This window comes from Xenopus laevis, chromosome 2L, assembly GCF_017654675.1.
Source record: "Xenopus laevis strain J_2021 chromosome 2L, Xenopus_laevis_v10.1, whole genome shotgun sequence".
Lineage (NCBI taxonomy): Eukaryota > Metazoa > Chordata > Amphibia > Anura > Pipidae > Xenopus > Xenopus laevis.
In genome coordinates this window covers 72,984,370-73,056,458 of record NC_054373.1, presented here as the reverse complement: position 1 = coordinate 73,056,458, position 72,089 = coordinate 72,984,370, and the positions used below count along the sequence as shown (strand labels likewise).

At 39.9% G+C, this 72,089-nt stretch overlaps 1 protein-coding gene across 1 annotated transcript; it reads left to right on the top strand.

The window, feature by feature from the left end:
- The first annotated feature begins 28,341 nt into the window (after window positions 1-28,341).
- Window positions 28,342-63,493, top strand: ppp1r12b.L (protein phosphatase 1 regulatory subunit 12B L homeolog). Its single transcript, XM_018246552.2, has 7 exons — window positions 28,342-28,812; window positions 41,523-41,539; window positions 44,695-44,842; window positions 45,021-45,125; window positions 50,006-50,056; window positions 56,597-56,647; window positions 63,177-63,493. The coding sequence occupies exons 1-7, from the start codon at window positions 28,711-28,713 to the stop codon at window positions 63,261-63,263; spliced, it is 561 nt and encodes a 186-aa protein (XP_018102041.1). The 5' UTR covers window positions 28,342-28,710; the 3' UTR covers window positions 63,264-63,493.
- The last annotated feature ends 8,596 nt before the right edge of the window (window positions 63,494-72,089 follow it).

Here is a 72,089-nt window from a genome sequence, read left to right as displayed (position 1 = left end):
CTAAAAAGGAAATGGCACTTTATTATTATCCTGTGTACTGGGAGATTCTTTATTGATTTTCCCATATTTACACTGCAAGGTATTGTGGACTATTATACACAGAACCACAGAACACTATTTTTTATGTTACCACATGGAAACAATTTACATGACACTGGCACCGTAACTCTATTCTGAGGCATTATGTATTAGATTGATACTGCATTGTATGTGCTTGAATTAAAATTTTGTGCCATCTGACCATGAAACAAATAATTAAGTATATAGCTATAGTAGGCCTCCCCAAACCAAAATATCACCCTCTGTCTGTAGGGATCTCCTCCAAATAATGCAAATTTTTTTTCTTCCAAATGCAGATATGTGTTCATCACAGACTAGTGCCACATGTTTCTTGGCCTCAATCCACTTGCTTATGTTTCTGCAGTGAGAGGGCACTTTGCCAGCCTGGGTACCTAAACATGGAATGGATTTAGACACAAATGCATGTTTTCACTCCAGAGTCTGCTCTGTGTGTATGCATCCAGGTTAACACTGCGCCTGTTGAAGAAATTGGAACAGCAAGTGGATTCCAGCAGATCACCTATTTCTCACTAGTCTGAGACTGTAAGTGTAAGTGTGTGAGTTGATGCTAAATAAGTGATTGTGATTAAGTGATATAAGTATAAGTAATTGTGTTAAAAAAGGCTTTAGTTCCTAGCATTTTTATGCAATCTTTTTGTTCATCCCACTGAATTAAAGCTGAAAGTCTGCAGTTCAATTGCATCTGAGTTGTTTCATTTAAAATTCATTGTGGTAATGTACAGAACCAAAATTAGAAAAAAAAATTGTCTCTGTCCAAATATTTATGGACCTAACTGTACCTGTAAAGAAAATGAGTGGAGACACAGAGTCAATGTTACTGTTGTGTTGCTTCTTCCCAACTGACAAAACAGCAGCTCTCTGGGGCAGATTCACTAAGATTCGTAGTTGCGCCAGGCGCAACTTCGCCGCGCTTCGCCGCACTTCGCCAGGCTTAGTTTGCCAGCGCTCCGTAAATTCACTAAAATCCAGAGTTGCGCACAGGGGTAGCGTAAGGTTGCGAAGTTGCGCTAGCGTTGATTCGCTAAGTGAAGCGAAGTTACGCTAGCGAAGGTTAATTTGCATACGGCGACAAATTCAAATTTCAATGGAGGAATACGTATCAGCACTACAAATGCCTAGAAAACCTTCAAAACATCAAATAAAAATTTTAGTTTGCCCTACACATGTGCCCACTATATAGGTAAGTTGCCATGAGTCAGGAAATGTAGGGGGAAGGAGAGGAGCCCCAAAAAATTTTTTGATCTTTTTCAGCCTATCACCCATAATGTAGAAAACACGCCAGCGTTTTTTGGGACTTTTTTTGAAGCAATCCCTATCTACTCTATTGCGCTTCGTCTGGTCTGAGGTGGCGAAGGAAGTCTAGCGTAAAAGGTAGCGTTCAGTACACTGCGCGCGTTAGTGAATTTGCATCCGTAGAGAAAATTCGCCAGGCGTAAGGGTGCGAAGTAACACTAGCGAATCTACGCCAGCGTTCGTTAGTGAATTTGCGAAGTAACGAAAATGCCCAACGCTAGCGAATTGACGCTAGCGTTCGGCGCTTCGGCGCTTAGTGAATTTGCCCCTCTGTGTCTAAACTCCCTTACAGTGTGGGCTTATGAGTGACCCCTATTAGTGGGAGTGTGAATATATAAAGCAACTAGGCTAGGCTGATGCAGACAGACATATATTTATGTAAATGTTACCTCATATTTACTGGAGTCACATTTAAACATTATCCAAACAATTTGTTGATATTGGATTAAATTCATCTGACTCTCGACTTTAACAAGGGTTAGCCACACAGCCCCAAAACATGATGGAACCTCCACCAAATTTGACAGTAGGTAGAAGGCGTTTTTCTTGGAATGCAATGTTCTTCTTCCACCTTTTTGTAACTCAAAAAACTAAATTTTTGTCTCATCAGTCAAAAGCACTTTGTTCCAAAATGACTGTGGCTTGTCTAAACAAGCTTTTACATACAACAAGCGACTCTGTTTGTGGTGTGAGTGCAGAAAGGGCTTCTTTCTCATCACCCTGCCATACAGATGTTCTTTGTGCAAATTGTGCTGAATTGTGGAATGATGTACAGATACACCATCTCCAGTAAGATGTTCTTGCAGTTCTTTGGAGGTGATCTTTGGGTTGTCTGTAACCATTCTCACAATCCTCCGCATATGCCTCTGCTGTATTTTTCTTGGCCTGCCAGACCTGGGTTTTACAGCAACTGTGCCTGTGGCCTTCCATTTCCTGATTACATTCCTTACAGTTGAAACTGACAGTTTAAACCTCTGAGATTGCTTTTTGTAGCCTTCCCCTAAACCATGATACTGAACAATCTTTGTTTTCAGATCTTTTGAGAGTTGCTTTGTGTATCCCATGCTGTCACTCTTCAAGGGAGAGTCAAACAGAAGCACAACTTTCACCACCTTAAATACCCTTTCTCATGAATCAACAAACCTGCATATGAAATTCAAGGCTTAACGAGCTAATCCAACAAATTTAGTGTTGCCAGTAATCGGTATTGAGCAGTTACATGCATTCCAATTAGTAGAATTACACAGCCAGTTTTTTACATTTGATTTAATTTCATTCTACTAAATACTGCTTCACTAAAAATCTTTGCTCAGAAAACACACCAGTACTCAGATGTTCCTGGGAAATGAAAGGCATACCACTGTTGAAAGTGGAGTTAATTTTTTATGCAGGCTGAGAGGGGTTCCCAAACTTTTTGATATGACTATACAGATCATAGATAACATGATAGACATCTTGCTCAGTCCTCGTGGGGCTAGCGTATCCAGAGTCTGAATCCACTTTGTTTCTCTAAAGCTGGCCATAGATGCGAAGATCCGATTGTACGAATCATCGTACGATCGGACTTTCCCATCTCCCGACCCACCACTAACCATTCAGATCAAAGTCTTACCAGTCAGATTAGTAAAAGAACAGATCAGCAATGTTCTGCCCCTGACAGCAATCGTACGATATCTATGTCCAACCAAAGCTAGTGACAGTCTCCCACTGAAAATCGTACGATCGGCAATACACGCAGAGATATTATCGGCAGCCGACAGAAATTTTCTAACCTGTCCGATCGACCAAACGACCGATCTCCGCCGGACGAAAAATGTCGGGACTCTCCACACACGTTCCGAAAATCGTACGAATCTTCGATTTGTACGATCAGATCTTTGCGTCTATGGCCAGCTTAAGACATGCCTTATTAGAGGTGGTATATGATCAATCAAAATTGCATGTAGAGTACTAAGACAGTGTTTACATAACATAAAGGGGGTTATTTACAAGACCTCAATTTTTTCTGGTCGAGAATATTTTGGGCAAAATTTTTTCGAGATTTAGTATACTCTAAAATCCACTTTCCCAAACCTGCCAAGGTCATGTAGAAGTCAATAGCAGATGTCACTTTTACAATTTGAAGATACTGTGATCTGCACTAAGTTTTCCAAAATCCGAAAAATTTGGTGGTTTCTGACAATAAATTGAAAAAAAATTTGGCGTCAAATCTACTCTATTTTATTGAGTCTTTTCCCAACCTGACTTTTTTGAGTTATTTTATTGATAAAATCATGGATGGGAGTTTGGTCAAGCTTGGTTTAATAAAAAGATGAGATAAATTTGAGTAAATAAAGTAAATAAATGACTAGCCAATGGTATATTAGATTTCCCTGTTGCCATATTGCAGATATGTGATTGTTCATACTGGTCCAAAAAGATGCCATACATTTCCCAATATAGTACAATCCGCATGGGCACATAATTCAATAGACCACATGATCAGAAGTACTTTAGCCTATATTGTATATGATATCTCCATATATTATGAGGATGAGAAAATGTGTCACCCATAAGTATAAATCGACAAGTTTTGCAGCCCCCACAATGGTAACTTCACGACTTATTCACCTTAAGCCAGGTACCTGGTTTTCCAACCATAACTATAAGCAAATCTCAGAAATTGTGTTAAATTGTGTTTTAAGACAAACGGAGGGTGAAACTTTGAGCATGTAAGACCGTATTCCGGTCTGTTTTTTTATGAAACAATGTAGTACCCACCCCATCACTTGTGCAAAAGAATCTAACATCTAGAAAATCTGCCTTGCCTGTCTTTTGCAAATAATATTGCAAATTGAAATAGCTACAAATCAAAATCATTTCAAGTTATGAACACAAGAAATCAATTAATGGATTACCCACATGTCCCTCACATAAATCCTTCTTATCGTATACAGACTGTAGGCTTAAGTGTGCTTAACACTTAATAGCAGGCATGGGAAGTTTGCTGTAAAGAAAAGGTTAATTTTATATCCTGAGGTAGAAAATTGCAGTCAGCGAAGTCCTTGGCTTGATTGAAGGTCCCGGGCGACAGCTGAGTAGAAAAGAAAGGCGATTGGTGGTTAGCAATCACGTGACCTAAAAGAAGGGGTATAAAAGCCGGTTCGCGACTAGCTTACCTGTCAGTCGGCGAAGATCGGTGAAGGAGGAGCATCGTCAACATGCTGTCCAGATTTGCCGCTACATCCGTATCGGAACCTCCACCGTTCGCAGCTGAGGACGTCCTATGATGGCTTCAGGAGAAGGCGGGTCTGGAAGAAATCAAGCGCGTCATCGTGGGTTGCCGTCAGGAGCTTCAAGGCGATTCCGACGAGAACTCCGCCTGCCTATCAGAAGACACTTCCGGGTCCTGCAATCAGCCAATCGGATCGTCGCCTACGAAAAGAGGATAAAGAAAAGCTCCGGTTAAAAAAGCCGCATTCAAGAGTCTTCCGGCGCAGAGGAATAAGCTTTCGGCCGCCGCTCCACGGAAGAATCTCCGCACCCCAGCAGCATCAAGCAAGGCTGTTCCCGCTTCAGTCAAGGATCTTCAGGGACAACTCCGCTCCACTTCAGAAGGTCAGACGAGGTCCCACGCTCCGCCGACGCTTCTCCACCCGGATCCTGGGACAAGTCAAGAAAGGCCAAGCACGTCAGCGTAGTCTGCTTGCAACGTCCCCAGATGGCCGGCGTCGTCACCACCGCAGACGTCATCGCTGGCGGAGGTCGAGTTCAGGATGGCATCGGAGGCTGCCATGGAGCTCCAGAGCGCTGATGCAAGTGGCTTTGGGGCTCAAAGAGCTGGGCTCGCTACTTTAGCGATGCCAAACACTTCTAGCTACCCTACGGTGGCTAGGGCAGCCTCTGTTTCTCCCTCCCTCCCAGCTCAGGTCGGCATTCAACAGGATCCACAGCCACAGGCAAGTGCGGAAGCAGGGTTCAAGACTACTACAAGAACTAGGTAATATATTTAAAACTTTAATTAACTCTAACTCTCCTGGTGCAGCGAATACGCAAATAAGCACAGGAATTCACGAAAATAGTTATAAAGATGTATTTGTATGTCAGGCTACTCCGCTTGGCTTACATTTATCAGGCACAGTTAGGGAAAAAATCATAAAAGGTGATTATGTAGACTTGCTTTCACTTTTGCCCTCGGCCAAGGAATTTTTAAAATCAGACCATAAAGGGGATACTGAAGAGGAGGAGAGACGCAGACCAGTGGCCAGGACATTCACAAATTGGTTGCAGGACTTCTGCATATATTTTAATATATTATATGAGAGGTTTCCCAATTTGGGTCCGGGTTTATTTAAACATTTATATATTATTTTGGAGGCATATAGAAGCTATGGCGGAGTAGCTTGGTTTTTATATGATGACCGAGTAAGACAAAAAATGGCAGTTCATAAGTCTATGCTTTGGGGTTCTAAGGACATAGATTTATGGATGGGAATGTTAGCACCAAAACCTCAGCCGCTGCAGAATCAGCCTAAGAATGTTGCAAGTAGGAATGCTTGTTGGTCCTTTAATGAAAATTTTTGCAAATGGCAAAATAGTTGCCGTTATAAACATGAATGCTCTATTTGCGCGGGGGCACACCCTGCCTTTCGTTGCGCAAAGAGATTTACTCAAGCTGGAAAATTCAATAAAAGAGAACAGCACCAAAAAAGTGATAACCCCAGTGATACTGTCCGCAATGTTACCCTACTTAAGGGTCTATCCAAACCAACAGAAAGCAAAAATACTTGAATCGGGTTTTAGTGAAGGTTTTATAATCCCGACTGATAACACAAAATGGTCTCCAGTTGAAGTAGATAATTTAAAATCAGATAAAAAATATCCTGAAATTGTCAGAGAAAAATTACTTAAGGAATTATCTTACAGCAGAATTGCTGGTCCTTTTAAAGATATCCCATTGTTTAATATGAGAATTTCTCCTTTAGGAGTAGTACCTAAAAAGGAAACTGGCTCTTTTAGATTAATTCATCATTTGTCGTTCCCTAATGGTTTATCGGTTAATGACAGCATTTCTCCAGAGTTATGTTCAGTGGAATATGCGTCTTTTGATAAAGCGGTCAACTTACTCAGACTTTGCGGTGTAGGAGCACAATTAGCAAAAAGTGATATTCAGTCTGCCATCAGATTACTTCCGATTCATCCCGATTGTTACTTTCTGTTAGGTTTCCATTTTGATGGGAGTTATTATTATGACAGATGTTTGCCTATGGGCTGTGCCATTTCTTGCAATTATTTTGAATTATTTTCTAATTTTTTGGAATGGACGGTTAAATTTGAAACTGGTTCTGAATTTATAAAGCAGAGGTAGGTGCGCTTTTGCTGGACTAACTGGTAATTGCCTAAAAAAGAGAAGAGGGGGACCCGATGGTGTATTATCCTCTTTTTAACAAGGGTGGTGTATGCTACAGAACTACTCACGGGGGATCTGTAGATTTAATTCACAAAAGAAACTGCTCTTGGCTTCGGTCTGGCTGATCGTCTTAATAACCTGTCGGAAGAAAAATTTGCATAGCGCAGAAAAGCCGGTATGCGGGTGCAGGGGAATGGTTTAGGTACGCTTACCGGACATTGGTGTTAATCACAGCACTCTGAGATTGTACCGGTGGATATCGGCTGATGCCTTCCTCCTGGGTCTGGTCGATCCGTCCAGCGGTGGAAGATTAATGGATTATATCGTCAGCTGCTAGCTTGCGGTCTTCTATTGGAATCGATCTATTTGGCGTGACACCTGTTTGAAACAAACTTACATAGCGCAGAGGAGCCGGCTTCACAGTGCAGGAAAGCGGTGAGTGTATGCTTACCCAATCCTGATGTATCTTAGCACTTGGAACCCGTGCGGGTAGCGATCCTGTGGCACCTTCCTCTTAGGATTCTTACCGATCTCCCCGGCGGTCTGCAGGAGTAGTTGTAGGGGTCACTGGTGGCTGCTGCCGGAAGCTGGTTTCCTCCTTGTGTGTAATTCTTCGGGTCTCAGCGTTTCTTTTTGCTAAAGGTTTTTTTTCCAGGCACTAGTTAAACACAGCACGGTGTTTGTAAAAATATACTTTTATTTACACAAATTTGAGTTTAACAGAGCATTATAAGCCTTATAATGCTTATAATGCTCTGTTAAACTCAAATTTGTGTGGCAATTACCAGTTAGTCCAGCAAAAGCGCACCTACCTCTGCTTTATCGGTCCAGCCGGTACAGACACTTGCAACATTCTTTTAAGCACATTTTTGTTGTTAGCTAAAATTTTTTTCGATACCTATAGCCATGGATAAGACATTTAAACCATCTAATACTTTACAGTTTTTAGGGATCGAAATTGATTCTGTCAAAATGGAATTTAGACTACCTGATGCAAAACTTCAAAAATTAAGAAGTTTGCTTTCAGCTGCTCTAGCAGCCAAGAAGCTGACACTAAAACATATTCAATCGTTAGTAGGGCATTTAAATTTTGCGACAAGGATAATCCCGATCGGAGGCTCATACAACTTACAGTTGGTATGTGTAACCCTAACTGGCATATTCGTATCCCTAACAAAGTTAAGGAGGATTTGATCATTTGGCAGCAGTTTCTAATGCATTTCAATGGTAGAACCTGCTGGCAGGATAATTTCATCGAAAACTCCGCACTACACCTTTATTCAGACGCTGCAGCATCAACGGGTTTTGGCGTAATATTTAAACAACTTTGGTGTTGTGAGGCTTGGCCCGCATATTGGAGTCAGATTTAATTAAAAATTTGGTTTTACTTGAACTATTCCCAGTATTGGTTGCGTTAGAAATTTGGTGTCATCTACTTGTTAATAAAAGGATTATATTACATTGTGACAACATGGGGGTAGTTCAAGTAATAAATACTTTATCAGCAAAATCTCCGCCAGTGGTAAATATATTTCGACAGATTGTTTTTAGAGCATTCAAGCATAACATATGGATAAAAGCAAAACATGTTCCGGGGTGTCAGAACTCAATGGCAGATGCTTTGTCTCGTTTTCAGATTGCTCTTTTCAGTCAGCTAGCGGGAGACATCGATCCAGAAAGTTTTGACTGCCCGAGTTATCTGTGGAATTTAATAGCAACAAATTAGAAGAGTTTATTTCTCAATCGCTTTCAAAGAAAACTTGGAGGGATTATCTGAGCACTTGGCAAAATTGGTTAAATCATAAAGCAAAAAGGGAAGGAGTCAATGGGGATTTAGATCATTTAATTTTGTTAATGTTGGAGCATACTGATGCTCAACATTCGGTAGCTTATGTTAAAAAACAACTGGCTGGCATTTCTTTCTTTTTGAGACTGTTTGGTCAAGTTGATGTCACTAAAGCAGCAGTTGTTAAACAATTTTTAAAAGGTTGGCATAAAGAAAAATTTGTAGCTGATAAAAGAAAGCCAATTACTTTGGATCTGTTACACAAATTGTTACTTGTATCAGAGTCAGTTTGCTTATCTGATTACGAAGCTACTTTGTTTAAATTACTCTTCCTCTTGATGTTTTTTGCAGCATTAAGAGTAAATGAAGCAGTTAGTGCTTCAAAATTGAAACAAGGTGGTTTACATATAAACAATGTGCAACTGATAGATAATAAATTGAGAGTTTTAATTAAAAAATCCAAAACTGACCAGTTAGGCAAAGGAACACTGCTGTGGATAGGATCATTTGAACGTTTAAATCTATGCCCAGTCAAAGCCTATGAGAGCTTCCTCGCCATTAGACCTAATGTAGATGGTTCTTTTTTCATTCATTCTGATGGCTTACCAGTTACTAAATTTCAATTAGAACATGTTCTTAAGCGCTGTTTACAAAAATTGAACATGGAGCCTAAGGCATATAAGTCGCACTCTTTTCTTATTGGAGCTGCAACCCAGGCTTCATTATTAGGTTTTGGCGAGGGTTTAATCAGGAGGCTAGGACGATGGGATTCAAAAAGATACAGATCGTACATTAGGCCAAATTTAATTGACAAATGTTAATTGATTTATTCCAGGTGACAAGCAGTATCTGGTTTGGATCATTGGCCATTCTTTCATATATTGGGCCAAGAGACGAGCATTGATCAGGAGTTATGGACTTAATTTAAGTTTTCCATTTAACAGAGTTAAGATTCATTGGTTAGGCATTAGAGGTGCAGTTTGGAATGATTTATGGCAATTGTTTTCATTAATGTTACACAAGTGGGGAACACCTGACATTGTGATCATTCATTTGGGTGGGAACGATATAGGTAAAACTAAAATATGGGATCTTACTAGACAGATGAAAAAAGATTTAGCGGTTTTACATTTCAATTTACCTCAAGCTATTATCGTTTGGTCAGAAATGGTGTCTCGGTTGCCGTGGCTTCAACAGCCTAATTTGAAGGCTTTGGAACGCAGCGTTCCAAAAAAAAGAAGTTAAATTTTGGAATTTGCAAGTTCATGAAATCTTTAAATTTGCTCACATATAGACATGAAGAGTTGGAATTAGGTGGAGATGGCCTACGCAGAAGTGATGGTATTCATCTGTCAGATATCGGCAATGATATCTTTAATGTCGGTTTGCAAAACGCCATTGAAAAAGCAATGTTTAAATGGGAATGTGGCAATTACACATTTCCTGAGTAAAGTGAATTGGCGTAGAGGAAAAAATTTAATTTTGTTATATAAGTAGTTTCCTGGCCGGAAGAATCAAAAGGCGGAACTATTTGGGATAGGCTACCCAATGAAGGAATTGGGCTGGCTAGTTTATGTATTTTGAAATTACATGGTATGTTTAAAAATCTACTAATAAATTCTGCTGCGGCCATTCCCAAATAAAGTATGTTGTCATGTGTATTATTTGATATGTGTTATTTTCTGTATTATAGCATACCGTTCCCATGTAGGCTTAAGTGTGCTTAACACTTAATAGCAGGCATGGGAAGTTTGCTGTAAAGAAAAGGTTAATTTTATATCCTGAGGTAGAAAATTGCAGTCAGCGAAGTCCTTGGCTTGATTGAAGGTCCCGGGCGACAGCTGGGTAGAAAAGAAAGGCGATTGGTGGTTAGCAATCACGTGACCTAGAAGAAACGGTATAAAAGCCGGTTCGCGGCTAGCTTACCTGTCAGTCGGCAAAGATCGGTGAAGGAGGAGCATCGTCAACATGCTGTCCAGATTTGCACCCACCCGCCCACCCGGTTGTGTAATATATTGAGTATATGTTGTTAATAAAGCTTATATATAAAAAAAAAAACTATTATCACAGCTGGAGGAAAAAAAATTAATTTTGTTATATAAGTAGTTTCCTGGCCGGAAGAATCAAAAGGCGGAACTATTTGGGATATGCTACCCAATGAAGGAATTGGGCTGGCTAGTTTATGTATTTTGAAATTACATGGTATGTTTAAAAATCTATTAATAAATTCTGCTGCGGCCATTCTCCAACTAAAGTATGTTGTCATGTGTATTATTTGATATGTGTTATTTTCTGTATTATAGCATACCGTTCCCATGTGTTCACAGTAAAATTTGTGCAGGACTCACTGGTTATGCTTAAACAACTGGTTTATTTGAGTTGCAATATGGTTTATTATGTACATGCATTTCAAGAAGTATAAGTCAAAATCATATCATACTTACCGAGAATTTCCTTTCCTGGACTGTAGCATGGCAGTGAGCACCAGTGGGTTTACATCACCCGTCAAGTGACCTAATTAAAAAAACACTCCCCACCCCCAAGCATCCATCTCATTGACTGAAAACAGAGAGCTCCCCCCACTAGGGTCTGGTGCCCACTGCCATGCTATAGTTCAGGAAAGGAAAATCTCGGGACGTATGATATGATTTTCACTTTTCCTGTTCCTTTGCATGGCAGTGGGCACCAGTGGGATGTACAAAAGCTTTACAAACCAATAATCAAATAGATGATCTGAGTAGTGTCTTCTGTTGATGTTTAGTAAATTCCCCATACTCATCATTTTTCGTGTGCTTGCGTTATGGCTGCTTAAAGCAAATATGTTTAATTGATGACACAAACCCGCTAGTACCAGTTTCTGGTAAAGACAATATAATGCAGGATAGTATAGGAATTGTAACATAGATGATGGGTTGCAATCCTTTAGAATGCTACACTACTACCAGAGCCAACTAGAGAAGAGCAATATGGTTATAATATAACAAGAAGCTGCATCATGTGAGCAATTAATGACTGTAGAGGATTAATAGGTTAATTGCAACACCTATACACTCAAATTTCCAAAGGTTTCCTGCACATATCAGTATAAGTACCCTGCAAGGTCTGCAATGCAACACAGTTAGTGTTGACATGCTTAGCTATTGAACCTAGTTAGGATGACCTACAGAGGTAAGCTATATGATAGAGGAATGGTAAGGCCCCAACAACAGGGATTTGTCCCATATGTTACAACATAGAGGCATGTTGAGCTTCAGTGATGAATTGCATGTCATGATAATTACCAGAGTAGAATAGTAGCTGAAGTAACATGGAGGGCAAACTAAGATGTAGAAAGGAATACAATGATCTGAAGAGCCATGTTTATATGGTGCATGATAGTACTTGCAGAAGCTGTATAATCAGACTGCCGGGAGGCAATTAGTTTTAATTTTCAACATGGTTATATTAAAATAGTATGGATAGCTGCTGAAGTTGTTATGTGGTAACATGTTGAACTACTTGGGTGCCCTTTGTATCCATGTGCTGGAAGCTTAATACAGATAGTGCTAGCGGCTGTAAGGATTACAATATGGTAGTGTCAAGGATTAGGTGGGGGGCGCTGTAGAGACTGAAGGGAAAGGGCGAGTCCTTGAGGCAGGAGCTGTATGTGCCTAGGGAACACTAGAAGGGAAAGCAGGAACAGGTTGATGAGGGCGAAGAGTCAGTCTGGATCAGGTGCAGAACAGGACGGAGAGGGCGAAGATCAGGAGTGGACTAGGCAGGAAGAAGAGGGCGACGACTCAACAGGAACAGACTGGACGGGGCAGGAGTGGAACAGCTTGGATGGGACAGGACGGTGCGGGCGTAGATCAAACTGGGGGATAGAGTGCAGAGGGAGACAGGAGCAGATAGCAAGACAGTAGCAGAAGGAGACTGGAGCGGATAGCAAGAGAGGACTGGAGCAAGAGAGGACTGGAGCAAGATAGCAAGAGAGGACTGGAGCAAGATAGCAAGAGAGGGAGACTGGAGCAAGATAGCAAGAGAGGGAGACTGGAGCAAGATAGCAAGAGAGGACTGGAGCAAGAGAGGGCTGGAGCAAGATAGCAAGAGAGGGAGACTGGAGCAGGATAGCAAGAGAGGGAGACTGGAGCAGGATAGCAAGAGAGGGGTACAAGGTACAGTCGGATCAAGGTCAAGGCTGGGAAGGTACAAGATAAGATAAAGCAAGACAAGGACAGGCAGAAAGACAAGGCAAGGCAAGGCGGAATAACAAGGGAAAAGGGGCAAGAGCTAGAACTACCTAGTTAGGGGCGCTGCCGCAGTACTAGGAACACCATACAATGCTCTGGCAAGGAGTGGTCTAAGAGCTACCCTTAAATAGGGAAGAGTCAGCCCTGATTGGCTGATTAACTAGGTAGCAGCTGGGTTGAGGCTGTAGATGTCAAACAGGCTGCAGCTGAGCTGGGGCTGGAGAGGCCAATCAGGCGGAAGCTGGGCTGGGACTGCAGAGGCCAGGTTATACCTAGCAAGCAACCCTACAGGCTGCTCACCTGGCCAAATGGTCAAGGCATCGAGCCAGAAACCCAAAGGTCCCCGGCTCGAACCCCAGCAATACCTGACAGGTAGTATAGAAAACTGTAAGAGAACACTTAATTCGACAAATTGAATGGCTAAACAGCGATAGATTTGGTAGTTACATAAGTAGTAATATAGTAAAAAGAACTGCATTTAATATCCATATACTGAATGGTTACATCATGATGGGGGTGGATAATGCAGATGTTGTAGTGTGGTAGCATGGTGAAGTACAGGGGAGCCATATACAGTATAATAACAGGCACGGGCGTGACCACAGAGGAAGCAGACCCTGCAGCTGCAGGGGGGCCCAGGAGGCACAGGGGCCCAGGTCCGGACTGAGAATTAAAATAGGCCCTGGCATTTCAGGCCCAATCAGCCCATATATAGGCCCAAACAGCCCACACCAGCCCACTAAATACTGACTTTCTATGGTACCTTACAGCAGCCCCTCTGGCATTTGCCAGCACCCACAGATTGCCAGTCCGGGCCTGCAGGGGCCCCACAAGGCCCCAACTCATGCACAATTTCAATACACATAGGTTAAACAGGTCAACCTCCAGACACCCTGGAGGCCTGAAAAACAACCCGCTGTGGGTCCAGAAACATTTAGCCATGCCACTGAGGGTGCTCTTAGTATAATATGCTGCTAGTAATTGTTGGAAGCAGTAGTATAGAGGGCTGTAGGTGAGCACTCAGTACAACACACTGAATTTTTATACACCGATAGCTTTAATCGTTAATAAAGTTGCATAGTAATTGGGGTGCATTTAAGCATTGCTTGGTAAATTATGCTGAATGGCTAGTATTGTGACAGATCTGTTTAATGAACATGTTGCAGTACAATAGCATGGTGGACTGCAAAGTTGTGATTAGTACGACACGCTGAATGACCATGATAGTACTAAAGTCAGACATATAGGACTAATGAACTTGCCGAAGTGCAATTAGAATGTGCTGAATGGATATCCCCTGCTAGTACTGGCTAAATGCAGATATTACAATATGGTAGTATAAGACTGAAGGTGAACTGATTGGTTATATAGATATAGCTTTGATCATTTAATAAGCTGCAATAAATAAATAATCACCTGTGGAATTGCACTAAATATACGTATGTCTACTTCATGGTAGCGCTGGTGCAGTAAGGTAGCAAAAAAAAGATGTGCAGGCATGTACTTAGAATAAGCATAATGGCTCAGGATAGAACTGTTTAAAGCAGGAATTGCAGTACTGTGGCCTGGTACAAAGTGCAAGGGTCTGATTAGAACAACACACAGTCTGCAGACATATAGTTATAATAATTTGTTGCAGATATACACTTAGCCTCCATATGCTGAATGGTGGTCGGTGCAATTAAGAAATGAAAAGAACCCATGGGAATAACTGTACCTTGAAATAATTATTCCCACTGAAATACTCACCCTAGCTACAATGAACTTCTGAGTTTCTTGTGATAACTTACCAACAACTTCATACTACCCATCTCGAGGTAATGCGTTAAGTAGAGCCTTAGCATCGTGAAACATAGTGCTTAGGAAGCAATATTACTGGGTATGTCCCAGGGATTTAGTTTAATAAACCTTACTGCGATTGGATGAAACGATTCTCGTTGTATGTATGATTAGAGCTCATAAACCTGCAGCATCTGCCGACATTTGCATGCTGGAGGCAATTAGTGTAAACCAGCCTCTCTTTGCATTAGGAGCCTTTCCTTAAAGGGGAAGCGCAGGTTAAACAGCTTATCTGTTCCATCAAGCTGGAAACTATAGCACAGGGGCTTGGTTACCAAATCACCCACTAGCAGTTGGTAAAGCTCTGTTGATGATGAAAACTTTCACTTACATGATATAAGGCAATATATAGTTGAACACCTTACCTGATTTCAGCTTGAATGAATACTAATCCCACTGGTGCTCTGATGTCCTATTCACCTTTCCTCTGTGATAGGCACACTTTGGCCATGGTCCTCCTTGGACCCTCGCAGGCCTCGCACAGGTAATAAAGTACCCGGACCTGGAGGTTCAGCAGGTAGAGGCCAGAGACCCTGCTGGACTTCGGGTGAGCTCAAGTGACAGGAAATGAGGTGGATGCTTGGGGTTGGGGAGCCAAATTTATTGAGTTCATTGTTAATTAGGTCACGTGACGGGGGATGTAACCCCACTGGTGCCCACTGCCATGTGAAGGAACAGGAAATCAAAACCGCAAATCGTAAAACAGAAATGAAGCTAGAACAGCACATCCACTAACAGAGAGAGTACATAGCAATTAAAAGAACATTTAGACAAGCAGCTCCCTGTAGTGGTACAGAACAGACTGTATATATCAAGGGTAGTAAAAATAATATCGTCTGGTAATCTGCAATATTGGATTGCATACGAGTAGAAAGAGAGGTTGCAAGAAATTATCCACAACAAGGATCCACATGACAATATAATCGGACCACTAGGTAGAGCCGACAAATTTTTGTGTACCATGGGAAGAGTATATATATATATAATTGGATACTTAGGAAATTCAGTGATCAAAAATTCAAAACATCTCTCACTGATCACAAATCACAAGTAGTAATGGGTGAATTTGTCCCGAATTTGAAACACAAATTTAGATGCCAGCGACATTTAACGCAAATTAAAGTCAATGGGATTCAGTTTAATTAAAAAAAAAAATTCCATCACTAATCACAAGTCTTTATAGCTCCACACTCATATCTATGCATTTTGATCAACAGGGGATCATCGTTAGGATAGTGACAGGAAGTGAAACACACTTAAATACCTACATACCTGTACATAAATCCATTATTTTTTTCTAAGCACATGAGTGCTTCCAGCTTCTGCTATATACTGTGTAATATATATATTGCAGTATAGTCATATGAAAAAGTTTGGGAAACCCTCTTAATTATCATTGGCTGAGCTTTCAAAGTAGCAACTTCCTTTTAATATAAAACATGCCTTATGGTAGTATGTTAGCAGTGACATAAAGATTGTTGGATTAACAGAAAATATGCAATATGCATGATTTCAAAATTAGACAGGTCCATAAATTTGGGCACCCCGACAAAGATATTACATCAATACTTAGTTGAGCCTCCTTTTGCAAATGTAACAGCCTCTAGACGCCTCCTAGAGCCTGGATTCTGGATCGCTGTATTTTTGACCATTTGTCCATACAAAATCTCTCCAATTCAGTTAAATTTGATGGCTGCCGAGCATGGACAACCTGCTTCAAATCATCCCATAGATTTTTCGATGATATTCAAGTCAGGGGACTGTGACGGCCATTCCACAATATTGTACTTCTCCCTCTGCATAAACGCTTTTGTAGATTTCGAAGTGTGTTTAGGGTCATTGTCTTGTTGGAATATTCAAACCCTGCGTAACTTCAACTTTGTGACTGATATTTGAACATTATCCTGAAGAAATTGTTCATATTTGGTTGAATTCATCCAACCCTTGACTTTAACAAGGGCCCCAATCCCTGAACTAGCCCCACAGCATGATGGAACTTCCACCAAATTTGACAGTAGGTAGCAGGTGTTTTTCTTGGAATGCTGTCACGTACTTACCGAGATTCTGGGAGACACGGATCTTCGGCGCGATGCGTTCCAGCGCTGCGTTCCAGTGAAGTCACGGCGTGGGTGCCTTGATGCCGGCGCAGGGGAATTGCTGGGTGCAGCGTGATGACGCAGGCAACGGTATTTCTGCCGGCGCAGAGTTTCTCCCAGTGCTCGGACATCGCTTTCTAGCTGTTGTGAGTAAAGTTTATCTGATTATTATTGTACTTTGGTTTGACCCTGCATTTGCCTTTTGACTACGCTCCTGCTTAACCCCTTGGAACCCTATTTGAACTCCTGTTGCCGAACCTGGTTGTTTAGACTACGCTTCTGTGTTAACCCTCTGAACTCTGCTTGATGTATTGATCTCCTGTTGCCAAACTTCTGCCTGCCTCCTGACTTCGCTGCTGAATTAACCCCTGGAACCTTGCTTGTATCTGATTACCTGTTGCCGAACTTTGACTGTTTTCGTTTACGCATTGCCTTGACCCTTGTCTGTCGACTGAAGATTATCCTTACTGCCTATCCAGTCAGCAAGTTCTGTGTAGCAGCCCAAGTGTCATCGGTGCCAGCCTGCTATTCGCCAACGACTCTTCCATCCCGAACCAGCAGTAACACTAAGGCACCTGACCTGCTCCTTCACAGACCAGCGCACCCCGCCAGGAATCCAGACTCCCCTACTACACCTTCACTGATCTCCCTCTGTTCCCATTGGAGGGTGTACCGGTAGAGGAGCTGTAAGGGCTGTCTTCCTCTCGTCAGTGGTTCCACCCGGTTCGGTAAGTCTGACAGTATGTCCGAGCCCTATCAACAGGAACCATTAGAGGAAGCCAATATCTTAGAGACTTTGTCCCAGCAAATGGCGGCATTGACATGTGCTGTCCAGGATTTGCAAGGTGGCTACCAAAGCATTCAAGCTCGTTTAACGGAACTCCCCGCTGATGATGTTGATTCCTCGCCAGCATCCGCTTCTGGACATTTTGAACCAAAGATTCATTTACCCGAGAAATTTGCCAGGGATCACAAGCAGTTTCGGTCTTTCTGGAACAGTTGTAGGTTACTGTTCTCTATGAAGCCCAAGACCTATGCCGGTGAAAAAGTTAAAGTGGGAACCGTTATTTCTTTTCTTCAAGGCGAACCTCAAACTTGGGCTCACCGCCTCTTAGAGCTTGATAGCCCTCTTCTAAAGGATGTAGAGACTTTCTTTGCAGCCATGGCATCCTTATATGATGACCCGCAGTGCCCAGAAACCGCAGAAGCTGCTTTACATTCTCTCACGCAAGGGAAGCGCCCTGTGCAGGACTATGCTGTGGAATTTCGGAGGTGGGCTGTTGACACAAGCTGGAACGAGTCTGCTCTCAGACATCATTACAGAGTTGGACTGTCAACGCAGCTAAAAGATGAATTAGCCAGAGTTGGAGTGCCTATTCCTTTGGATGAGCTCATTCAGCTTACCATCCAGCTTGACAGACGCCTGAGAGAGAGACGTACGGAGAAGTCTTCAGTTCCCGTCTCCTGGATGGTCCCCAGAGCTCCTTTTCCAGGCACCTCATCCAGTCCTACCACTGAACCCGAACCAATGCAACTGGGTCTTACCCGTCCTGGCCTGAGTCCTGAGGAAAGATTGAAGAGAAGGCGTTTGAACCTTTGCCTTTATTGCGGCGTTGCTTGTCACCTCCTGCGGACATGTCCTCTCCGCCCTGATGGTAATATTACTTCCGGTAGGGCTTGGTTGGGACTTCGTTTGCAGTTAAAGAATTCCCATATTTCTCTTTTGCTTTCGTTACAGTGGGGAAGAATACGGGTGCAAGTGACAGCAATCATTGACTCTGGGGCCAGTAGCTGTTTCATTGACTCTACCTTTGCCCGTATCCATGGTTTCCCTTTACGCCCGAAGTCTCAACCAGTATTGATCAGAATGGCGGACGGTTCACCTTTGAATTCTGGACCTGTTTCCTTTGAGACTGAACTTTTAAATGTTACAATAAACAAGTCTCATCATGAAACTATCCGTTTCGATGTGGTTCCTTCACCCCTATTTCCAATTATTATTGGGCTACCATGGTTGAGGGTCTATAATCCAGTCACTGATTGGGTTTCAGGGAAATTATTCTTGTCTTCTTCCTTTTGTCTCAAGAATTGTGTGCAAGGAGAGTCACCTGGCCTCCATCAAGCCTTGGTTTGTGCTTCTGTGAAGAATCAAGATTTGTTATCCACAGTCCCGATCATTTACCATGAATTTCTTGATGTTTTCAATGAAAGACTGGAGGACATTCTTCCCCCACACAGGGCTTATGATTGTCCTATTGACTTACTCCCTGGTTCACCTATTCCCTTTGGTCGCATTTTTCCCCTTTCCGAACCCGAACTGAAGAAAAGAAGGATCATTCACTGTGACCTTGTATCGATTATCGTGAACTGAATAAAGTAACGATCAAGAACAGATACCCTCTTCCTTTAATTCACGAACTTTTTCAGAGACTGCGTTCAGCAACCGTTTTTTCTAAGCTCGATCTGAAAGGTGCTTATAATCTGATTCGAGTGAGAGAAGGCGACGAATGGAAGACGGCCTTTCACACACGGTACGGGCACTATGAGTACCTCGTCATGCCGTTTGGTTTATGTAACGCACCAGCAACTTTCCAACACTTTATTAATGACATTTTTCGGGACATTCTGGATACTTTTGTTGTGGCATATCTAGACGACATTTTGGTCTATTCAACTTCTTTAGAAGAGCACCGTAGACACATGCGGGAGGTATTTTCTCGGTTACGCCTTCATCACTTAGTCGTTAACGCGGAGAAATGTGAATTCGAGAAGCATCGAATCGAGTTCTTGGGATTTGTGATATCCACCAATGGAATCGTCATGGATGTTAAGAAAGTCTCGGCTATCCTGGACTGGCCAACCCCCAATGATCGTAAGGCAGTCCAGAGGTTCATCGGGTTTTCCAACTTTTACCGCAAATTCATACGTAATTTTTCTGGCATCATTAAACCACTCACGGATCTCACTAAACAAAAGGTGAAATTTCAATGGTCTTTTTCAGCTCAGTCGGCTTTTGAGCAATTGAAGAAAGCTTTTACCACAGCCCCTGTTCTCACACATCCGGATCCTTCTCTGTCCTTTATTCTTGAGGTTGACGTCTCTGAAGTTGCCATTGGAGCCGTACTATCTCAGCGTTCTGTTCCTCAAGGTCTAATGCATCCAGTGGCATTCTTTTCCAGGAAATTATCTGGGTCAGAACAGAATTATGATGTTGCAGACAGAGAGTTGTTGTCCATTAAGTGGGCTTTAGAAGAGTGGAGGCACCTTTTGGAAGGTGCTGCACATCCGATTCTGGTTCTTACTGACCATAAGAATGTAGAATATCTGCGTTCTGCCAAAAGACTCCGACCAAGACAAGCTCGTTGGGCACTTTTTTTTTCAAGGTTTCAACTCCACATAACTTACCGGCCTGGTTCTAAAAATGTTAAAGCCGATGCTTTGTCTCGGATGTTTTCTTTGGATCCTTCTCGTCGTCTGGAGCAGATCCTGTTCTAAAGCCAAGTTTTTTTTTTACTTCTTCAACCCTCCTTTCTTCAAAGAGTGAAGGAGCTCTGCACACCAGAATCCATTCCTAGTACTCCTGGATTAGAAGCTCACGAGGGTCTTTACTATTTCAGGAATAGACTTTTTGTTCCCTTAGTTCTCAGATTGGAGGCTTTGGGATATGCTCATGATGTTCCACTGGCTGGACATTCAGGTTTTCGTAAGACTCTTGATTTGGCTCGTCGTCATTTTTGGTGGCCTACTTTGGGAGGGGATTGTGCGAAGTTCGTTCGCTCTTGTGAGATTTGTGCCAGATGCAAGGGAGCTACTTCCAAACCTGCAAGTCTCCTTCATCCGTTACCAGTACCTGATCGCCCTTGGGGTTCTATTTCAATGGATTTTATTACGGATCTTCCTTGTTCTGAAGGTTTTTCTACTATTTTTGTTGTAGTAGATAGGCTCACGAAGATGTCTCATTTTATCCCTCTTTGTGGCATTCCTTCAGCGCCTGGACTGGCTAAGACATTCATTCAGGAGATTGTTCGACTTCATGGTCTTCCGGAGGACATTGTCTCAGATAGAGGAGTGCAATTCACTTCTAAATTTTGGCGTGCGTTATGCGATGGGTTACAGATCAATTTATCCTTTTCTTCAGGTTATCATCCCCAAACCAACGGACAGACGGAGAGGACGAATCAAACGTTAGAACAATACTTGAGATGTTTTTCGTCCTTTCTACAAGACAATTGGGCTTCTCTTCTTCCAATGGCAGAATTTGCCTACAATAACTCTGTTCATTCTTCCACTAAACAGACTCCTTTTTTTGCCAATCTTGGGTTTCACCCAACAATGATTCCAGGTATTCCTCAGGTGGTGTCGGTTCCTGTAGCTGAAGAGAGACTTGAGTTTTTGTTGTCAAATCTCGTAACCTTGCGTCAGAATTTACGTAAGGCTCAATTGAACTTCAAGTACTTTGCTGATAAGAAGACAGCCCCTGATCCAGAGTTTAAAGTTGGTGACAAGGTTTGGCTTTCAACTGTTAATTTAAGACTTAATTGTCCTACGAAGAAATTGGCACAACGTTTTATTGGGCCCTTCAAAATCCTACGGAAGATTAATTCTGTTGCTTTCAAACTTCTACTTCCGAGGTCCTTGCGGGTTCATCCAGTTTTTCATACAGCACTTCTGAAACCAGTGGTCCAGAATCAGTTTGAGGGCCGGAGATCTCTAGTTCCGGATCCCATTATCGTCTCCGATCATGAGGAATACGAAGTGGAATCGATTTTGGATTCTAGGATCAGGAACAAGAAGCTTCAATACCTTATCAAGTGGAAGGGGTATGGTCCTGAAGAAAACTCTTGGGAACCCACTGATAACATTCATGCTACTGATCTTTTGAAAAGGTTTCACCAGAAGTATCCAAACAAGCCTTCTCAGGTAAACGTCCAGAGGCCGTTCCTAAGGGGGGGGGGCAATGTCACGTACTTACCGAGATTCTGGGAGACACGGATCTTCGGCGCGATGCGTTCCAGCGCTGCGTTCCAGTGACGTCACGGGGAATTGCTGGGCGCAGGCGACGGTATTTCTGCCGGCGCAGAGTTTCTCCCAGTGCTCAGACATCGCTTTCTAGCTGTTGTGAGTAAAGTTTATCTGATTATTATTGTACTTTGGTTTGACCCTGCATTTGCCTTTTGACTACGCTCCTGCTTAACCCCTTGGAACCCTATTTGAACTCCTGTTGCCGAACCTGCTTGTTTAGACTACGCTTCTGTGTTAACCCTCTGAACTCTGCTTGATGTATTGATCTCCTGTTGCCAAACTTCTGCCTGCCTCCTGACTTCGCTGCTTAATTAACCCCTGGAACCTTGCTTGTATCTGATTACCTGTTGCCGAACTTTGCCTGTTTTCGTTTACGCATTGCGTCGACTGAAGATTATCCTTGCTGCCTATCCAGTTACCCACCTTCGCCTCCACTTCTGTCTCACCCTGGGAGCCCTTCTCCTGTGATTTCTACCAACGTGCGCTTCCTACTCAGTCAGCAAGTTCTGTGTAGCAGCCCAAGTGTCATCGGTGCCAGCCTGCTATTCGCCAACGACTCTTCCATCCCGAACCAGCAGTAACACTAAGGCACCTGACCTGCTCCTTCACAGACCAGCGCACCCCGCCAGGAATCCAGACTCCCCTACTACACCTTCACTGATCTCCCTCTGTTCCCATTGGAGGGTGTATCGGTAGAGGAGCTGTAAGGGCTGTCTTCCTCTCGTCAGTGGTTCCACCCGGTTCGGTAAGTCTGACAAATGCAGTGTTCTTTCGCCTTTTTGTAACTCAATTTTTGTCTCATCAGTCCAAAGCACTTTGTTCCAAAATGACTGTGGCTTGTCTAAATGAGCTTTTGCATACAACAAGTGACTCTGTTTGTGGCATGAGTGCAGAAAGGGCTTCTTTCTCATCACCCTGTCATACAGATGTTCTTTGTGCAAATTGCCTGTGGCCTTCCATTTCCTGATTACATTCCTTACAGTTGAAACTGACAGTTTAAACCTCTGAGATAGCTTTTTGTAGCCTTCCCCTAAACCATGATACTGAACAATCTTTGTTTTCAGATTTTTTGGGAGTTGCTTTGAGATATGCTGTCACTCTTCAGAGGAGAGTCAAACAGAAGCACAACTTGCAATTGGCCACCTTAAATACCTTTGGTCATGATGGGGACACACCTGCCTATGAAGTTCAAGCCTTAACGAGCTAATCCAACCAATTTGGTGTTGCCAGTAATCAGTTTTGAGCAGTTACATGCATTCAAATTAGCAAAATTACAAGGGTACTCAAACTTTGCACAACCATTTTTTCACATTTGATCTAGTCATACAACTGAATATTGCTTCACTAAAAATCTTTGTTCAAAAAACACCCCAGTATGCAGATGTTCCTGGGAAATGAAAGACATACCACTGGTATCTTTTTTGTTGAAGGTGGAGTAAATTATTATGCAGGCTGAGAAGGGTTTCCAAACGTTTTGATATCACTGTATATATACACACACACATTATGGGGCCGATTCAATAACTTCGAGTGAAGGATTCGAAGGTAAAAAACTTCGAATTTCAACGTTTTTTTTGGGCTACTTCGACTATCGAATGGGCTACTCCGACTACGACTTCGAATCGAAGGATTCGTAGTAAAAATCATTCGACTATTCGACCATTCGATAGTCGAAGTACTGTCTCTTTAAAAAAAACTTCGACCCCCTAGTTCGCCATCTTAAAGCTACCGAAGTCAATGTTAGCCTATGGGGAAGGTCCCCATAGGCTTGGCTAACTTTTTTTGATGGAAGGATATTCCTTCGATCGTTGGATTAAAATCCTTCGAGACGTTCGATTCGAAAGATTTTATCGTTCGATCAAAGGAATTATCCTTCGATCGGTCGATCGAAACTATCTGCGCTAAATCCTTCGACTTTCGATATTCGAAGTCGAAGGATTTTAATTCCTAGTCGAATATCGAGGGTTAATTAACCCTCGATATTCGACCCTTAGTGAATCGGCCCCTATATATATAAATATACTCTACAAAATGAATCCAAAACAGCTATCCTGGGTGCAGGTTAAAGCAGCACTCTAGCCAAAATCAGTACACAGCAGGACTAAACGACAAAAAAGTGTTTACTCCATCAGGCAAGTCTGACGTGTGGGGCCTATAGACGAGTGGAAGATGGCATTTGATACTTGTGACAAGCATTATGCATATTTAGTAATCCCTTTTGGCTTATGTAATGCCCCCTCTGTCTTCCAGGAACTCATATACGCTATATTTCATGATCTTCTGGGTCAGTATCTTGTGGTATATCTTGATGACATCCTGATATTGTCCTCTAATCTTTCTGATCATCATACCCATGTCCAAGAGGTATTATGTAGGCAAAGGCAGAACCAGTTTTATGCCAAACTTGAGAAACGTGGATTTGAGGTTCCCTTTGTACACTTTTTGTGGTACATTTTGTCCAAGAAGGGTTTAGAGATGGAGCCAGTTAAAGTCCAGGCCATCCTTGATTGGTCACAACCCCTGTCTTTACATGCCATTCAAAGTTTTTAGGGCTCGCCAATTACTATAGGCAATTTATTAAAGATTTCTCCACATTAGTGGCTACCATCACTGCCCTTACAAAGAGCGGGGCCGACCCTAGTACGTGGCTTGAAGAGGTGATGAGGGCCTGGGCCCAGTGCTCCAGCATCCAGAATCCACTCTAACTTTCTTGGTGGAGGTGGATGTTTAATAGATTGGTGCAGGGGCAGTTTTGTCTTAACAACACCCTGTTACCAATAAAGTTAATCCTTGTGCTTTCTTCTCTAAAAAGTTTTCTCCTGCTGAAATGAACTGTGACATTGGTAACAAGGAATTACTGGCCATTAAATGGACCTTTGTGGAGTGGAGACATCTTCTAGAGTGTGCTAAGCATGTGGTCGCTGACTTTACTGATCATAAAAATCTATTGTACATTGAATCAGTTAAGTGCCTAAACCCCAGACAGACCAGGTGGGCATTGTTCTTTACCCCAGGCCTGGGGAAAAGAATGTTAAAGTAGATGCCCTTTCTAAAAGTTTTGTCTCCAGTCCTAAAGAAGAATCTGTACCTGATCCTATTGTGTCTATGGAGGTGATTGTGGCATCCCTGAGTCCAGATCTGTCTTCCTCTTTGTGTAAAGCCCAGGTTAATTTGTCACCTGATGCGCCTCCTGGTAAACTATTCATTCCGGAAAATCTTCTTGGGGCAGTTTGTTGGAGACTCATGACTCCATGACAGCTGGACATCCAGGCCATAGTAAAACCTGTTATAGGATATCTGTCTTGCTCATTGTGGTGTCCAACTTTGAGACAGGATGTTGGTAAGTATATTGATTTGTGCCCAGTTTGCTAACGTTCTTAACCTTCCAGGTCTTTACTTAAGAGGCTGTTACAGTCCTATTCCTGAAAAGTCATGGACCCATATATTCATGGACTTCATTGTGGAATTACCTCCCTCTAGAGGGAATACTGTAATTTGGGTAGTTGTGTCTTATTTTATTCCCCTTCCATCCTCCCCTCTGCCAAGTCTCTTGCTGAACTCTTTCTTTCCAATATATTTGAGTTTCATGGGGCCCCTTTGAACATTGTTTCTGACAGGGGGTTCAATTTGTGGTTACGTTTTGGCGGTCCTTTTGTTCTCTCACGGGGACTGATTTATCTTTTTCATCTGCATATTACCCACAGACTAATGGCCAGACCAAAAGAACAAATCAGGCTTTGCAACAGTATCTCAGGTTTTATTTTTCCAGTATTCAGTCATTCTGGGCTGAGATTGCTTTTAATAATGCCACTCAAATTTTTACTGTTTTTGACTATAATCCTAGTGCCTTTTTATTCTTAGGTCAGTCCATAAATTCTTTGGTTGATCACCTTTCTAAGATTTGGCAAAGGGTTCAGAAATCTTCTGCAGCTGCTGCTCAAAAGAGAGCCTCTGATAGACATCATTAGGTGTCTCCTGAGTAATAAGTTGGTGATAAGGTTTAGTTACATATGAAGCCACTTGGATTTGTGAGATAAATGCGTCATGACTCATGGTTAATTGAAGAAACTGCGTTATCTAAAGTCATCTTAACTCGTTTAATGCATTTAACCTTTCCATTAGCATACCAAAGCACCATTATGAACAATGGTGAATGCTTTAATTAGATGGGATGTTGTGACTCAGTTTTCTGTGTTAAATGAGATAAATGGGATATCTGTGTTTAGTTATTCTGTGTCAAACAGACAAACCAAAGTGGCTGCATCTGTATCTTCCAAAAGTATTCAGTTGAAAGTCCCTTCTGCCAAGTTAGGGCCTAAATTCATTGGTCCTTTCCCTGTATCTGAAAGCATCAATCCTAGTACTGTCCTTTTGGAACTTCCCTCTGAGCTTGAAATTTCTAATTATTTTCATGTCTCGTTATTAAAGCCGGCTAGAGCTGTACGATAGTGTTCTCCTCTTCTTCCAGTTTCTGTTGAAGGTCAGCCTGTATATTTGGTTCAAAGGTTGGTAGATTCCCATCTCTTCAGTGGTAAACTTCAGTACTTGGGTTCCAGCCTCTGATGTTCATGCAGACCATCTCAAACATCAGTTTCTTCATGCCAGGTTTCCTAACAAGCCTAGGGGTCCAGTGCCCCCCTCTAGAAGGGGAGGGGGGTAATGTAAGAAAAGTACTTGGTGGTCCAGTGGGGGTGCAACAGGCCACGTCCTCTTCCCCGATCGTCTTCTCAGAACTAAATTCAAATATTTAAAGGCACCATGTACCTTTTTCAAGTTGCCCAATGTAAATGTATATTTACAATAGTTCCTGTGTCCGTTTCTCTAGTGTATCTGTTCTGTTTTGACCCCGCCTGCCTCTGACTTTGTCTAGTTCGCTGCCTATCTTGACCCTTGCTTGTTATTAACTGCGATAGCGGTGTGTTTGACCTGCCCTGTGACCCCGACTACTCTTCCATCTCCTGAATTTGTACTACACTTCTTGTTTCCCGTTCTACTACTTCATGCTCGGTTCCCTAGCTTGCTCAGAACTTTCTCCTTGGGCCTCTAACATTAAGACCTGGTGGCATCCTAGTAGCGAAGGGATACTCCTGAAGCCAAAGGTGGCTGTGTTAGGCTAAAAAAAGTGAGCTGCAACCGGGTCCTTGGAGTTTGTCCTGAGTTTGGGATACCCTGTGCTACACCAATAACATGCATAAACAGGCTTTGTAAAAATTTACCTAAACAAGCCAGTTGAAGTAAAGTTCGTTGTATGCGTGAAAACAAATTGACTTCTAATATACAATGGACTTTATTCCATACATGGCCAGGTGTAAAGTGCGATGATATATGTGCATAATAAAACCAGATAGTTATACACCCCAATGTGGGACCTGGGCTTTCTACCAACAGAAATTTTCCAGCAGGGTTGATAATCCTGCAATCCATCATAATCACAGTATAATTGTTCTTGGACCATCATGGCTGGATATACATGCCCAGATGATTGGGCAGTATGGTCAAAATTAACCAAACTGCCTGATCAAATCTGAATATGTATGACCATCTTAACTGATACAGAAGAAGGCTCCCATATGAAGCCTCTCCAACATGCCTCAGATGGTGACAGCAAATTTCTTCTTGACCCCAAGATGGCAATTGTACAAGTCCCTCGATCAAAGTTTTGATAAAAGCTAATTTCAGTAAACCCTGTGTTAAACATGCATCTAACTTATTGAAACTATCTAATGTATCTGCCAGTACTACAGAATTCCAAACTTCAAAGCACTCAGTTGTCCCGCTCAGGGAGACTGCTCAAACATTCAAAGACATGCATTTCGAATTTTATGAATTTTATGTTCCTATCACTAAGTTGGAGCGTAGTACCACATTTTGTATTCATTTGTAACTAGGGTTGCCACCTTTAATGAAAAAATAACCGGCCGGTGGGGGGCGGGTACAAAAAGGAGGCAGGCCATGATGCGAAAAGGGGCGGGGCTACGCAGTGCGATGAAAAAAGGGGCGGAGCAACATCGCGGCGTTGCAAAGAAGACTACAAAAAAGGTAAGTTCTGCACAAATGGGGGCAAGCCAAGGGCTTTTTTTAAAGGATATTAGAAATTACCGGCAACTGCATTGCCGGTAGATTTGTAATACCGGCCCCGGCCTTGGCAGGTGTTTTACCGGCTAGGCCGGTAAAATACTGGCCGGGTGGCAACCCTATTTGTAACCTGGGTAGATTTGCATTTGCAACCAGCCACACAGAAGCAGGGTTTTTTTTCACATATCTGGGCTGGACTGTAATTTACAGTCCAGCCCAGATTTGTGAAAAAAAAAAACCCTGCTTCTGCGTGGCTGTTTGCAAATGCAAATCTACCTGTAAAGCTTGGGGCCTGCCTCAGTTGGCTTGCCCTTGTGCCAGCCCTGGTCTGTATAATAATCTGAACAGACTACAGCACTTCATTTTATATTTTTTTTCCAGTTTAAAAGGGACCGTGGGAAAGTAAATTTATTCACCAGTGATTTATATTCATGGAATGAGTCGATTATTCTTTTCCTCTTGGCTCCCGTCCCCAGCTGCATCGTGTAAACATGAATCCACTCGTTTACATTACGATCCAGTCCAATGTCAAAGAGACGAGGAAAAGGCGCGGCACATCGTGCATGCACATGCAAATATAACTCCTCCCAGCTATTTCCATAATAGGAGACATCTCCCTACATGTCCATTTTTACGAAGGATTCCCATATCCATTGCAGTTGTAAATGTTCTGAAGCTGTTGAGCCTTGTGCCACTGGTGCAGCGTGAAGCTCCGTGTATTGTTCTGCTGCAGCACAGAAGGGACTTGGTTTAGCGCAGTTTGTCAGTTGTGATATTGTTCCGAGAAGATTAGCTTCTGAAAGACCTTGCATCCCCCTTTTGTGCCTACAAAAAAGGAACGGGTTGTGCTTAGTGACATACTCTGGAGGGATACAAGTAGAAGATAAATTGTGAGGCGATATGTCATCGCTGTTTAATCGCTCCAAGGATTTCAACCGAACGCGGAAATCGCAGTCTGATTCCCCACCTTCCTCTCCATCACAGACTACGAAGACGTTGCGTGTATGGAGCACTGAATTCTTTTCTGGGAGCTGTCTGTTTCACCGTGTGTATTGCTCGCTGAGAATTTTTCAAGGCAATGCAGCTGGACACAAAGTTTGCCAGTTAACCCCCACTTTAGCTTTTCACACACTACTGCTCCTAACCACACGCTATTCCACTATCTTTCACTGCTAATGTAGTAGTAATGTGATGGCGTAAACATTTGATAAAATATTTGCACAAATAGTTTTTCATCAGGCTAATGTTTGCTTAACTGTGCTATTTTTCTATGTTCGTTGTTTATTGGCCTTATATAGCAATAGGAAGCCTCATACACTTTACAAGAGGCTGTACTTCAGTTGCAGTGCAAAGTCACTTTGTGTTACTTATTCAGCTGGGCGGTGCATGTCTGTTGGTACCTGTCAGGGCTTGTTCAAGGGCAAGGTGACCGAGGCAGTCACCTTAAATCAGAGGCTCAGAGCACACACTCAGATTGAGGAGATTAGTCACCCAGCGACAAATCTCCTCTTCGGGGCGACTAATCTCCCCGAACTGCCTCCAGTCGGCTAGAATGTAAATTGCCGGCAGAATGGCACTCAAAGCGCTTCATAATCCTCCCGAATCTATGCGTGTGCCCTGACCCTTGACCCTGTGTCACAGGGAAATAAATGTCTGCTGCAATGCAGCTGCTAGTGGCCAATGCTTGCACTTGTGTCTGGAACTTTTAAAGGAGAACAATACCCTAAAAATAAATATGGCTAATTATTATATTATTATTTATATGTGTACTGTATATTGTGAGTGGGTCCCTAAGCTCAGTAACTGACAGCAGCACAAAACATGTGCAGTGTATCAGCAGAAAAGAGGATGGGGAGCAACTGGGGCAACTTTAGAGGCACAAATCTTCCCTGCTTAAGGGCTGTGGTTGCCTTGGGCTGGTACAGAAAACCTAAAATATAATTTGCAACATTTCTAGACTACTTCTTTAGTTACGCTTTAGTTCCCCTTTAACTGCCTGTGCCCCAACTGCAATGTGTCTTTTCCTTTATAGAAAAAAAGCACATTAAGGACAGTAAGGGGTGCAGAAACCGAGGAAAGTGAGAGAGCATAAATGGGTGGGACTAGAGAAAGTATTAGGGTAATGGTACATAGGGATATTTGCAGCATTTTGTCACCACAGCGATTTATGACTTTGAGAGAGGGGAATAAAATGCTGTAAATGTACCTGCATTGAAAACTAATATTCTGTGATATTGCCATGTCCTGATTAGTGAGAGGAAAACACATGCCCTTGCATTTCTGAGAAATCCCCTCCAATCTCTAAGCAGGACAACTAAGAGCTGTGAAAGCTCTCTCTGTGAAAGTTGTGGAATTATATGGGGTTACTGAAATCATCTTTTAGCGCAAAGATCATACAGGGAGGGATATTATTGCCATCTTTGGGTCAGGAAGAATTTCTTTTACCTAGGCAGGTTCAAATAAGGGGGTTTTTGCCTTCCTTCTGATCAGCTAGCAGTTAGGTTGGCTCATGTTTGGTTGAACAGCTTGGTGGATTCTGACCTCTCTGCCCAACCACCTTGGCATTTATGTATCGATCAAAGAATTATCCAACCTGACTGAAAATTTCCATTGGTTGGGGGAAAGGAAGCGTAGAGGAGCCACATCTCTGTGATTACTCCTCAGTTCCTGCTATTTCAGTCGTTGCGGTGGTCGGCGCATCAAACAGAACAATAGAAGGTGGTTATTCATGTGTATGGCCACCTTTAGACAGGTTTCACTTAGGCAAATGCACAAATTATGCCACCATTTACACACAGATAATGAAAGTGAAATGACTGCTGGTACTACTATATGTATCTGCCTTTCTAGGACCGTGATGTCTAAAATATATATATGTATTGTTGTATCACTGTGGGAACTACATGGCTAAGCATATGTAATGGTGAAGCATTGGTACCACTGCATTTGTACTGCTAGAATATTATCTGTTCTGTTTTCTTCATTGGTAGAACACGATGGGCACCACATTTGTTCTGCTAAAGCACATTTGTACTACCAGTTAGTACTGGCAGGACACTGTGAGCTTTGTATTTGTGCTGCCAGGATACTATAGTATGCTTTTAAAACTATTCATGTTATTATTGACTTTTTAAATTATTAATTGTGTTATATGACAGACAGGTTGTCTGTATTACATAAAATATTATTGTGCTATACCTGGCCTTTGTGTGGGATAATTAACAAAATACATTGTATCATATTATAGGCCTGTGTGGGCTTGTATAATAAATGTCAGTTTGATTACTGCATTTTCTGGAATTCCATGCATAAAACCCACTTCCTTCTAACACTGGCTTGTTAAGGTGATTTCTACAAAGCCTGTTGCCTTATGTTACTGGTCTTTCAGTGGAATTATAATATTCTTTTGGGTTTTCTGTCTGAGCTCAGAAGTACAAACTAAGTGATCATTTTAAAGTGAGACAATAAATGCATACACCTCTAGCTTGGAATCGAGCGGTCTGTTTTTCCAGTGCCACAGTTCTTTTTCTATAAGACCCCACATGTCACACTTGCCTTAGGTCCCATATTTTGTTAAGAAAAGATGCATCTGGGCATGGTTACTTATTTATGGTGTTTTTAAAACATTGCTTCTTGCATTACCATCTACGGGAAATATTTACCAAAGGGTAAAATTGTTAAGGTGCATATTAATACATGGGGTATGCACCTTGTAAATGCTCTTAATTGAGGGGTGAAGATATCCTACCTATGTATACCTGTTTCCAGTTTGTGAGAGCACTTGAAGGGGTCTAGCACACTTTGCTGTTGTGAATGCCATATGATTTCCTTCTTGTTCTAGTTTGTTTAAATGCATAGGTCTGTTGTACAGTTTTTCATGCATTGTAATTTTATTGTGTAAGATCAACACCCCTATACAATGGTTTCCACCATCTCCCTTTCTCAAATGAGAAGTAAAGGCAAAATCCCTTGGGGGTGGGGGTGACTAGTTGCTATACACCCCTAGGGTTTCTAGTCACTTGGGTTAGCTCCTCTTGAAAAATGCACTAGTCTGAGATATGGTTTTCTACGTTGTTCTCTTTTCTGGCTTGTAATCAAACTCAGTTGGGCTCGGGCAAACTCATGTGCAGTGCAGAACTTTTTCTGTACTACATTTGGGCTCTTCTAGTTAGTGCAGATTTGGCCTTGCCACCAGTTTTCTAGCCATACCCCATTAAGCACAGAACACATCCAAAATCATTCCAACCGACACATACTCTATCCTGAAGCCTTGTCCACTTCACAGCTGGCAATTCACGGCCCCTAACTGGGCTTTCCCTGCCCCTTTCATGATGGTGACCCTGACTCAGCAAGCTATAACTGCTGATGCATAACTGGGATTTTATCACAGTTAATAAAGGATTAAATAGGATTTAGTTATCCAGAAGTTTAGAGTTGGTAGAATAGTAGTTCAGGATATAATACAACACATGTCCATCAAATGTAACCTTTTTTTTCCTAGAGAAAACCTTCCTAAAACCCATCTGAAGCCAATCAAATCAAAAGATGGCAATTTAGCCAGTCTCTGGAGTCCTCTAACCTTGTGTTTCCTCAGTTTCTTATAGCAATCTAATGTGTGAGGTGGTACAACCACTTCAAGATGAGTGAATATCACAGTTTCATAGCTCTCACTGGAAAAAATTTTTGCATATAATGATGGATGCTCTTGTGTCTACTGGAAGGATCTAGTGGTGAATAATACATCAGATTATTGAGATTATTGTATGGTCCCTATATATAAAACATGGAGGAGCACACCCTAAACTGCTGGTAAATAATGTAAATAAAGTGACAGTACTGCACTCAACGGGAATACTAGGGAAAAAAATCAAGATTTATTGAAAAAATTAGACGTTTCGAACACCACCTGTGCTCTTTCTCAAGGATAACAAACCAGACTGTGACCAACACAGACTGCTAAATGCCCTCCCCCAGAACTGAATGGCGCCAAAAGTGGCAATCCATTTTCATGTGGCAATCCATTTTCATACAGGATAAGAGTATAGACTGGGTTAAGAAATTGGAGGATAATATTAGGACATACAAGGAAGATTTGATAAATTTCAAAGAGAAGAAATTAGTTACGGTTAAAAGGGACTATCAGGATAGGTGGGTGTATGTGTGGTGGTTGTTGGGCTTGTCTGACTATAATGGGTACCCAGGAATAGATTCAGACCCTCCAGAAAGCCAACCTCTTTGAGTACCATTGACAGTTCTGGTAGATCCTCTGAATCTGACTCAAGTTTTACTGCTGACGCTAGCACCCCTTCTATTTTAGGGGTGTCCACCAGATCACAAACAGGTCCAAACACAATAAGGGCAGACTCATTAGAAGGGGTGGGTAAGGCCACAAAAGGGTAGCCACTCAGATATCCATCCAACAACAGGAGACAGTAGATTTTAACTGCATAACCTCATACAACACAAGGAACTGCTATTATCAAAGGGCCTATTATTTGTCCCCACACATCATTCTTACCCATTTGAAACCATGCAGGATATCTTTAAGTTCAATCTAACTCTCAAGTTAAAAGACCACTTTAAAGACAATAAAGAGACAGATGGTCAAGTGTTTCAGCCAAAAAGTACCTATATACTGCCCTATACCCCTCTAGCAGACTTTTTCCCGTATGCTGATGCATGATTGCAATAAATTTGTCCAATCAACACAATGTAAAACAAGATCATACAGTAACCTCACTAAGGGAGAATGGGAGGCCATTAAGACCCTGAAGTCTGACAAAAATCTAATCATCCGTCAGGCTGATAAAGGGGGCGCAATTGTGCTCCTAGATAGGGATTACTATTGGACTGAACTATTGAACCAATTGGCAGATACAGTCACATACTGTAAGCTCCCTAATGATTATAAAAACAAATTAATCTCTATGCTCTGAATGGGACTAGACTTGGGTTGGCTAAATACTTCTACCCATGATTTTCCACCACATTCCCTAAGGTCCCCATCATATATACCATTCCAAAGATACATAAATCCACCACCTACCCACCTGGTAGACCTATTATTTCAACCAGAGACTCATTGTTTCAGCCTGTTGCCCAATATCTTGACTACTTTCTACAACCCAGTGTAAACTCCTTTTTACATGACAGCACCCATTTGATTAATATACTACAGGAATTGTCTATCCCCAAAGGGTGCTTCCTGGTATCCATGGATGTTGCCAGTCTATACACTATCATTCCACATGAGGCAGGTATTGCTGCTATAAAACAATCCCTTATCCAGTGTGGTCATAAGAACCCTCTCATTGAATTGATCTGTTCTCTTCTTGACCTTGCACTCTCATATAATTACTTTATGTTTGAAGACAAGTTTTATTTGCAGACAGCTGGGACTGCTATGGGTTCAAATGTAGCTCCTTCATTTGCAAATTTGAGTCTGAAAACAGGTACATCTCACCAAGTCCATCATTTTCTACAAACGCTACATCGATGACTGTTTTTTGGTATGGCAGGGCTCCTCAGGAGATCTATTAGCTTTCCTAAAGTATCTTAATACATTAACTCTCCTGTTAGGTTCACCATGGAGTACAGTGAGTCCTCTATACATTTTCTAGATTTGGAAATATACAGGGACGGTAACAGATTAGCCCAATACTCTGTTCCGCAAATCTACTGACAGAAACACACTCGCACCACACTACTTCCACCTCCAGGGCGGGGTCTTGTATTCACAGTACCTTCGAGTTCTTAGGAACAATTCAGATTGGGACAGAGCTTTATTACAGCTACCTCCACCTTTGATTTTTACTCACACCTTTTCTACAGACAGTAAACAAATCAGAACTGCTGTGATGAATAGATGGGACATTGTGAGATTAGACACCTCACTACCATTTACTGAGATTTCCAAACCCATTAAGGGCTACAGACGGGCCAGTAACCTAGGGGACCTGCTTACGGTAAAGGATCTTAAACCTGTAAAACCTCCTCTTACTTGGCTGGGTACACTGAAAAAAACTTGGTTGGTTTAGATGCACTGGATGTCTAACTTGCAGCGGGATGGTGCAGGGGCCTGTATTTAATCACCTTCACACATGGCATTGTTACAAAATCAGACATAGACTATAATATTTAAGCTCTTTCATGGTGTACTTAGCTTGGTGCCCCTGTGGTTTGGCATATGTGGGCAAAGCCTCCACTACCTACCAAGAAAGGATGAATAACCACAGTTGTGCCATTAGAACTGCTCTGGCTATTGGGAAGGCAGATCAGGCCATTGCTAAACACCAAATATTCTTTGCCACAATTTTGGCACATGATAATCGATCATGTGCCTCCAAACAGGAGGAGTGGTGACAGAGATTTGGAACTCCTGAAATTGGAATCCAGATGGATTTATAGACTGGACACACTAGCCCCTAGGGGCCTGAATGAACACTTGCCTTTATCCATTTTTACTTGAAATATTGACTATATGGATATATATATTGACTATATATATGTCTTGGGGCCTAATGAAACAATATTCTCTGATTGGGGCATGGACTAACGCGATGTTCCTTCCATTTTTTTGTGTTAATCTTTTCCTTTCACTCACTTGGATTGACTGAGGTCCTTGATAACTTTTATATGTATAACAGAAAGTTACATTACTAGTTTGATTTCCCCAGGGGACCCTCGGTTCTGTATTTTTGTTTTTTTTGGTTTTCCATTTGTGATATTTGCAAGATGATAATTTCAATATGATGCCAGTTGACTTATTGCAAGCCTGCCACTGTAAAGTGTTGCCTTTCATTTTTGTCGTGACCCCGGAGTCCATCAGGTCTAAGCAACAAATCCTAGTTGTGATCCCGCAAGTTCGGGTGTAGCATTGACACCACTGTTAACCAGCCACTCCAAGTTAGACTACCTCCTTTTAAGGCTAATCTGGGTTATGTGTATGTGAGCGGTTGTGTACCCAATTTGCCATGAGAGTGGTCCGTGCATTGAGCGACCTGTCAGGTAGTTGAAATAACACCTAAATTGTACCAGGTGACCGCGTTGGAGTGCCCATGGGTCACAGTGGGGCATGCCTGCCAAGGACCCTCCACACCATATATGTGCTCTACCACTCTGTGTGTACCATGGTGGGAGTTATAGTTCAGTAAGAACTCTCCACAATATACCTTTATAAGAGCTCTACCACTCTGTGTGCACCATGTTGTGAGTTATAGTTCAGCAAGAACTCTCCACAATAGCTCTTTTACATGTGCTCTACTACTGTGTGCGCACCATGTTGTGAGTTATAGTTCAGCAAGAACTATTGTTGAGCACTGAAACAAACTAGGAGGCAAGATTTTTCCGATGTATTTCCCTCATTGGGTGTAATGACCCGTATACACAGATATACCTCTTGTAAACCGCTCCTGGCCCAGATGACAGAGCCCACCATATACAGGGCTGGATTTACATAGTGGGCGCCCCTAGGCCCACTGCCATTCATCGCCCCTGTTCCCTCCCCTTTATTCGTGCAAATTTTTATAATCTCAGCTGAGGCTAGTAGCTCAGCTTGCTGCATTGGTGGAGTGCCCCTGGTCATGTTGTTTTTAAAATAAATAACACGTGGGAACTAACAGCACTTTGATCCTAAAGATTGAACAAACAATGTTGCAAACAGCACATGCTTTTAGAGATTTACTTTTGCTACTTTATTTGCAACTGTTTCAATATATATGCACAAGTTTTTTTCTATGTTACACAGGTGTTAGCTTTTTTCCTACTCTTAACACAGTTCCACTTGCTTGTTTACAAGGGTTGCCATGACAACTAGTGTTTTTTGGCGTCATTCACTTCTGGGGGAGGCTATTTAGCAGTTTGTGTTGGTCACAGTCTGGTTTGTTATCGTTGAGAAAGAGTACAGTTGGTGTTCGAAAACGTCAGATTTTTTTCAATAAATCTTGATTTTTTTCATAAGTATTCCCGTTGAGTGCGGTACTATGTTAATATATATATATATATATAACAAAAGCAACAGTAGGCGGCTATATAATAACCAACTTATGAGGGCTGGTATTGGCTTGTTATAGCCAATTTTATTATCCACCAGTACCAAAGGTTCTTCTCCATCAAGGACTTGCCCATGTTAGTCACAGTATGCGTAAAAATGCCTTGCATATTTTTACATCCCAGGTGTATAACCTTACATTTATCAACAATGAATCTCATCTGCCACTTTGCAATCCATACCCAGGTCCAGCCTCACTGGCCACTTACCAAAATCCATAACTGCCACAAGTAAAATAAAGTGAAGTAGCTGAGAGGGAGGACTGGGAGACCAAAGAGAGCTGTGGAATAGAAAATGCATAAGTGATTGCACCACAAGCAAATGCTAATCTCATAACAACATCAATAATAAAATATTGAGGCTTTAGAGTGTGGTCCAATGAAAAAATGGAAATACATGGTTATAAAGGACTCTGAAAAAGCAAATTGTGCTTAATCAGTTATTTTCATAAGTGTATACAATAATGGAGTCATAGTTTCAGGATAGTAGTAGTTTCTGTAGCGGCACAGATGGCTCAGCTCAATCAAGTCAGTAGTAAACACATGACATGTTACCGACTTTTTAACGTAAAGATGTGAACAAGGCCCTAAGGCATGATGAAATACACCCTTTAGTTCTTATGCAGTTATGTACTAAAAGGCATTAACTTTGCCCAGGTGCAGTAACCTATAGCAACCATTAAGCAAGTAGAATGGACTGGTCCAGTAATGGAAGAAAGAGCTTGCAAAGGACCAAAATGTTGCAGCACTCACCAAGTAGGATATGTGGTCCCAATGCACCCCAGTAAGAATAGTGGGGTTGCAAAAAAATGGAATAGGATTTATAGGATTTTGCCAAAACTTTTAATACACTGTTTTCGAAGCTAAGGTCTGTTGGTCTTGGACTTGGAGTACGGTTCTTAGTGGGGTTACGCAGGGGTCTCTATAGCATCCTCTTTTTTTACGTTTTTAATTACTTGGGATTAAACATTGTAAGCAATGTATTAAAGCAGAGAAGTCCAAAAAAGATCAACTAAGCTGATAAAGGATATGGCAGATCTCAGTTATGAAGAAAAGCTAATCAAGTTGGGAATGCATATATTGGGAAACAGGAGCTTAAAGAAGGATATAATCTCCATGTACATATAGGAGGGCCATACATTAAATTTTCTTCACCAGTAGATCTTTCCAGCATGCATTTAGCTTGAAAATTTAGAAATGAGGTTACATCTTAAGATGCAAAAAAGGTTTACAGCGAGGGCCCTGAAGATGTACAATTCTCTGGCTGAATAGGTTGTACTGGCAGATACATTTGATAAGTTTAGTCAAGTGTTGGAAACTTTTTAGGAAAGTGGCAAAATACAGGGTTACTGAAATTAGCTGAATTAGCAGGTTGATTCAGTGACTGGTCCAATTGCAATTTGCAATGAATCAAGAAAACTTGAATTTTTAGAGGGGAAAAACTGAATTTCTAGATATTTAGTTTGCTCCAAAGCAGCAAAAAATCTGAATCCGAAAATACTCCAGATAAAACCTGTCAAATTTAAGTAAAAGTCAATGGCAGAGGTCCCTTTAACCATTTGAAGATGTTTTTTGCTTCACAATTTTCGGGTGTTTGATGCTGGTTTTCACTTGAAAACTTGATACATTTGAGTTTTAATCCTATAAACTCGAAAAATTTGATGTATTCATATAAACTTAATTTTTTTTAGTTTTGTTTGATTTTTATAAGTATGAGTATTAGTAAATTAGTCAAATTTGTGGATGGGAGTTAGGCCGAGTTTGGTGTTGTAAAATATGAGAAAAGAAATAGTTTTTTTCCCCTTTGAGGTAAATTGGAAAGGCTTAAAATTTTTTATCTTTCTTTGGATCTAGCAGTAAGGCAGGTTTACTTTAGACAAATATATTCTTTTTAACCAAAAATACTACCGGTATGTTACTTTGCTTTGTATATGTAAAGAAATCAAAATTACATACATACACTACCATAAAGTGTATGTATGTATCTGTGATACCCTATTGTTCATCGTCACAGACATTGACTATTTTTCAGTCTCAAGTAAAGCATTGTTTAATATTTTGGATCTATACAAATAAATATTATTAATATTGTAGATATAACTTATAAGTTTGTAAAGAGTCTGACTTTTAGTCACAACAAGGTTGTATCAGGTTTAATGTTGATATTAGAGTTTGAATGCCAATCTATTTCCAATGGCTGAAGTAGCAAAATTGAAACAAATATTTTTAAACTCCTTTTCTAGATAATAACCACCAAAAAATCCAAATATAGGTGGTGATTACAGACTAACTCCTTCTCCAAAAATATTTAGAAACCCAATAACAACTAACATGTTCAGGCAATGGCAGAGGTCCCTTTAATCATTTATAGATGTTCTGTTTAATTAACAGAACTCCTAACCCTCAAACACTATTTGACAGTGGCGAGGAAGAGCTAGTACCACCAAACAGCTCATGAATTTTCATGAATAAGTCAAGTAAGGTTTTAACTGACAGCTGAGAGGAAACGCCACTGGTATAATATTTTTAATGTCATACTTATGTTGTTAAATGGAATCAGGATAAAATACAAATATTGTCTAACTAAGCAATGGTAAAGTGGTCAGTCAATCATGAAAAAAAGAATTTCCAAAAATAAACCATTGTGAAGCCTGAATTACTTTACTTTTGATCTTCTTAATGGATCTAACGTGTTTTAGATCCATAGACACCACAGATGTCTAGTGTAGTGATAATACAAGATCCCCCGAAATGTGTTTAAGAACCAGTGGCAATGAATATCTATTTCTAATTGTAACTTTTAGTAACAAACATGTCAATAGATGTTTGTGCTCTTTGGACAAATAATTAAAAAAAAAGTGTGTATGATGTGTATGGTTCCTCATATGATCTCTATCTGATCAACCAATCAGTGATACCCCTGAAAGGGGTGGGGCTTTGCAGAGGTCTGTCATAGATAGGGGGTGTGATTTGGTGTTAAAGGGAATGCCAGAGCATGATTTGGTGTTACAGTGCATACAAGACTAAATTGGGTGTGGTGTGTTAAGGTTTTTTAAAATTGGAGCCCAGTCAACTTAAGGTGGCCATACACGGGCAGATTAAAGCTGCTGATATCGGTCCTTTAGACTGATTCGACAGTTTATATGCCCATGTGTGGGGGCTCCTGACGGGTCCTACCGATCGATATCAGGCTAAAAAATCGGCCAGATATCGATCTGTCAAGTTTAATTTTTTTGTATGATCCAGCATTGCATCGGCTAGTTGATGCGGTCCTGCGACCCATCGGAGCCCATTCGTAGTATTGTAATACGATCATTTGGCCCCAGGGCCGAACGTTCAGATTCATCTGATATCGCCCACCCGATAGTGAGCATATCAGGTCAAGAACGGCTCGTTTGTCGACCTTGCCAAATGAGCAGATCTTACAGTGTATAGCCACCTTTAGTTGTCCCAGTGGATAGTGTACTATTAAAGGGATCCTGTCATTGGAAAACATGTTTTTTTCAAAACGCATCAGTTAATAGTGCTACTCCAGCAGAATTCTGCACTGAAATTAATTTCTCAAAAGAGCAAACAGATTTTTTTATATTCAAATTTTGAAATCTGACATGGGGCTAGACATTTTGTCAATTTCCCAGCTGCCCCTGGTCATGTGACGTGCCTGCACTTTAGGAGAGAAATGCTTTCTGGCAGGCTGCTGTTTTTCCTTCTCAATGTAACTGAATGTGTCTCAGTGAGACATGGGTTTTTACTATTGAGTGTTGTTCTTAGATCTACCAGGCAGCTATCTTGTGTTAGGGGGCTGCTATCTGGTTACCTTCCCATTGTTCTTTTGTTTGGCTGCTGGGGGGGGTGATATCACTCCAACTTGCAGTACAGCAGTAAAGAGTGATTGAAGTTTATCAGAGCACAAGTCACATGACTTGGGGCAGCTGGGAAATTGACAATATGTCTAGCCCCATGTCAGATTTCAAAATTGAATATAAAAAATCTGTTTGTCCTTTTGAGAAATGGATTTCAGTGCAGAATTCTGCTGGAGCAGCACTATTAACTGATTCATTTTAAAAAAAAAATTTCCCCATGACAGTATCCCTTTAACCCAGGTCCCCACAGGGAGCCCTTCCAACATTGTTGTATGTAGTCCTATATTTCTAATGTCAGCCCTGCACTTCGAAAAAAGGTTTGTTCCCATGCTCTTTACCCCACAGGTTGTTTTATCTTGTTAATGTACAGTGCAGTCTAAAAGGCTGATTTATTAAAATTGGAGATACTATTTTTCAAGTTTTCAGTGGCAAAAAAAGATGCAATTGTGATTATTTTTTAATTCAAGTTTTCCAAACTTGTATTTATGAGATATATGTGACCAAACTACTCAAATAAATTTGGCACCTAAAAGCTGACTTTTGTAGAAGTAAATGGATGGTACAGTATTTAAAATTCATAATTTAGACTCATTGAAAATAAGTAGTAGAATGCAGTCTGTTTTGCCAAATGGCTGTGTTCGAGTTCATTTGAATTTTGGTAAATCTGCTTCCAGTTTTGCACAAGTGCAAATTGTGCAAGTGCAAATTGTATATTTTCATTTCAAATATGCTAAGCTAGAAAATATATTATCTATTGCATTGTCTAAATATTTCTAATATGATCTGTATTTTTTCCCACAGCATGAAAGACTATCAAGGTAAGACTCTTTTATTGCAAGGAAACTTACAATAAATAAAGAAATACACCATTAGTTTTCAGCAGTTTTGAGGCCTGAAAAAAATGAAAATGCATCTGAACAATGTCTAGATTTTATTATTCACAATATAGTAAAGGTACAATATTCATTATCTGGAAACCTATTATTCAGAAAGCTCAGAATTATTATTAATTTTAAAAATAATTAGCTTTTTCTTTGTAATAATAATAAAATAGTACTTTGCACTTGATCCCAACTAAGATATCATAAATATAATAAATCCTTATTGGAAGGAAAAACAATTCTATTGGGTTTATTTAATGTTTACAATGTTTACAATAATGTTTAAAATTCTTGATGAAAAATAATTACTTAAAATAAGTAGATTTAAAACACTGATTTTAATTATTGTAAATGGTACAATTATGATGAAATCCCAAGAGAATTAAATGGGTGAGAGATGTGGTACTGTATGAGGTATTGTATTTGGAAGTTAAGCAGAGTGAGGGTAGGCTTCTCTAAATAAGTGCGTTTTAAGAGATTTAAGTCGGACAGACCATGGAAGAGAATTCCAGTGGAGGGGTGCAGCCTTTGCAAGTCTTGAATGCGAGCATGTGAGGAGGCAATGAGAGAAGAGTTGAGTAGCAGGTCAGTAGAGGAGCGTAGTAAGTGGTTGGGTGAGTATCTAGAAATGAGTTTAGAGATGTAGGCAGAGTTATGAAGTGTTTTGAATGTCAGGGTCAATAATTTGAATTTTATTCTGAAAGGTAGCTGAAGCCATTGCAGTGACATGGCAGAGGAAGAGGAGATTGCTGAGGTGTATTAGTCTGGGGCAGTGTTCATTATGGACTGGAGAGGTGACAGTCTCTGGTGGGGAAGGCCCCATAGTAAGTTAGGTTGAAAAAAGACACACACGTCCATGAAGTTCAACCTTTTCAGTCTACATATAACCTGCCTAACTGCTAGTTGATCCAGAGTAAAACAATAAACATCATTTGAAGCCTTTCCAATTTGCCTCAGAGGGGGAAAAATTCCTTACTGACAACAAGATGGCAATCAGACCAGTCCCTGGATCAACTTATATCATGAGCTGTCTGTCATAACCCTGTATTCCCTCACTTGCTAAAAAGACATCCAACCCCTTCTTAAAGAGATACTGATACCAGAAAATAATCTTTTTTTTATATCTATAATAACATTGCCTTTGAATGCTATTTATAATTTTGCCATAAAAGTATTTGCCTGATGCTTTTACATTACCTTTCTTATCCCCATGTTCCTGTATGAGGGGGGCTGCCATATATGTGCAGCAGTAGCATTAGAAACTCTAACTGACAGGCTGAGAAGGGACAGTCCGGTAAGTAACAATTACTTACAAAAGCAAAATGATCAGTGAAAAATAATCAGCATGACCTATAGGTAACTTTTAGGGGCAGATTTATCAAGGGTCGAATTTTGAGTTTATGGGAGTTTCTAAAAACTCCCATCAACTCCCATAAACTCAAAATTCGAAAAAAAAACGACCAATCGAAATGTATTAAAAAAATAGAATTTTTTTTAAAATAGGTGAATAGGATCGAGCTACAAATTTGAATCAAATTCTAGTAAAAAAATTTTTTTCAAAAGTCCACCAAATGACTCCAAATTGTTTGTAGGAGGTCCTCCATAGCCTAAAAAAAATTTGGCAGGTTTAAGATGGCGAATAGTCAAATTCGAATTGGACAGTAAAGAAGTAAATTTAAAAATTCAAATTTCGAAAAAAAAATTTAAACTCAAATTGAAGTTGGACTATTCCCTAGTCAAATTATACTAATATAAACTTGAATTTCAAATTTAAAAATTCAAATTTTCAATTCAACCCTTGATAAATGTAGATAAATATTTTGAAAATGAATTTTTTTGTGTCAGTATCACTTTAAAGCTATCTAATGTATCAGCATTGTGTACTAAACAGGGTAAACACTAAGCTTGAAAGTTAAAGTTCACCTTCCAAACACTTTTTTCCCATTCAGTTGTTTTAAGATTGTTCACCAAAAATAGACATTTTTAATTGTGTTCCATTTGTAATTTTTTTTTACCATTATTCGAAAATTGAAGTTTAAAGTTTAATGTTTCTGTTTCTGGTGTTTCAGTCTGGCAGCTCAGTGATCCAGGTGCAGATTCTGAATTACACTTTGTTAACATTTACAATTATTACTGACCTTTCCTTCTGTAAACAGATAATCATAATTGCCAGGGGTCAGTATTTTATTGTCCATGTAAAGGAAAGTTAAACCAATGAATTATTTTGTATTACGAATAATACTGGCCCATTCACTGAAACAGAATAACTAAAACGAGTTTATTTTTTCAATTCTGGATCTAACTCTTTTCTTTTTGTTATCCTGTATGTTCCTCTTTCTCTGTCCCATCCCCATCTCTTTTATTCTTACCTTTTCTCTGATCTTTTCCATTTTCTCTACATCATTCTTCTTTCCTTTGCTCCCAAATTAAAATAGGCGGCTTTCATTTAGAGGCCCATTTACTAACAATCGAATTATGATTTTTTCCATAAATCGTTAAAAATTTGTGGTTTTAACATTCTTTTTAAAACCTCTATAAGTTGAGATTTATTAAGGGGCAGATTTACTACGCTTATGTGAATTTTCGAAGTTAAAAAAGTTCGAATTTTGAAGTAATTTTTTGGGTACTTCGACTTTTCATTTGCCCACATTCAAGGAAGCTGTTGTTCCCATATAGGAATCCTGACTGATTTCCTTTGTCACCCTACTGTTAACCTGTTGGAATTTGAAGGGAGGATTCACTAAAGGCCTATACAGCCTATTACAATATTGCCAGCAACAATATATTGTAAAGGAATCATTCTCCTACAAATTATCCAGTGTGCAAAATGCCCAACTACCAGTCTATATGTGGGTGAAACTGCACAAACACTTTCATAACTGCTAAGACTACACACTGACTCTATTTACAAAATGTAAATGTGGCTATTCTATAACATACTAAAAGTTAACTTAAAGTTCAACCACCCCTTTAACTATCCTTATCTGATATAAAATGTCTCAGATCCTAAAAGCTGGAAAAGTTATGCACATGTTTGTAATTCTGTTGACTGTCTTACTTAAATAATGACTAATGGTTGAAATAATGTTCAGGTTGGATTCCGGAAGCTCTAGTCTCAGTCCCACTGATTCAACAAGTGACCGAGCCAGTTCTAGAGTTAGCTGTTACAGCCGCAGAGAGAACCGCTTGGCGTCTCTTGAAAGCAAGAATGGAGAGGAATCAGAAAGAAATTTCAAAAAGGTAAATGAATTAAAAACACCAGTCATGCAAATCTATGATTTCTAGGTGATTTATTTATCTTGAATGCAATGATCTTTTTAATTGTGGGTGTGTGATATTTGCTGTTATTGGAAGCTACTGTCTGATACATGCCTTGTTATAGTGTTACTCTTAATATTGTGATGTGTGTTTATTTTAGCTCTATGAGAATGCTTACAGCGAAAATGAAAAACTTAAAACAAACCTTCGAGAGGCCCAGGTTGAGCTTTCAGCTATCAAGGCCAAACTGGAAAGAGTGGCAAAGGTAACAGACATCTAAACACCTTGTGACCAAAGCTCACTTTTCTATCAGGCCAATAAATAATCACTACCCTAAATTGAAGCTAGATAACCCTATGGACAATGATACACAAGGAGTTTAGTCCACTGCAACCATTCTCCTCTACTGTAATTTCCCTTCAGAAATAATGTAAACCACTAGTGGGAAACCATCACGTCACTCGTCATAGACAGGGAACCAAAAATTTATTTTGATGGTCTACAGTTGTACATACTGGAATACTGCACTATACTATACATTCTGTATAAAATAGTGATAGGAGTAGCGGTAGTAACAATTTAGTAGTAATTATCCATTTTGCCATTGAGACTAGTACATCCAACAGGATCTAATAGTGAATATATATCCTGGTTTTGATTTATATCCTTGGTCCAAATGCTAACGGGTTTCTTGCCTTCCTCTGGATCAACTAGCAGTTGGCATGTTTCATTTAAACATAAAAGGTTGAACATGGACATGTGTATTTTTTAACCCAAGTTATTATGTTGAATTCTATAACTCAATACAGGAAATGCATTTATAAGTGATATGATAAATGGGAATTTAAAAAGATCTGTTTAGCCAAACCTGCTATTAGTTGTCTAAAATAATGATGCACCGAATCCACTATTTTGGATTCGACTGAACCCCCGACTCCTTCACGAAGGATTCGGCCGATTACCGAACTGAATCAGAATCATAATTTGCATATGCAAATTAGGGGTGGGAAGGGAAAAACATTTTTTACTTTCTTGTTTTGTGACAAAAAGTCACGTGATTGCCCTCTCCGCCCCTAATTTGCATATGCAAATCCAAATCCTGCTGAAAAAGGCCGAATCCCGAACCGAATCCTGGATTCGGTGCATCCCTAGTCTAAAACCACTAAATTCTCAGAAGCCACAATAGAACATTCATGAATATTGCAAAAGTGCTCAGAGGGCCACTCTGGGTAAATTTACACCACTTATTTTTTTTGTGGTTAAAATTCCATTTAAAGTTTTGCTCCATATGCTTCATATGCTTCATATAATTGTCCTCCATTATACTTGGATGTTTGTATCATTCTACAGGGGTAACTTTCTTCGTTATTTTTAGTCTCATTGAATTTGTATTTATTCATACATCTTCCACACTATGGTTAAATGTGGCTTTAAATAAGACTGTGGTTTTATGTAGCATTTAACCTTACCCTTTAAATTCACTTATTTCACTTTAATTATTATCACCTCACTAATTATAAAGCAGATGAGATAATCTACATATAGGAGTTCACGGCAGAGGGCGCATTGGCTTTTTGAGGAAGTGACCAGTTTGAGTCACGAAATGCGTCAAGCCATGCTCTATCCCTGTCCGCAATACATCAGTGCTTTTAACCTGTATTTACCTCAACGTGTTGAATAAAGTTTAAAGTTTTAACTTCCTTGTCCCGCGGATTCAGTGACCAATGCAGCCTGTTGGTGCTTTCAAGTCTTTGATTGGTGGACCACGTGACCAGAGTGGAAAGGCTGCGGCCTATCTGCATGAGGATTCTCATTCTCCCTCTCCATGGCGTTTCTTGTTCTTTTAGATAAGACCCCCTCATTATTTTTTTTACTATGCTTGAAAATGGCGTGTCTAATCTAAAGTTATAGCCTACTTGTGTTTCACCCAACAGGTCTCGGTAGTACCAATTAACACTATTCTCATCCATTTAGCTATAGAGAATTTAGCCACTCAAGGTTGTTCATTGTCTTTTCCTTCACTATTTGTCCACGTCTGGATGTAGTACCAACATTGGAACATCATAGTATGCTAGCTTCTGTGATTCTGCTACTCTGCTAAACTCTACCACTCTACACTAAGGCACAATAAGTTCTGTCTCTCATTTCTGGCAAGATGACAAACATGAAATTTATAATTACCTTACTACAAACCCCAGATGGGGCTCTGAGTCTCATAACTCTTGGCACTGTCAAAGTGGTCTTTGCAGCAGTTGATATTGCTGGATATGGGACCGTGTAAGCTGTCAGTCTGAGTTGTTATATATATTGTTATTTTGGGGTTTCAAATGAAAATTACTTTTTTAGCAGCTACTTTTTATTAAATAATTTTGGTGGCCCACAGGCTGCAGACTGTAAAAGTGGCAGATATTGGTTTCAGGATTTGAGCCTACTCAGCTACTGCAATAATATGTGAAAAATAGAGACACGAAGGTGGCAGAGTAATCAAAGTGTCTGAAGTGTCTGCCTTAGCTCCTGTAGATCACGTTTTTTCTATGACCAGTTTTCTTGCATTTCTGTCTATATACACATGAAAAAATCTTAGCGTTTATTCAAGAACTTACAAACAGAGTTAGTAAAACCATTTAATTGAAGCTTATGGGAGCCTCTCATAACTCAATAAAAATTTCCTCAGTCACCTTTAACTCCAACTAAATAAATGCTATCAATATTTGACAAACAAAACTGAAAAAACACACAAGAAACAGTACTTGTGATTACTTACTGGTGTTTCTCGAATAAATCTGCCCATACTGTAAACAGCATGTGGCTTAAAGTGGTGGTTCACCTTTAAGTAATCTTTTAGTATGTTAAAGAATTGGTCTTCATTTTTTTCTTTTTTACCGTTTTTTAATTATTTTATTTTTTTTAAATTCAATACTGCTTTTATTGATATAAAGACAAGCAGAAAAAAAAAGTAATGACATACAGTGATATTTGCAAGGTACAATGAGCAAGTATATACCATTGGTTTTTATGCATCAACATACAGTGATTATGTTACCAGCACTCCCCGTACTCCTAAGGAGCGTATAGACCTTGAATTAGAAATGGCTAGCTTAACACTATTGCGTGGACCACAGAGGATGCCAGTTGGCCTTCTCGACTATCGGAATGGGCTAAACATTCTAGGTGGATATGGAGAACTGGTAGAAAGTCAACGGTTCCCATGTCTGTATGATTCTAAGTTTCTTTTCCGGGTCGGTTTCTGCCAAGAATTCCATACATTTCCTTGAGTCTATCCGTTTGGTTAGTTTTTTAATTATTTGCTGTCTTCATCTGATTCTGACTCATATAGCATTTTGGCCCACAATAAAATCAAAGCCTTCTTAGTAGGGTTGCCACCTTTTGAATTGACTGAGACCAGGCAGGAGGGCGGGGCCGTGACATCAGAGGACATAGGTGGGCGTGCCAGTGGCAGCAGGGGGCAGGTCTATGACGCGGCGATCAGCGAATGGTCGATCACCGTGTCAATCAAGGGAATCCTGCCCGTTTTCCTTATTTGGAAAACCGAGCAGGAAGTTTTGACCCGGGCAGTCCTTCAAAATACCGGGCTTTCCAGGTCAAAACTGGACAGGTGGCAACCCTACTTCTTAGCCACAAAAAATGTCCAAATATTGTTAATACCATGGGAGGGATACATGTTTTTAGGATGCAGGTAAGTGTAAAAGGGGTGGGTCACCTATAAGTTAACTTTTAGTATGTTATAGAATAGCTGATTCTAAGCAACTTTTCATTTGGCCTTAATTTTTTATTTTTATAGTTTTTGAATTATTTCCCTTCTTCTTGTGACTCTTTCCAGCTTTCAAATGGGGATCACTGACCCCATCTAAAAACAAATGCTCTGTAAGGCTACACATTTATTGTTATTGCTGCTTTTTATTATTAATCTTTCTAAACAGACCCTCTAGTATTCATATTCCAGTCTCTCAAATCAATGCATGGTTACTAGGATAATTTGGACCCTAGCAACCAGAAACGTCAAATAAAAAGCTAAACAACTCAAAAACCAAAAATAATACAAATTGAAAACGAATTGCAAATTGTCTCAGAATACCACTGTCTACATCATACTAAAAGTTAATTCAAAGGTGAACAACCCCTTTAAGGCTTTCACTCCCAATTTTCTAGTTATGTTTGGAGTCCGAGGGAGGTCAGGGGCCTATAATATTCCACAAGCCTCAAAATAGGAAAGACTCATATCACTTGAAAAATCAATTCTACTTTAAGCAAGTTGCTGAACCAAGCTGGTTCAAACTGATTGCCCCTCTGGCTGAATTTTATAGAAGTGTCCCTATTTTCTAAAACCTTTGGGGGACAAGATATGACAAAGGCATTACTATCCTGTTCAAAGGGGGTGTTATGGGACCTTTGTTTGATCATGTCACACAAATTCTAATAACCAGAAATAAAGTTCTTGCATCACAGTTTGAAAGTTCCCTGTGCATCTGCATAAATACTTTTTTTAGCAGCTGAAGTTCTAAAATAACTGTTTGCCAATTTGGCATTTTGATTCTTAAAGTGGTTGTTCACCTTTAAATTAACTTTTAGCATGATGTAGAGATTGATATTCTGCGACAATTTGCAATTGGTTTTCAGTTTTTATTATTTTTGGTTTTTGAGTTATTCCGCTTTTTATTTAGCAGCTCTCCAGTTTGCAGTTTAAGCAGTCTGGTGGCTATGGTCCAAATTACCCTAGCAACCATGCACTGATTTGAATAAGAGACTGGAATATGAAAAGGAGAGGCTTAAATAGAAATACGAGGAATAAAAAGTAGCAAAACAATAAACAAGTAGCCTTACAGAGCATTTGTTTTTTAGATGGAGTCAGTGCCCCCCATTTGAAAGCTGGAAAGTGTCAGAAGAAAAAGGCAAATAACTCAAAAAGTATAACATATAAATAATGAAGACTAATTGCAAAGTTGCTAGGAATTTGACATTCTATAACATACTAAAAGTTATCTCAAAGGTGGACCACCCCTTTAACTGTGTGCATAACAGAATGCTGTCCAAACATGCCTGCAGCAAAGGTATACTTTTATGCATCACAAATAAAAGCAGAGGCTTAGTATTAACCTTATCCTTATCTATTTGTACTGCTTTTAGAGACAGGACCAGTCTTCGAGTCAAGCAGCAGTGTTAGAGGCAGAAAAGAGGGTAAGAGAACCGTACCTGCTGTATGCAGAGTTTTGGGGGTTTTTTCACCAAAATCCCGCTGCATGGGGTGGAGATTTGGGTGGGCGTATCAGTTATGTAAGTTGTACTCACCAAGGGAAAGTAGTGTTCACCAATACTGGGTTGAGTGCAGAGGACTTTGTATTTTTGTCTGTACACTTCAATGAAATGAGTAATCATTGAAGACGTTTCACTACTCATCAGAGCAGCTTCTGCAGTTCACCAGCTCAATGTTGTGTTTTCCAAATTTGACAAAAACAACCATAGAGCAAGCAATGTTCTATTTAATTTTTCAAGGTTGTGTGTGCAATAATTATCTTTTATACACACATTTATGCACATATAGTCATATGAGAAAGTTTGGAACCCCTTTTAGCCTGCATAATAATTTACTCCACTTTCAACAAAAAAGATAACAATGGTATGTATTTAATTTCAAAGGAACATCTGAGTACTGGGGTGATTTCTGAACAATGATTTTTAGTAGGGATGGGCGAATTTGACCCGTTTTTTTGGACGCACGCCACCATACAAGTCTATGAGCGTCATTTTTTCGGCAAAATGAGCGAAAAAATTCGCCCATCCCTAATTTTTAGTGAAGCAGTATTCAGTTGTATGAAATTAAATCATATGTGAAAAACTGGCTGTGCAAAATTTGGGTACCTTTGTAATTTTGCTAATTTGAATGCATGTAACTGCTCAATACTGATTACTGGCAACACCAAATTGGTCGGATTAGCTCGTTAAGCCTTGAACTTCATATGCAGGTGTGTCCAACCATGAGAAAAGGTATTTAAGGTGGCCAATTGCAAGTTGTGCTTCTGTTTGACTCCCCTCTAAAGAGTGACAGAATGGGTTCCTCAAAGCAACTCTCAAAAGATCTGAAAACAAAAATTGTTCAGTATCATGGTTTAGGGCAAGGCTACACAAATCTCAGAAGTTTAAACTGTCAGTTTCAACTGTAAGGAATATAATCAGGAAATTGAAGGCCACAGGCACAGTTGCTGTAAAACCAAGGTCTGGCAGGCCAAGAAAAATACATAAGCAGCATATGCGGAAGATTGTGAGAATAGTTACAGACAACCCATAGATCACCTCCAAAGACCTGCAAAAACATCTTGCTGCAGTTGGTGTATCTGTACATCGTTCTACAATTTTGCTCAATTTGTGCAAAGAACATCTGTATGGCAGGGTGATGAGAAAGAAGCCCTTTCTGCACCCACGCCACAAATAATGTCGCTTGTTGTATGCAAAAGCTCTTTTAGACAAGCCACAGTCATTTTGGAACAAAGTGCTTTGGACTGATGAAACAAAAATTTTGTTTTTTGGTCATAACATAACATCTTGCATGGTGGAAGAAGAACACCGCATTCCAAGAAAAACACCTGCTACCTACTGTCAAATTTGGTGGAGATTCCATCATGCTGTGGTGCTGTGTGGCAAGTTCAGGGACTGGGGCGCTTGTCAAGGGTCGGATGAATTCAACCCAATATCAACAAATTCTTCTGGATAATATTTAAGCATCAGTCACAAAGTTGACGTTATGCAGGGGTTGGATATTCCAACAAGACAATGGCCCTAAACACACTTCAAAATCTACAAAGGCATTTATCCAGAGTGAGAAGTACAATATTCTGGAATGGCCGTCACAGTCCCCCGACTTAAATATCATCGAAAATCTATGGGATGATTTGAAGCAGGCTGTCCATGCTCGACAGCCATCAAATTTAACTGAATTGGAGAGATTTTGTATGGACGAATGGTCAAAAATACTGCAATCCAGTATCCAGACACTCATCAAAGGCTATAGGAGGTGTCTAGAGGCTGTTACATTTGCAAAATGAGTATTGATGTAATATCTCTGTTGGGGTGCCCACATTTATGCACCTGTCTAATTTTGTTATGATGCATATTGCATATTTTCTGTTAATCCAATAAACTGTATGTCACTGTTAAAATACTACTGTTTCCATAAGGCATGTAATATATTAAAAAGATGTTTGAAAGCTCAGCCGATGAAAAACAAAACTCCAAAGAATTAAGAGGGTGTGTGATGCCCCGGGAGATCCGCTCCTTCTATTACCTCCCGGCGCGTCTCTCTGTGGTCTCGGGTGCGCAGTCGCACACTTCCAGGTTTGGGTTCTGACGCTAGCGTTTGTCGCCAGGCGTCTTGACTCCCGCAAGATAACGCTGGGCATCATGACGTCATCGTGGAGTGCCGATTTTGAATCTTTGGCGGCAAATCATCTTTAAAAGGCTCCTCCACCATTTTGACAATGCCCAAGCTGGTTCCAATTTTACTGTTCCTGCCGAAGCTTTTGTTTGTGATCTGAATTCCTGGTTTTTGATTCCCGCCTGAGTTTTTGACTCCGATTATTGCCACCCACCTTGAACCTCTTGCCTGATTCTCGACTACTTCTCCTCTTCATCCTTGCTGGTACCTCGTTTATGGACTTGTTGCTGTCACACACTCTACTTTGTGTTTTCCGCAGCAGAAAGCCCAGGGCCCCAAAAGGGCGTTGGTGAACACCGGAATCTGCAGGTTTACCACCAAGCAGGGTTAGTTTGACGTGATGATGAAGCGTCGGGATAGCCAAGAGGCTAATTTTGGGCTTTCCCTGGCTACAGATAATTTTGCCACTCTAATTGTATGTCTTCATTAGTTATTCCAGTGGCCACCACTTTGTTGCTTCCATAGTTACATAGTTAAATTGGGTTGAAAAAAGACAAAGTCCATCAAGTTCAACCCCTCCAAATGAAAACCCAGCATCCATACATACACCCATCCATACTTTTAATTAAATTCTATATACCCATACCTATACTAACTATAGTATAGTCCTCTTCTTCCTCTTGCCTACAAGGACTTCACTGAGGTTTTCGAAAATACAATCTCTGAAATTCTTCCACCACATCGATTGACCTGATTCCTGGTTCCATTCCTCCTAGGGGAAGAACTTACCCCTTATCTGTACCTGAGACTCAAGCCATGCAGGAATATATTTCAGATAATCAGTCAAAGGGTTTCATTAGAAAGTCTACGTTGCCAGCTGGAGACCCTGCATTGACTATTGTGCTTTGAACAAAATAACAATTAAGAATTATCCTTTGCCTCTAATCCCTGAATTGTTTGATAGACTAAGAGGGGCCAAGATCTTTAGCAAACTTGACCTCCGAGGAGCATACAACCTTATTCGTATTCGTAAGGGGGATGAGTGGAAGACGGCCTTCAATACCCGAGATGGCCATTATGAATATATGGTCATGCCGTTTGGCTTGTGCAACACCCCTGCGTTCAGGATCTCATCAGTGATGTCCTCAGTGAATTTCTGCAGACTTGTGTAATAGTTTATCTGGACGATATCTTGGTGTACTCAATGTCTGAGCATGTTGCTCAAGTGAAACAAGTTTTAACCAAGTTGAAGGAGAATTCTCTCTATGCTAAGCTTGAAAAGTGTGAGTTTCAGCTGTCATAGACTGTCACTGGCCAATTCCTACCGGGTTGAAGGCCATTCAACATTTCTTAGATTTTGCCAATTTTTATTGGAAGTTTATAAAGAAATTTTCCCAGACCGTGGCTCCTATTATGGCACTCGCAAGAAAGCCTTTTAAGACTTCCTGAACTCCTTAAGAACAGGAGGCTTTCTCGACCCTCAAAAAATTATTAGCTCAGCTCCCATTCTTCGCCATCTAGATCCTGCCAGACCGTTTATTCTGGAGGTCGACGCTTCCGAGGTAGGGGTTGGTGCCATTCTGTCTCAGCGAACAGAGTTTCAAGGGACTCTTCATCCTTGTGCCTATTTTTCTCATAGACTGTCTCCTGCTGAGAGAAACTATGATGTGGAGGAGTGGCGCCATCTGCTTGAGGGGGCTTAAGAGCCGATTACCATTCTTACAGACCACAAGAACCTTGAATATATTTCTTCAGCCAGGAGGCTTTATCCTTGTCAGGCAGCTGGGCTTTGTTCTTTTCCCGATTTTACTTTCTAATTTTCTTTCGGCCTGGTTCTAAGAATACGAAGGCGGATGCCTTATCCGGATCTGTGGTGCAGAAGGAGGGTGATCCAACCCCACCCATCCCTATTATCTGCCCTGATTTAGTAGTGGTGCCTACTTCTTTATTATTGTCTGACTTGTCCAACTTGGAAAATCCTCCTGAATGTCCTTCTGGGAAGATATTTGTACCTCTGCCAAGGGTTGCCCAAGTTCTTGAATGGGCTCATTCTTCGAAGGTTTCTGGTCATCCTGGCATCAGGAAGACCCAAGAGTTTGTTTGGAGATATTGTTGGTGGCCTTCTCTCATCAAAGATGTGAAGCTCTTTGTCTCATCCTGCACAGTCTGTGCACAACAGAAGACTCCCTGTTCTTTACCATGTGGTTAGATGTAGCCATGGACTTCATTGTCGACTTGCCTAAATCTCAGGAGATGACTACTATTTTAGTAGTTGTAGACAGGTTCTCCAAGATGGCCCATTTTATTCCTTTGACGAAACTTCCCACTGCTGCTGGGTTAGCCCAAGTTTTCGTTAGAGAAATTTTTAATTTACATGGTGTTCCTCAATCTATTGTGTCTGACTGAGGGGTGCAGTTTGTTTCCAGATTTTGGCGGGCTTTTTCCAAACATCTACAAAGCAATGGTCAAACCGAAAGGGCCGATCCGATCTAATAGCAGTTCTTGCGCTGTTTTAATTCTCGCAATCAAGATAATTGGGTTGAACTCCTTCCCTGGGCTGAGTTTGCACATAACCTTCAGCACAACTTTCTGGGGTGTTCTCCATTTTTTGCTGTGTTTGGCTATAATCCTTCTGCTCTTCCTTCTGATGTATTCAATACAGAAATTCCTGCAGCTGATACTCTTGTCAGGGACTTTAAAACCATTTTGTCTCAAGTTCAACAATCCCTCCTCAAGGCATCCTCTTCTCAGAAACTTGCGTCCGACAAGCACTGTTCTCCCTATTCAAGTCAGAGATTTTGTCTGGCTTTCCACAAAGCACATCAAACTTTGCTTGCCTTCTCCCAAGTTTGGTCCTCGCTATATGGGTTCCTTCAAGATTAAGGAGATAATCAACCCTGTGTCTATCCTTTTGGATCTAGCTTCTTCCATGAACATCTCAGATTCGTTTCATGTGTCCTTGGTCAAACCTTTTGTCAAGAACATTTTATTAGTTGATCAACCTCCCCCCTGCTCCCATTATTCGTCAGGATCATCAAGAGTTTGAGGTTCAAGAGATTTTGGACTCCAGGAAGGTGAGATGCGAGGTTTAATATTTTGTTCATTTGAGGGGTTTTGGACCAGAAGAGAGGTCTTGGGTAAGAGCTGCAGATACTCATGCTCCTCGATTGATCAGGGCTTTTCACAGGAAGTTTCCAGAGAAGTTTTGGGAGCCCCCAGAAGTTTCTCCTGAAGGGGGAGGGGGTACTGTAAGATGCAACGGGATATCCGGTCCTTCTATCACCTCCCAGCGCATCTCTCTGCGGTCTCGGGTGTACAGGTGCGCATTTCCGGGTTTCGGTTCTGCCGCTGGCGTTCGTCACCGAGTGTCATGATGCTGGGCGTCGTGACGTCATCGTGGAGCGCCGGTTTTGAATCTTTGGTGCCAAATCATCTTTAAAAGGCTCCTCCACCATTTTGACAATGCCCAAGCTGGTTTCAGTTTTACTATGAAACTTTACTATGTGTCTATCCTTTTGGATCTACCTTCTTCCATGAACATCTCAAATTCATTTCATTTGTCCTTGGTCAAACCTTTTGTCAAGAACATTTTTTCGATTGTTCAACCTCCCCCTGCTCCCATTATTCTTCAGGATCATCAAGAGTTTGAGGTTCAAGAGATTTTGGACTTTTTGATTCGAGTATTGCCGCCCGCCTCGAACCTCTTGCCTGATTCTCGACTACGTCTCCTCTTCATCCTTGCTGGTACCTCGTTTATGGACTTGTTGCTGTTACGCACTCTACCTTGTGTTTTCCACAGCAGAAAGCCCGGGGCCCCAAAAGGGCGTTGGTGAACACCAGAATCCGCAGGCTTACCCTGTGCATTGTGAGTGTACCCACCACCAAGCAAGCTTCCCGATAACAAGATGGTTATAGAGGGATTCCCATATTTTTTAACATGACTGTATAAAATCCTGTGTGAAGAGGGTGTATGTGATTTTTTTAACACAATTTGTTTATGTGGAATGTTGTTATGGAATGGCTTTATTCAGTAGTATTTACCTCCTCATCAGCCAAGATTACACACAATTCTCACACACGCAATTCACACAGTGTCTTGTATGTTTTATGATTTACAGACCTAAAGGAAGAATTACAGACATGTGCAAGGCACTTAGGAAATAGGGTCTTGGCTGGCTATTGCAACATTTCTCAATGGCATAAGTATACAGAACAAGCAGTGCTGACATTAGTATAGTGCCATTACTAGATCTGATAAAATTAAATATTTTTCATACACTCTGCTAAAGTAGTGTATAGCCTTTTTTTCCCAAATGTATAACTTTTTCATGTTGCAAATGTTGTTTTAGGAGAAGAGAGATTTGGAACGCAGAATGTCTGAGATGGAGGATGAGCTTAAGGTAAGAATACAGATAAAGTTCAACCCCCACCACAGTCTTACACATTTATTACAGGTCTAGTCACTCATAGAAACCAATCAGTGGGTAGCATATACAGGCCCGGATTTAACTTAGTAAGTAATTGTGAAGCTAATTTATAAACTTTAAAACAAGTGCCCCCAAAAGCCCAAAGACTGTTATGCTGCTTAAGCAGCTTTCTCAAGAGGCCAAACTATAGCAAATTATGAAAAATTATGTTAAAAGGGTGGTTCAGTTTTTCCCTAACTTTTACTATGTTATATAATGGCCATTTTTAAGCAACTTATTAGTTGATCTTCATTATTTTTTTTTATCGTTTTGTAATTATTTGCTTTCTTCTTCTGACTCCTTCCAACTTTCAAAAGGGGGTCACTGACCTCATCTAAAAAAAATTCTGTAAGGCTACAAATGTATTGTAATTGCTTTTTATTACTCATCTTTTCAGGCCCTCTCCTGTTCTTATTCTAGTCTTTTATTCAAATCATTGCATGGTTATTAGGGTAATTTGAACCCTAACAAGCAGATTGCTGATATTGCAAACGGGAGAGCTGCTACATAAAAGCTAAATAACTAAAATATAAATAAAAAAATTAAAACCAGTTGCAAATTTTCTCAGAATATCACTCTCTACAACATAATAAAAGTTAAATAAATGGTGAACAATCCCTTTGAAGAGTTTAGTAAACCAAGTTGCAAAATCACTGAAAGAGCAGTCTCTTTATTTTATTGATTACATTTAAAGCTCTGCTTTTCATCATCATCAATTGTCTGCAATTTCAACAATCCATGTTGTTGTAGTTAAGTATTTATTATATAATAGAACCAAATATCATTTTAGCTGTTTTTATTTTGATCAGACAAATTTTCCAGTGCATGTTGGAAAATATGTGATTTGAGATAGGTGTGTCCTTATATAACAATAATAAAATATGAAATATATATACGTTAATCAGGATACAATGCCTACAAATGGACAGGTTCTTGTTGATAATGGAAAGTGAAATCAGTGGGGTGGTGTCAAATGTTAGCACCCTGCAGTGACAGGTGAATCACAATATGGTGTGATGGAGCAGTTGATATATGGTTCATCGTAAATACTTTGCAACCACTATTGAATTCATTTGACTTGCATATCACACTGAGAACACACAGATCACACCTGCCACACTTGTAAGAACAGGCAGGGCCAGGTTTACATAATGGGTGCCTCTATGGCCCCCTTCATACATGTGCATATGCAAATTTCCTTTTTCAGGTCTGGAACACTAGGGATTGGTGAGCAGGAAATTTAAAAAACCTGCGCATCCCCAGTAGTTTGGAACTAATGTACTGAGTGCCATGCTGCCCCTAAAATTCTGCCGACCTAGGCCTGGACATTTGTGGCCTTCCCACAAATCGGGGCTTGGGTACAGATATAAGAACTATTATCCAAAATGCTTGGGACCTGAAAGGTATTTCTGTAATTTAGATCTCCATACATTAAGTCTACTAACCCTTTAAACTTGAAATAAACCAAATAGAATTCTTTTGCCACCAATATGGATGTATGCTTCTTTAGGCTCAAGTACAAGGTACAAGGTATTTTTTATCATTACAAGGAAAAAGGGAAATAATTTTTAAAAATCTTAATTATTTTCTTAAAATGAACTCTATGGGGCAGATTCTCTCCAAAGGGCGAAGTGGCTAATGCTAGCGACCTTTTGCCAGAAATCACATCCGCAGGCGGATGTGATTCACTAACAGGCACAGGCGTCAATTCGCTAGCGAAAGAAACCATCAATAGCGTTCATTCGCACTCTATCGCCAGGCGACTTTTCGCTCTGGCTAATGGTCGTTACTAGTTACTAGTGCGTATTTTACTGAACCTTACCTCTTTTGCCAGATTTGACTTTGCCACCTCAGACCAGGCAAAGTGCTTAAAAGAAGCTAGATCTTCCTCAATCTTCTGTCACTTGCATCATATCATGTGTGCTGAAAATGCATTAAAGTTCAAAAAACGCTGGTGACTTTTCCTTTTTTTAAGCGGGATTGCCTGCAAAAGTCCTAACAAACTTTTTTTGGGTTTTCTCCAAACATTTCCTAACATATGGAACATTCATTTTACAGTGGGCTCATGTGTAGGGCATTCTATAAATTCTCTTGTCTTTATTAAGGTTCCCTGGACATTTGTAATAAAAAGTGGTAACTTCAAGTATTTGCACCAACATTTATAATGAAGACCTCCATACAACTTTAAATTACCTGCCGTATGCAAATTGACCTAAGCGCAAGATCACTAGCGAATTTTCACTAAGCACAAATGAACGCTAGCGCATCTTCTCTATGAAATGCTCGCACTGCTGAAGTAACGCTAGAGAAAAGTCACCAACGTTTGGTGCCCAGGATGCAACTTAGCATATTAGTGAATTAGCGTAGTGGTAGTGAATTTGCGACCGGCAAAGTAATGCGACGTGTGCGAAGCGGTCGCTGGCGACAATTCGCCCTTTAGTGAATCTACCTCTATGAGAGAAGGCTTTTCCATAATTCAGAGCTTTCTAGATATGGAATGCTATGCCTGTACTTTTTTGTTGTTTTTGCAGTATATTGCTCTCTTACAATCTAAAGTGACTCCTATAGGTAATTCTAAGTAAGTTTCAATAAGTAGACCCAGCACAAATGAAGAACATCATAATACTGAATTTGGAAACTTCACAAAGTTTATTGGTCAGAGTTGTAATTGCAGTTATTTGCTCACCTCCAAACGTAACATGCAAAGTCCAAAAGAGTCCAATTGCAGATTTTTTTGCATGCTCTCTTTGTACGTCTTAGTAGGTCTTATGACTAGCACCAGGCCAAGCCGGCAGACACTTAGGCAACCTGGTGGGCCTCTTCTCCCCCTGCATGCATGTTTCCATATGCAAAGGAGCATGCGGATGCTATGTGTATAAGCTGGGGAATGGAGTTAAAGGACATGTAAAGCCTTCATATTCCTACCATGTATATAAGTTGGGCATATCTTCCCCACCCAAGTAACATCACTTGTACTGTTTATCCCCCCATTATTGTCAGTACCATAACATTTTCCTAAAACAAATAGCAGCTTTCACCCGGCGGCCATTTTCCCTCTGACACATCATCTGCAAACAGGACATGTATGCTGTAAACTTCATGCAATGCAGAATGCAGGTTTATACAGGCACAAGATACTTTGATAACAAGTTCTGCTGGAGTTGAGCACTGTAATGCAATTCAATTCAATTTAATTTTAATTTAGTTGATTGGTTAATTTAATTGAGCAATTTAATTTTTTGATGTTACTGTTGAGCTTAGGAGAGGTGGTTAGGAGAAATAAATAGGATCAGACAGCTTAAGCAGATTTGCTATGGGAACCAGTAATGCTATCTCTTTATTGGCTGTTAGACTGGAGGGTGTGTTAAGTAATCTGAGCTGAGAAGAACTGAGCATGCTCATAGGTGAACAGCCAAAGCAAATTCCTGAGGGAGGGGGCCGAGTGGGTTAGAGGAGGACATGTGGAAGGTGGACTAGGGATAGGCAAAAGAAAAAGTACATGTCGAGCACCCCCCCCCCCCACTCATTTGCACTTTTCCATTCTGTTTTGGTGTCCTACATGCTACTTAGTTTGGTAATCTATTGGGCATCAAACTGCCACTCAAATTTGGATGTTTTATCTTTGTACATAATACAAATTGAAACATGTAAAGCGATTTTCAGAAATTTCACAAAAAAAAACAAAAAACTAAAACTTTAGCATAGTATGGTAATTTAAAGTAGAAAGGGAATATTTATTTCATACTTTTTATGATTTTACTTTCCTAGACATATCACTATAAATACTAACCAGTATATCCCTGAACTCATTCTTAGGATAGGTGCTTTAAAAGCCATCCCCTGTAGGGCATTTTAGTAACCAGCTTTGACATCATTGTCAAAGGAAATGAAAACATACTGGTATGAAGTAAAGAACATATTTTTATTATATGCGTTCCCTGTATGTATACAGTGAAACTAATACAATTGTCTGATTGACCAACTCCTAAGAATATTTCTTGCATCCTGTAAACTCTCAAACACTCCCACACCTAAAAAGGTGGGAGTAGCAAAACTCCAGAATCCAGCATTTATACTAGAGACACTTTGCCTGTCCATGCATTTTCTCATGGTAGGGACAAAACATCTCTGCAAGAATTATTAATATGGACCAATCTAACTGGATTATTATATTGTGCTGTTTGTCCCAAATAAATTCTGTAAACAGGCCTGGATTTGTGCGAAGACCACAAAGGCCCGGGCCTACCGTGGCAGGATTTTAGGGGCGGCATACCACCCAGCTGCATCCACATTGTTTCTGAAGCACTGGGAAAATGCAGGAGATATTTTTAAATTACTACTCACTAATTATCAGTGTTCTAGAACTGAAGAAGTAAATTTGCACATGCGCACGTGTCAAGGGGAGGGTGATGGGGGTGATGAGCAGTGGTTGGCCTAGGGGCGTCTGTTAAGTAAATCTGGCCCTGTATACAAAAATATCCCTAATACACAGAATGAATGTCTCTCAGGGTACATAAATATTTGTGACCATATACACAGAGATACAAAATATACAAAATATATATTTCTGTTAAAGAATGCAAACAATTTTGGGGTTGTTAATAACAGGCTATCATTATATTACAAACTCCATTCTGTAAATTTCAAATGTATAATAGCCATGTAACAAACGCAGTACAGTTACTTACAGAATGAATTATTAAAAACAAACCTTGGACTGAATATATATAATGAAGTAAATAACTAGTTAATGGTCACTATAGGTACAAAATGCAAAAATGTTTCCACCAAAAGACTGCAAACAATATGCAAATAACACTCTAAGCTTAAAGGGGAACTATCCCGACAATGAAAATTATTATAAGCTTCATCATACTGCAATAAGATATTTTCTAAATAGAATCATTTGAAAATTCTTATTCTGAAATAATCAAGTCACATGGAACCCTACACCACAAGCCCAACAGGCAGTACACATTTAAAGAAGTGGTGGTCCGGCATTATATTTAAACATTCAGGGGCAGATTTATCAAGGGTCGAATTTCGAGGGTCAAAAAAACCTTGAATTCGACCCTCGAAGATTTTAAGCGATCGATCGAAGGATTTTCATTCAACCAAAAAAAACTTAGAAAGTCCCCATAGGCCGTATGAAGAGACAGTACTTCGATTATCGAATGGTCAAATAGTCTAACGATTTTTACTTCGAATCGTTTGAATCGTTTGATTCGATCGAATTTGACCAATCCGATGGTCGAAGTACCCAAAAAAAATACTTCGAAATTCGAATTTTTTTCCATTCGAATTATTCACTCGAGCTTAGTAAATCTGCCCCTCAGATTTATTTATCATCATTTAAAAGTAAGAAACAGTACAGAATAGTGAGGAAAGCAAATGTCTAACAATGTCTAACATCTAACGTGTTTCATACACACCTGGGGATTTCATTACCATATAAAGCCTGGATAAAGGCAACAATGCCACAGCGTAACAGTACAGAAGCATAGGCATTCTCAAAAAATAACCTGAAACACATACTCAGAATGACAGCAGAGTTACTTACTCCTCACAAGATGAATTAAGTTACATAAGCCAAACTCTCCTCTGCTAGCAATTTTTTGATCCCTTGGCATCAGGGTTCTGAGCTCTTGCTCTAAGCAAAAATTACTACCAGACCAAGTATTAGTGAAATAAGTTAAGTGTATCAGGAAAAAGATTAAACATTGGAAAATTAACCTGTGTATAGTCCAACAAAAAACCTTAGCCTACTGCTGCTGCCAAAACATGCACACTATCAGGTACCCAGAATCTATGCAAATTATGGTGACACTCAGGGCGTTATTTACCTCAAATGTATCTGGTTGGGCTTTTTGGGGCAAAAAAAAAAACTCTGCTATCTCAGACCTGTTAAGGCCATGTAAAAAGTCAATGGGAGAGGCACCTATCTCAATCAGAAGTTTTTTTGTGGTCTGTGCTGGGTTTAGCCCAAAATATTTACTTTTCCAGGGTTTTTTGGCAAAAACTGGAAAAAAATCAAGCATTTCGGGGAAAAGGCCCAAAAAACTTGAGTGATTTGGGTTTTTGCACTCAGTTTGGCTGCAGCTTGTATAGTATACATGATGCCCAGATCCAGAAGTACCTATGAAACATATTTAGTTTGGCTCCAGCTTGAAAGCTTATTATGTGACCCAGGGGTGTAACAACAGTGCGCTGATGTGCATAGGGATCACACTCCCACATGCATGCGCGCCACTTGCGCAATTGCTAAGTTGCCAGAAAAACCCTCACATTTTAAACTTTAGAATGATGATTATGTTTTTAAGGTCTACGAGCAAAGTCCTCTTTACCCCCTATATCAGTAGGTAATTGTCAGCATTTGCAATGTGCATGCTAGATATATATGTCCTTCAATTGTACCGCACTGTGGAATGCCATGACACTTTATAAATGTTATTTTTTCACCTAGGTTCTTACTGACTTGAAATCTGACAACCAACGTCTTAAGGATGAAAATGGAGCACTGATCAGAGTGATCAGCAAACTATCCAAGTGATAACATTTCTGAAAACACTAATAAAATCCTATACAGACCCCTGCACATTCATTAAACCCGTTGTAGTAACATTCAGCTACACTGACTACTGGTGGTAACAGACCTGATTAAGTTATACATTGCAACTAAAGCTTCACGATTTTTTGTTACATATAAAGTTGTGTATAAAAGAAAGATTTTAAAGGAACAGTTCAGTGTAAAAATAAAAACTGAGTAAATAGATAGGCTGTGCAAAATAATTTGTTTTTCTAATATAGTTAGTTAGCCAAAAATTAATCTATAAAGGATGGAGTGACCAGAAGTCTAACATAATAGCCAGAATGCAACTTCCTGCTTTCAGCTCTCTAAATCTGAGTTAGTCAGCGACTTGAAGGGGGACCACATGTGACATAACTCAGTGAATTTGCAATTGATCCTCAGCATGCAGCTCAGATTCAAAAACAACAGTTATGATCCATATGACCCCCCCTCAAGTCCAATCAGTGGAAACCAAGAGAGCTGCAAAGTGTTCTGGCTATTATGTTAGACATCCAGTCACTCCAGCCTTTATACATTACATTTTTGACTAACTAACTATATTGAAAACATGTTTTGTTTTGCACAGCCTATCTATTTACCCAGTTTTTATTTTTATACTGAACAATTTCTTTACATTACATTTTTGACTAACTATATTGAAAACATGTTTTGTTTTGCACAGCCTATCTATTTACCCAGTTTTTATTTTTATACTGAACAATTTCTTTAAAGCAGGATGCCTTCATTATTGCTATTACTGTCTGTTTATTGGTATGTTTGATACTACATATATAGAGCTGGTATTCATCTGCAGTGTGTACATAAACTTACTGGTTTATCTGCAACATGGGAGTGTTTGCTGTCTTTTATACAGTGGAAGTTCACATTTACATTAGCTGGTATTAAAGGGATACTGTCATGGGAAAACATGTTTTTTTGAAAACGCATCAGTTAATAGTGCTGCTCCAGCAGAATTCTGCACTGAAATCCATTTTTCAAAAGAGCAAACAGATTTTGTTATATTCAATTTTGAAATCTGACATGGGGCTAGCCATATTGTCAATTTCCCAGCTGCCTCCAGTCATGTGACTTGTGCTCTGATAAACTTCAATCACTCTTTACTGCTGTACTGCAAGTTGGAGTAATATCGCCCCCTCCCTTTCCCCCCCACCAGCAGCCTAACAACAGAACAATAGTAAGGTAACAAGATAGCAGCTCCCTAAGACAAGATAACAGCTCCCTGGAAGATCTAAGAACAGCACTAAATAGTAAAAGCCAAGTCCCACTGAGACACATTCAGTTACATTAAGTAGGAGAAATAACAGCCTGCCAGAAAGTAATTCCATCCTAAAGTGCAGACACAAGTCACATGACTTGGGGCAGCTGGGAAATTAACAAAATGTCTAGCCCCATGTCAGATTTTAAAATTGAATATAAAAAAATCTGTTTGCTCTTTTTAGAAATGGATTTCAGTGCAGAATTCTGCTGGAGCAGCACTATTAACTTATGTGTTTTGGAAAAAACATGTTTTTCCATGACAGTATCCCTTTAAGTTATAGGTGGACCTGTTCTAAGTCATTTTTCAATTAGTCTTCATTATTTATTTTGTATTATTTTTGAATGATTAGACATTCTATTCTAGCTCTTTTGAGCCTGCAACTCAAAATGGTCTAACAACCAAAAAAAAAACAGACTATGAGGCTTTGAAATGATTGCTTCGTTTTTCTTTAATGCTCATTTTCATCTACCATTCTGATTTAAAATTGCTCCTTAGTTTCCAAGCAACTTAAACCCCAACCAAGCAGTTTAACTTATCGGGGCCGATTCACTAACTTTGAGTGAAGGATTCGAAGGTAAAAAACTTCGAATTTCAAAGTTTTTTTTGAGCTACTTCGACCATTGAATGGGCTACATCGACCTTCGACTACGACTTCGAATCGAAGGATTCGAAGTAAAAATCGTTTGACTATTCGACCATTCGATAGTCGAAGTACTGTCTCTTTAAAAAAAACTTCGACCCCCTAGTTCGCCATCTAAAAGCTACCAAAGTCAATGTTAGCCTATGGGGAAGGTCCCCATAGGCTTGGCTAACTTTTTTTGATCGAAGCATATTCCTTCGATCGTTGGATTAAAATCCTTCGAATCGTTCGATTCGAAGGATTTTATCGTTCGATCGAAGGAATTATCCTTCTATCGTTCGATCAAACTATCTGCGCTAAATCCTTTGACTTCGATATTCGAAGTCGAAGGATTTTAATTCCTAGTCGAATATTGAGGGTTAATTAACCCTCGATATTCGACCCATAGTGAATCGGCCCCATCCTGTACATGTAAAAACAATACATAAAGTAAAACATTACCTGCTGTCTACAACTTACTAAGTGTATTTGAAGGTGCACAGCACCTTTTATATATGTAGATATGTCTGTCTTTTAACTATTTTTATTTCATTAACACAAGTTTTATTTTTTATTTTTTTTAAACACCAATAGAATCATCTACACATCTAACTAATGGTATAAAGTACTCTGTTGGAGGTGTTTTGCCTTCACCAAAATATGAAATTATATTTATACACATACACAAGCATAAAACCTGAAGGGCTTGGAACAAGTCTGCATGGAAGGATAGGTCAAAAACAGTGAGCAAAGATTTAAATACTAAAAGGCGTAAAGGGGCAATAAGCCCTCTTCAGCTATCGTTATGCAAATATATTTCAGGTTTTTACATTTTTCTTAAGATGTTTATCTAACAAAGCAATTTATTTCAGTGCTTTAAAATAAAAATATCACATAGAGCAACATGGATGGTAATAAGTTACATATCTTTTTTTCCTATGTTGCGCATATAACTAGAGTTCTTGGTAAGGGGATAAAGAAATGTGTTAGAAATAATATAGAAACTAATAGCTGCATCATACATACAATTTAGAAGCCAGTGAAGACATGGAACAATTTCCTAGACCTCTGTTAGGTGCAAATCACCTTAGTAGCCTGTACCATAGAGAGATATATTGGGTTTTTAAAGTTGATACAATAATAACTGACAGTATACATAGGAAGGCAAATAACTTTTCATTTGAAGTATGAACATCATCCCTGAGCATCTACCCAGTAGCTGTATTTCTCAAGTTCTCAAGAACTTGAAAGTTAGTGGTAAGACTCAGGCAGGTACTACCCATAACACTGCAGTCAATTGGCTAGTCATGAAATCTAAGGGGAAAAGAAAGACTCAGGCAGGTACTACCCATAACACTGCAGTCAATTGGCTAGTCATGAAATCTAAGGGGAAAAGAAACTGCTGTAGTGCACCAGAGATTTAACTTTAAATCTGTAGCTCATGCTGAGATCTTGCAGCCATTTCCTGTTTGGAGCTTCTTTTCTGGTTTTGTGAACATTTTGTAAGAATTAGTTTGTAGAAGGTGCCAACATAGATTTTATTGTATGTGTATGGGCATTTAAATTTGGGATTACCTACAATTTTAATCTTATGTATATCAAATACACATACATAATTGTCAACTTTTAAAAAACACTTCTAAGTACATTTCTGTGTTAATTTCTTAGAATTAACTTGTTCTCAATGTTAACATGGACACCAACATGCTCAGGAGATTTTATAGACACAAAGTACTTGCCTGGATCCTCCCACTGTTCCAACATTCGCCACAAATGCAGTCTGAGCACATATTCAGGCATAATTTTTTCCTGTACCGGCTAGGTCTGATACCAGCATTAACATGTATTGTTCATTTTTCTCGACTAATATGACTTGTGAGAATAGTAATTTAATTGTTATGGTGTTTTAAGCAACAACATACCCTCTTTCTTGGTTGTGTGCGCAAAAATTATGCTGAATTTTAACATGAATTGTAGTATTCTATTATAAAAAGTGATTTTCTCACATTATTTCACTTATTCTTGCAAGGGAAATATTCATGTATGAGAATTCTCATTTTCTCATGTAGTTATTATTTTTTACTACAGGTATGAGATCTGTTATCCAGAATGCTTGGGACCTGGTGCTTTCCGGATAAGGGGACTTCCATTCCTTGTGTCTGCTAAAAAAATTCATTTAAACATTAAATAAACCCAATAGGATTGTTTTCTCTTTGATAAAGGTTAATAATATGTTAGTTATAATCAAGTACAGTGTACTGTTTTAATATTATAGATAAGAAAGTAATATTTTTAAATGATTAATTGATTAAAATATAGTCTGTGGAAGATGACCCTTTAACTGGCATTTCTTGGACCCAAAGAAACTTGTTAGTTTAGGAATTTCTTACCACAGCTGTGGAATTCTCACTAATGGTGAGAGATCCTCACATCAATCAAGAATTTACTTAAAGCTGCCCCTAAGTGGGTGCTTCAAAATGTTGCTATGCCATCTCTTGTGTGAGTGCTCATAAACGCAAAATTCATATCATAGATTAAAATCTGACAATAATTATAGAACACAGAGCAAATTAATTACTGGCATGTGTGTACTGATCATGATGAAAATATAGTTCTGTGCAGCAGATTGATTCAACATCTCATAGTATTATCAGAAGCATTCATTTAAATGGAATATATTTTCAAGTTAGAACCTCAGAAATAAGGCCTATTTGATCTCGTATTGTATTGGAAGATATTGTATATAACTTTTTGTTGCACGTATGACAATCACTTGTTTGAACACGTTAAAGGGGAAGGAAACCTAGTTGGCGCAAAAACCCTCCCCCCCTCCCGTGTGTTGCCCACCCTCCCTCCTCCCCCCGGGCCTACCCGTCCCACTGGGCAAATGCCGCTAACTTGTTACTTACCCTTCTGCGCAGGTCCAGTCCAGGGAGTTCACAGACGACATCTTCTTCCACACGATCTTCTTCCTGCTTTGAACGGCGCATGCGTAGCAGGAGCATTTCGCCAGTACGATCTACTGCGCATGCGCCAAAAGTACATCGTGACTTTTGGCGCATGCGCAGTAGATCCGTACCGGCGAAATGCTCCTACTGCGCATGCGGCAAAACGCCGTTCAAAGCAGGAAGAAGATCGTGTGGAAGAAGATGTCGTCTGTGAACTCCCTGGACTGGACCTGCGCAGAAGGGTAAGTAACAAGTTAGGGGCATTTGCCCAGCGGGACGGGTAGGCCAGGGGGGAGGAGGGAGGGTGGGCAACACACGGGAGGAGGGGAGGGTTTTTGCGCCAACTAGGTTTCCTTCCCCTTTAAAGGGGCAGATTTATTAAGGGTCAAATAGTGCATATGGATTTATTTACACAAAATTTACACGTTTGAATTTTAAACCCCAATTTGAATGTAAATTTGAATGTGAGATTCATCACACCTCAACCATGGAAACAGTTCTAATTCGAATATTCACCACCTTAAACCTGCCAAATTAATTTACAAGTCAATGGCAGAGGTTCATTGACCCATTTGAATATGTTAATAGCCTGTCTAACAATTTTTTTTGGAGGAAAATTCTATTCGTTCGTTCGTAAGTTTCGTTCCTATTTGATTTGAACATGAAAACAATTTTGGATCGTTCCCATTAGATCAAATTGTAGACATTCAAATTTTTCCATAAGTATTGTTCCATTCGAGTTGTGAATACATTTGAATTTATTAGAGTAAAAAAAAATTGACATTTAAACAATTAAACAATTTAGACAATTTTAAATTCGACCTTTGATAAATCAGCCCATTTTAATTAGATAATTACTGTTTAATTTGTGAATAGATAAACTGCAATACAGAGCACATTATAGCATTTAATATAGCTTTAATTTATTTTGTATCAGTACTGAATAGAAAATCCCACCTTAAAGCTCACTGTGATTAGCTTGATTTATATTGCGGCATTTTTTATTCTATTGCATACAAGTTAGATAATCTAAAAATAAATCACATTTCTTTAAGCATCACGTCTAACAGTTATTTAATGGCTGTCTGTCTTATTAGCATTCACTAATACCAATTTTACAGCAACAATATAATATAATACATACAAACAATAAAGAGAGAGATTTATGAAAAATGGGAACAGGGATTTCTTGCAGTTTCATCATTTTCTTCATTTATCAAAGTGTTTCTGTCAAAATGTAATGTATTTGGGAAAAAGTTTTGAATTGGCACATTTATCAGTGCTAATAAATGTGTTTATTCATCAGAACTGTTTTGTGCAGTAGATAACGTTTACTTTGTATGGATGTGTTAGTACTAGAGAGAAGCACTGAACACTAACTCATTTCCAAATCCTTAATTGTTTTCATGCTGGGACAACTAATGAATTAAAATAAACGGTTCAATCTTAAATGATTGGTAATTGTTTACTGGACAGTAAATTGTTCAAGCTCTGTAAAATGTACTGATCATTAATACATTTCCCACTAGGTGTCACTAGCTGGTGATATGTTTTGCCAGTAAACACACACGCTAGTGGTTTGCTCCACACACAGTTATTAGTTATACTGCTATCTTAACTGTAAAAGCCTCTCATTTTTTGCTATGAGACATTTCAGTAACTGAGAGGAAATTAAAGATTTTACATGTAAGAAAATGACATTTTAAAGGTCAAATCAGCAATTGACACTCAAATACAAATTGTCAGATCATAGTGCTTCAAGCCCCACTTGCTCCTTTTGCAGTTGCCTGGACTTTGATCATGATAGCTCTCTTTAAAAAATCTACCAACGTTTTTGAATACACAGTCCAAAGAATACGCATTTGTGCAGCAGTTAATATTGATAATGTTTGAAAATGTCTGTACCCTGCTTTAAAGGAATAGTTCAGTGTGAAAATAAAAACTAGGTAAATAGATAGGCTGTACAAAATAAAAAATGTTTCTAATATATATAGTTAGCCAAAAATGTAATATATAAAGGCTGGAGTGAACAGATGTCTAATAAAACAGCCAGAATTCAACTTCCTGCTTTTCAGCTTTATAACTCTGAGTTAGTCAGCCACTTGAAGGGGGGCCACATGGTACATTTCTGTGAGTTTGTAATTGACCCTCAGCATTCAGCTCAGATTCAAAAGCAACAGATATGACCCATGTGCCCCCCCCCCTTAAATCTCTGATTGGTTACTGCCTGGTAACCAGGGTAACCAGTCAGTGTAAACCAAGAGAGCTGAAAAGTAGTGTTCTGACTAACATGTTATACATCAAATCACTCCAGCCTTTATACATTACGTTTTTGGCTAACTAACTATATTAGAAACATTTTTTATTTTGCACAGCCTATCTATTTACCCAGTTTTTATTTTTATACTGAACAATTCCTTTAAGCCCTGCTGAGTTTATGGGGATTATTTTCTTGATACAGTCTATACTCACAAGAGGTTATAAACACTCAAGCTGTGCCTGTGACTCCCTGTTTTGCCCCTGACTCCCTGATGCCCCTGAAATATGTGATAAATAGCTCTCCTGACTAAAATTGGATTTACTTTGGAGGACCAATTTTGGTTGGGGGTTTATAATTTGTGTTACCCCTTTCCTGTAGGATGAGTAAATTCTATATTTGGAGTTAAGCATAGATTTTCTGTGTTTTTACCTTTTTATTTTATAAACTGATTGTGGTTGTATACTTTAATGTATGTTCTTTTGTAATAACTTTTTGTATTTATGCACTGTTATACTTTTTAGAATATTAAATATAAAATGTAATAGGTTTTGTCCTTGCTGCTCTGAAAGAACCCTAGCCTGAAAGTGTGTAACTGTGTGCCTTAGCCCTCTGCAAACTGTATGCCAAAAAACTATTAGACTTCTGGTAGGAAGAGTGTATGGTTCAATTACATTAACCCTTTAACTACTGAAGTGCTTGTCATCTCTTATCACAAGTGAAGTGTGAGTGTAGTGACAGTGAGATTTGTGTGGGTTTTGTGGGCGTTGGTTGATCTTCGGGCTGCTGTTGTGCTAGTCTAACCTGTATGTAAGGTGAGTGAGCGACTGAATGAGTGACCCTTTATAGCCACACCAAATATTGTATAGAGAATGTATATTATATGTATATTACAATGTATATTATATATGTTTTATGTATAGTCATTGCATAGGCTTATTGTATATTTAATGTATATGTTTAATGTATAGATACTGTATTGGGTTAATGTATAGATAATATAGAGGTTTAATTTATAAATAATATGTAACATAGTTATAACATAGTAAGTTAGGTTGAAAAAAGACACACATCCGTCATGTTCAACCGTTTAACTCTATTTGCTATTTGATCCAGAGGAAGTCAAATAAACCACACTTGAAGCCTCTCCAATTTGCCTCAGAGGGGGGAAAAATTCCTTCCTGACTCGAAAATGGCAATCGCATTAGTTCCTGGATCAACGTGTACTATGAGCTATATTCCAAAACCCTGTATTCCCTCACCTGCTAAAAAGCCACCCAACCCCTTCTTAAAGCTATCTAATGTATCAGCCTGTACGACTGATTCAGGGAGAGAATTCAACATCTTCACAGCTCCCACTGTAAAAAAACCCTTCCGAATATTTAGGCGGAACCTCCTTTTTTGTAATCGGAAAGGGTGACCTCACATCAGCTGGAAAGACCTACTGGTAAATAAAGCATTAGAGAGATTATGATTTGATCCCCTTATATATTTATACATAGTTATCATATCACCCCCTTAAGCGCCTCTTCTCCAGCATGAACAACCACAATTTGGCCAGTCTTTCATAGTTAAGATTTTCCATTCCTTTTGCTAGGTTAGTTGCCCTTCTCTGTACCCTCTCTAATTCAATAATATCCTGGGGGCATATTCTAGATGGGGCCTTACCAGTGTTTTCTATTATGGATTTTCCTAGTGCAGTCTC

Excerpts from the sequence above, each read along its gene's own strand:
- ppp1r12b.L (XM_018246552.2), top strand. The coding sequence starts at position 28,711 with ATGTCATCGCTGTTTAATCGCTCCAAGGATTTCAACCGAACGCGGAAA. Across the intron at positions 50,057-56,596 it reads TGTTAGAGGCAGAAAAGAGG|GAGAAGAGAGATTTGGAACG; the intron begins GTAAGAGAACCG and ends ATGTTGTTTTAG. Across the intron at positions 56,648-63,176 it reads AGATGGAGGATGAGCTTAAG|GTTCTTACTGACTTGAAATC; the intron begins GTAAGAATACAG and ends TTTTTCACCTAG.